The sequence below is a fragment of the Zosterops lateralis genome, assembly GCF_965231275.1.
Source record: "Zosterops lateralis genome assembly, chromosome: 3".
NCBI lineage: Eukaryota > Metazoa > Chordata > Aves > Passeriformes > Zosteropidae > Zosterops > Zosterops lateralis.
Window position 1 is genome coordinate 81,253,531 of NC_139764.1, and position 72,089 is coordinate 81,325,619.

The following is a 72,089-nucleotide window of genomic DNA, read 5'->3' on the forward strand; positions in this document are numbered from 1 at the left end:
GACACATACAGTACAATACAAATAGTGAAGGTGTTTTACCCACAGAAAGGTATTCACCAGCAGGAACAAGAACACTCCCTGTGGGTCAGTCCGTGTGGTTTCCCCAGACAAAGGCAATAGGATGATCATTCCCGTGCACTGCCCACATGGTAGTCGGGAAACAAAGGCAGTATGGTGGGGGAGCTCCCATGGCTATTTCCCAGCCCAAAATAGCAATTAACAGTGGTAGACAAACCCCCCTGGAAGATGGGTTATTTGAACAGGGGTCGTGCTGCCACGTGCAACACTCCTGTACCCCCGGGCAGGGGAGAATGGTCCTGCTGGGATGCCGGGTTCCTGCTGCCCCCGATCACTGTCCCTGCAGCGCCATGCACGGGAGCCACGCCACAGCCTCGCCTCAGCACGGTGCCCCACGGAATTATCCCAGGATGGAGTCCACAGGCCTTTTGCTGTCACCCTCCTGCTGGAGCAGGAGAGGCAGAAGTGGCCAGCTTCCAGTGAGGGTGCCTGGCTTTTCCGGCTGAGTCCACCCCCAGGTGATGCTGTGTGTGGTACAGAATAACAACTTGGTCACACCCATGCCACTACACTCTGCCCCCTCTCTAACCAGCAGGGCTCATAATGCTCATTAAAGGAAGGAAAATGTTGATTGTCGAAGTTGGCCATTTTGCTTTCAAAGTGAAGAGTTTTTGTGCCAAAGCCCGTGTTCTTTCCTGCTCTAACAGTCAATATGAGCTTTGCAAAAAAATGTCACTTTTCCCAAAGATAAATGAGCAAAGTGTAATGGCTTTAAAAATTAATCAATGTTGCTAGTTGAAGCAAATGTGAAAATAAAGCAAGCACCAGCAAGCAATGGACAATGTGACTGGAATTTAAATAGCATAAAATTGAGTTTACTGTACAACAAATTATAATGCAAAATATAATTTTTGTGGCTTTTACTACTGTTAACAGGAAACTCAAAAGCCCAAGATGTCTGGTTGTTTTTCTAGCTCAGAGCAATACTGTGCTAAGAAGTCTTTGCCAGAGGCTTAATTTACTGTTTGACAGGGCTGCAGTGAGAATTTATGAATCTTTTCTTATACTCTGGAATCTGTGTGAGCACTGAAGGGAGGGCAGGGTAGAGAATTTGGGAATGATGTTCCTAATCTGGTAATAGCCATACAAATTTCATTCATGCTACCTTTTCTTGTCTCTGAAATGGGAAGATTTTACCTGAATTTGGTCTGTTGGCCTTTCATTTTACTTTAGCTAGGTACATGAATGCCAAAAAAACCCAACAAACCAAAACAAGAAGGAGGAAGCAAGAGCAGAGGCAGGTAACCAATTCATTCAGCATCAAATTTCTGTGGAGGCCTATTCCTAGAGGTACTGATTTCAAACAATGTTAGCATTCAAGAGCCAGGCAGCCTCAGCTGTTATTATGTATCTTGTCTCAGATCTCTGAATCTGACTTTGAACAACGATATTCAAAATAATAAAGACAGTAACTTAAAATGCAAACCTGGTTAGAATATGATTAAAATATTAGAAAGAACTACTGTATTTGTATTCTGTAGCAAAGAAATCTAGTGGGGTTATTTTTTTTGAAATTTGAGCACCTTATTCAAAACTTGAATTCTCTTAATTATTAAAGAATATGGAGTAAGCTTCCATGAACTACTAAGAAATGGAATACTGTCAAAAATTTCTGTGGAAAAAAAAAAGAAAAAAAAGAGCTACTTAGAAGTCTTTAGTTATTGATTGCCTCTCAATACACTGCCTATTTTTACCCAGCTAGAATCTCAACATGAGGAGCTGGGTATATGAGCAGTCTGTGCTGTGGTTGTCCTTCACTGACACCAATTAGTCTGCATGCACAAGTACATGGGGAAAGATTAAATATCTGGAACTCAAAACTTTCATGCTGTTGAATGCATGTAAAGTGAGGCTGTAAAATGTGTGTTAATATTAAATTCTGATCAATAAAGTTTACAAGGGAAATCAGTAGTTAAAGTATTTAGGAAAAAATTACTAGAAAATTCACATAAGCATTGTCTTAAGAAAGGATAGATCATCTGAAATTGTGTTATCGTCAGGACTGTTTATTTTTTCTTGCACGCTAATTTATGAAGTTGTAATTTTTCTCTGGCTTTAGCCCCTTTGCCCATCTCTGAGTGATGACAGAGCACATAGGGCTGGTTTCTTTCTGGCTCTTGCACTCTCTGCTCAAGCACAAGGGGCGTAATCTATTTTGTAAAAGAAGCATCTTCATCTTGCAATTTGATTTACTTTGTATTAAGATAATGTCTTAATGTCTGGGTAGTAATAAGGTCCTTGAGTCACTCTAAAACCTTCCACCTCCCTGAGGCAGGATCAGGTGTTTACAGGGCCCCTGAGGTTTTGCTCAAGGGAGCCAGGAGGTCCCAGTATTTACTGCAGCCTGGGCTGGTGTGACATAAACAGCCACCACAGCCCCGACGAGTCTCTTCTCCTCGAGGTGGGCTGTGTGAGGTAAATAGGCTCTGAACAACCTCATCTGGCTGAGGAGGTCTCTGCTTATTACAGGGAGGGGTTTGGGATTAGGTGCCCTTGAAAAGGTCCATTCCAACTCAAACCATCTATGCTTCTATGATTTAAAAACTATTTTTCTTAGGTTGAATTTGTATTTCTAGTCTAGGCTAGTATTCATGTGAGTTTTCAACTGGGCATTCCTGCAAATTTGGTTGCTGTTAAATTTACACCAAAGAAATCCGTGCTGGGGCTGATGGCCGGGTTTGACCCCCTGCAGGGGCAGCCCCTGGAGCCCTCTGGGGACGCTCCTGCCCCGGCTGTGCCGGCATCCAGCTGCCCAGGGGCCCTCCAGGGGCTCTCTGAAGTGCCAACAGCAGTACCGGGCTGAGCGGCACGGCAGGAGGCGGCTGACAGGGCGGCGTTAGCACACACTTTGTATAAATTCACACGAGACTATCCATAGCCGCTTCAAGCCGCTTGTCCACACCGACAGAAAAAAATACCTGGCTAAGGAAGATGAAAACGTTACTTTCTTTCGGTTACTCTGCAGAAACAAATTAGAACTTATTTCTTTATTTTAATCTCTTTAAAACTGTCGGGGTGTAAACTCCACGCGGGTGTTTGCTGATTCAGACATCGCGATTCCGCCTGCGCCGAGAGCTTTTTGTGCGAGCGAAGGACGAGAGCGGGGCACAGCCCCCGGCCCGGCTCCAGCCTCTCCGGGCTCCCTTTGGGCGCTGTCGGGCAGGGGAGGGCACGGCCCCCAGCCCGCCTGGGAGGGACAGCGCGCTTCTCGCGGGTGCTCGGCTGCTCCTGAACGTGAACAAAAATGTTTTGATTCGGGCTAACTCGCTATATGCGACCGCATTCTTTCTGTCTGGGGGATCCGGCTGCTCAAAAAGCCGATTTTAGAAACAGGAGGAAGATGTGCAGGGGCAGAAGTTGCACTGCCGGGCTGTGTAGTGTTGTGTAGTGCTGTGACAGCGATCCCCGGGTCCTGTCCAGCCCTCCGGCCCCGCAGGGTGCTCCCGGCTCTTTGGCTGAACTGTGACTCTTCCTCCCCGCACAACACACAAGGCTGGACAAGTACTGATAATGTCTAAAAGGAGATTAGATGTTTTTTCCTTGCTGGTGGCTCTAAAGCAGACGAGACAGAAGTGAAAAATGCAGTTTGTGGTAAGGCTTCATCACACACAGAATATGGATGTTTCCATATTCCTTGCAATATTCTTTGAGCCTCCTTTGGTATTGTTTTGTGATCTTGACTACCTTTGCTGGGTAGTTTTTATAAATCTACCTTCCCATGTGCACACGTGATGTGTGTATTACAGTAACCCAAATTATTTTGCATACTACATAAATTAGGACAGCAGGATCTAGAAGCAAGTTGGACACAAATGTAGTGAATTGCTTCTGCTTCTGGGCTGAGTATTCCACTCCAGGAGAGAGGAAGAACTGCAACAGCTGTTTCTGGAGAACAGAGTGGGTGAATCTGCAGTAAACCTGGGTACTGTGAGAACACCTGTGTAAAAGACACGTCTCAAATTTCAGCAGGTCTCAGTTCTGATTTGAAAAAGCCTCACAAATGTAAAGTCATTAAATGTGCTCCTCAGGTGAAGGTGAATATCTTGATCGTTTGGGGAAGGAGGAAAGAGTCGTGAGAATGCATTGGTATGGTGTTTCAGGTGCCTATGGGAGTGAGAGGTGATGTCAAATCCTTTTCTAATCTAGTGGGACTAGATTGGCACATTATCAACCTGGTACAATGCTGTAAGTGCCTTCAATCTGAAAGAAAAACTCCTTAGTTCTGTCAGATGTGCACTTATCACTGAATCCAAACAGATTATTTTTGAGGCCATCAATCTGGTATGCCAGACTTGTTTAATGCACTGAATCAGATGACAAAGCAGCACAATGAATTTGGTTCATGGACAGCAGCTTTTTACTGCAAATTGGACAACCATACAGATTCCCAGTTCCTTTTTTTTTTTTTTTTTTAGAGACAAAAAGGATGCCTGTATAAATCTTAAAAGCAGGTTTTTGCTTTGTCTTGTGAGGCAGTCTACTTTAGTCTTCTATTAGCTTTTATGAGTACCACCAAATTCAATGCAGTTAAAGTGGGCTAAATTAAGTTTGCTCCAGCTGTAACTAAAATGCCTGAGTACAGACTGCACACTATGTTGTGACCAACAAAGCAAACTGAAGGAAACTTTTTAACTACTACACACGTAGCAAAGCTCACAGCTACATATTTTGTCTCTTTTTAAAAATCTCTTCCTTTTTTCAGAGTAGGGAGCAGTGAAGTGTCTGTGACCAAACTTCCTGTTGGAATGTCTCACATCAATGCAGCTACAGCTCTGCAGATCTCTGTGCTGCTTTTTGCTCTTCCTGCACAGTATTTCATATCTTGGTGGTACAGAATGGACCCTGCCGAGCGCATCCAAGTAACAGAAAGGTTGTAAGACTCACCTTCCCTACTGCATTTATTTGTAAGAGAGTTCTTCTTCTCATCCCCAATGACACTTTGTCCTGGAAAGCTGGAGTGTGGGTGGATTGGATATTCTTATACAAAACCATTTAAATCATAACTTGGGCATTTTTGTGGCTTAATATGATGGTATTTAGTTTCAAAATTCAAATAGCAATTGTTGTTTTCTTCACAAAAATATCTTATTAATATGCATGAGTGCCTTAATCTCATTCCTTTTTGGGACATTCCAGTGTACATTAGTAAAGGTTATGTCCCTTTCAAAATATGAAAATCAAGTAACATTAGTTCTAATTTTCCATCACCTTTTGACACTTACTGTTATATTTTCTTGCATAGTATGACTCAGTACAGACTCTTAACCAACAAAATTCACTCACAGTAAATTACTTAAGGCAGTGACAATAACAATTAAGTAAGGAGTGCCATTTTGTTTATGAATTAAGAAGCTGTATATTGACAGAATCCCACACATATATCTCCAAATAAAAAGAGAAGACTACTACATCAGATCCAAATTTCTGATAGTGGTGTCCATTAGCATCTTGAAAATGAACCATGCAAAGAGAGACTCAGTTGTAAATGTGGCCTGTGCAATGTGCTGGCTCTGTGGTTCATCTGTGGAACTCCAATACATGAAGCAGGAAGAACAAAAGATTGTCCTGATGAAAAGAGAACTAAGCTTGGCTTATGCATAAAGACCCAGAGTGAAATAATTTTCAGGCCTCATGGCATGAATCAACCACTTATTATTTAGATTTATGCAAAAACCTGTAGGCTTTTTCTAATAGTCTTTTGATTATGTACACCATTTAAAAAATATCTCATGTTCGCTATTCTCAAATAACATTTGAAGCTGCACAATATGAATATAATTTAACAATTCCTATGGTCTGAGTACCAGAAGAAAGCAATCTTATAATGAAAAATGGTATTTTCCAAAATTTACATACAGTTTACTGGTACAAGTGATGATTGAAAGACTATTCATTTGCAGTGTTGATATTAATCTTAAGGAGATACTGTTCATGGTCACTGACCCTTTTTTCCTCTTTGCTACAGAAGTGAAACTTCAAAGTTTAAATAGTAAAAATCTGTATAAGAATATTAGATTTTTTTTTTTATTTATTTTTTTTTTTTTTTTTTTAATGATGGTAATTTTTACTTCTAAAGGATAATTGCCTCTTGGAGCATCTCAACAAGATCTTACTTGAGTCCAGATGTGTGGGCAGATCATTTAAAGCTGTGGGTTTCAAAGACAAGGTAGGGTGTAACCATCTGCACATAAGAGATTTCAGACATGGTCTGTTCTGAGCAGGAAGGCGTGTTGTGGGGGAAATAAATGAGAAAGAGGAAGTCTCTCTGATTTGCTTCTTGATCTGGAACTTTCTACCAGTTTTAAGAAAACCTTGTGCTTATATTCTACACAAATATCAAAACTGAACTCCATGCAAAACAAAACGTAACCCATGACAGTAATCCTGTATGTTATCCTTGAAATTTATCTGACTTTGAAGGCGGAACAATTAGCCAAATTAATGACTGTAAGCAATTACATGTTTGTAGGGTCAGATGCTAAAGCATTGGAGGACATCTTATGCTCTATATTGTAGTTCAAGAAAATCTAAATTAGGAATCACAGACAGAAAATCTGTGGGCTAAGAAGAAAGGAAATTTTGTTATTGGCCATGTAACAATTCTAGAAAAAGTAAAATTATATCAATTTATACATACACACCATTTTAATTTAAGACTGTTCATGGACTTCTTTTGGTTTGTTGAAGGGCTTATTTGTGAGATTTAATTCTTGTACAGTAGAAATACTCCAAAGGTTTTACTTTGTATGGACCTTCAAAGGTCCTTTATTCTTGATCCATGTACACTAATCAAGGGTGTCAAGTCTTCTGAACTGTGGAAGATCGTGACTTAATTTTGCTCCCAGCAAAACCTAGGGGAATGGTCTATGAATGGAATCAGAAACTGCTCTTAGGTTCACCATAAATTGCTTTTCAACTTTGTGGAAAGCTCCATGCATATCTAAAGATAAAGCCTGCAAAGATTAAATGATCCGCTGATTATCTGTATATAGTTGTAGCTGTTTGTGTCTTCGGAATATTTTATAAGAAATTGATTATCCTAAAAATAATGTCATTTGAGACCTTCCATATTAGCTGCTGTTTTTAACAAAGCAGTTGGACATGTTGAGATTTTGCCCATTCCGCTTTCTGCTAAGAGGTATTTGTCACCTTAAATCTTTCTACACATCTGAGCTAACCCAAAACTTTTGTAAAAAGCATTGTTTGGATAGATACCTGCTCTCACTTTTTTCCAGGCAGGGTGAAGGGAGTGACTGAAAGACACCATCAAAGAGGAAGGAGACTAGGACAACCTGTAGTTCTTTGGCACCAATCGTTTGCCAGCTAGGATGGATGGAGAATGTTACCCAAACTGTAGAGTAACATATTCAAAGAAATTAGTTTCATAGTATTTTTTTCCCCATTGGAACAAATTCCTTTTTCTTGTGTATTCCTTAGAAGTGTTTTTAATGAAAAACTCATGCAGGCTTCAAATTGTAGAGACATCTGTATTAAAGGCTTTGCAGTATCCCGCTTAGGATAATTAACCTTCTGATTATTACTAAAACTCAGCTCCTAAAGAACTTGTTTATATGTTATTAATTTTACATTTTAGGAATTCGTACAATGGAGAGAACAAAACTAAAAGTGATTACGGTGAAGCAGGACCCCATTCTTATTTTGCAGGTATTGAAGTTTTTGTAATCCTTTCATATTTTACTCATGATGTTGTCTATAAAGCTTCTATAGTGGATTTCTATACTTAATTTATAAATGGCTCACTGTTTTCCTTTTTTCATCTCTATAAACATGATTGATACTATTCAGTAAACAAAACAGAAGATATAAAATCCAAGGCCTCTTCCCCGTGTAATAGTTATCAGTATGTTGTTACTATGTGTATGTATTTTACAATATATCAGTGTATGTATTTTGTATTGAGGTACCGAACAGCAGTACAGCTTTCACTTGATTCAAATGAACTGATTTAGATCAATTTCATAAAAGGAAAAATAAATAGTTGACCACTTCGTTACAGGAAAAAAGCCCTAATCAGACTGAATGGAAGAATTCTGACCTAAACTGGCAAAAAATAATGTCACAATAAGTTACATGTAAGCACTGTAAAATACTGTATGTAAGGCTTAAGTAATTGTCAATGCATACACATGTTAATGCTTTCTAAAACTCTGTTAAGATCCCTATGTAATATCAAATGCATAGAAATAGAAAAGTGTCTTTCTTTCTTAGTGGATGTTCCTTTGTAAAATATACTAATTAATATTCTGGGAAAAAAAACCAAAGCACCTGTTCTTCTTACTCTATCAATGTAATTGTCAGTTCTCTTCAGATAGAAGTCAGAATAATTTCTGTTAAAATGTTTAATATAACTGATCAAACTTTTATCCTTGCTAAGTCTCTTTTTTTGTTAAATTAGAATCAACTCACGTTCACAGTCCAAAGCCTGAATATATTAAGTTCTGTGTGGGACACGTAATAATTCACAGAAGATTTGGCTACTCAGGAATCATTGTAGGATGGGATGTAAAAGCTAACACTCCGGAAGAACAACTACAACCCAGGTACTCTCCCGTGGAACACGTCTGAATGTACTAAACTCTTGCTTTATTAATATATACACAGAATAACTCAGGTTAAAATACCCTCAGAAACACTGTTACAGACCAACTTCCTGCTATCCTAGTGGCAAATACTCCAGAGTTCTGTATCACCTCTGCAGCTGAGTAGTACCTTTGCTGCTTCTGCACTGTGGTCCCAGTACAGTTGGCCTTTGCACCACTGAGAAGCTAAGCTTTACTGGTCAGGGCTGTAGTGACGTATCTCAAATTAAAACTACTCACTTCTTATACACAGTGTTGTTTAAAGTACCAGTATCAACCTATGATGTCTAAATAGATTTCTCCTGCTGTGTCACTAAAGTTGAGATGCTGTTAAGTCCTTTATCTGGTTATCCATAATTGGTGGCATCTTCACTGCACCTAAGAAATGTGTTTAAATCCTCTGTGTTTAATCAGTTTCAGTGAGAAAGCAATGTTTTTGATGATCTGGCTACTTGGAGTGTAAATCTATTTAAAACACATTTTTGTTAGAATTCTTAAAGCCTTTGAATTTCTCTTGCTTAAGTCCTTGTATTTGAAAATCAGATGCTAAATCTTTGTTGACAGTGCTAAATCTGGTAATGCAGTGCTGCACACTCTGCATGCCACTGATATGCTGCTCAAGTGGCAGCAAGACACAGATCGTTAAATCAGAGGACTGAAAATGAGGAAAACATGAAAATCTTCACCTATAGCAGAAAATGCATGTTCAGCCGAGAACTGACATTCAGACCCATTTTGTGCATTTGGTTCTTTCCCTGATGTAATTTTATCCAATTGTCACTCATCTTTGGCTTCTAAAACACCTGCATCTTTGTTTTCTTTTCTCCTTCCTCTCAGTAGTGTTATCACCAGCTGAACCCCCAAGATTTTCCCAGCAGACAGTGATTATTTTTAAGTACCTTCCGTGTGTTCTGAACTTTAGGCAGGGGCTTACTAAGATTGGTTCTTGTAAATCCCTCAAAACATCAGCCCAGGTTTTCAGCCCAATTTTTCCTTGCCTTCCTCTGACTTCCAGATCTTTACAAAATTACTAGGCAGAGGCCACTGCCTGTTCATTGATCAATACTGACTGCTTCATAAACTCCACCTGTATTCATCCATCACTTTTTGTGTTGATTCCTTTAGGCAGGAAAGTTTATGGATAGCAGCAAATATCATAGCCCATATTCCCTGGCCCAGGATTTGTTTTCACAGGCACTTCTTTGTTGGAAGATTCATATTATATACACATAGAAGTTGCCTTAGCTCTCTCCAGGATCAGACCATGGCTGTTGGAGGTGGCATTATGTTCTGAACTTGTATCTTCCTCTCTGGAGTTCAGTTGTCATTTGTGAAGGAAGAAGGTTGGTAGCAGATGGCCATGGGGACTATGTACAAAAAACAAGGATATTGCAAGTCTCATTTCTTGCAAAGTCTGTGGGGAAAAAAAGGTTAATTAAACTTCTAACTCTTAAAAAAAGTTTCAGATATGCCAAGAACTTCATGTGTTACAGTTCTGATTGCCGTATATTTAATTCTGACATTAGTAAAAACATAAAAATGAACTGGCTGTATATATATATATACATATATTCGCACATACATATATATATATATGCACATCCATATATATATACACACACATGTATCTCAAATGGATTTAGGTTCTGTAAGCTCACTGAAAGTTAATGGATTATAATATGTAATCTTTAGTCATCTCTCTTTAAGGCTGTTTATTTTCTTTCTATTTTTACAGGATCTAAAAGATACTCCTCACTATCGAATTCTAATTAACAAAGCAAATGAATTTTGCAAATCTACAGCTTATGTTCCTGAGGAAGAGATAACTGTTATTAGGGGATTAGAGGTAGTATTTATTTTTATTCAGTTGCAACTTGATTGTTATCCTGTATGTTTAAAAGTTGGCTGACCTTTGGTGTAATAGATACTAGCTGGGATGCAAAGTTAGTGAAAACTAATAGAGAAAGCAGATAGACAAGTTATTGCTGTACTTTCAAGCCTGGGTTTTTGGAAGCTGAAAAATTACCAAACTCACATACTACCCACTTTAAAGTGCCCAACTGCTGAGGTTTCCAAGTGTTTGAGCAACCTGATTTCCATTATGTATAGGCTGTTGCAGATGCAGACTTTTGTTTTGTGATTTCTGGGGATCTAGCAAAGTATCTTGGTTTCTCAGTTCTACTCTGAAAATCCTTTTCGAACAGCTCCTGCTCAGCTGCTGCCCACACTGAAGAATGTCTCCTTTCTTAACTGCAAAACTCCTTGGGAGCCAAAAATTCTGTTTTGCCTATCAGGGTAGAAGTAGCTTTTGATTCTGAGATTATGCAAGGCACACCGGATTTTTAAACTAGTCTGAGACTGTGATCCAGAAAACAACCTTCAGGCATGCCACATACAGATGGCTTTGTGCAAGGGACCCCATGGTGTTGTTTATGCATTCTTTGTGGATAGTGGCAGGGTCTGTATTTAAAATAACAGCAAGTAGGTGAAAGCATTCATCTAACAGGAGATGCCTGGTCTAGTCAAACAGAGCAGATTCAAATTGGTATCCTGTGCCTTTTGGAAAATCCTCCCAAAGGAATTGTCTAAGTCAGACTGGCCTGAAGACTCTCCGTGCTCTCTCTCCAAACTGTGCCACTGCACTTAAAGGACCCCTCTCAATCCCAGTGTGTGACACGATCACTTCATTTATTTGGGAGAAGCCTTAGTTCAGTCCATTCTGTTTTAGCCACCAATTGTAATATAGAATGTGCCAACATGCCTAAATTTATGAGCAGAAAATATGCTGTTCCAGATGACTATCATAAATATTTAAAACTACATTCTCCCCACACTGTATAAAAAAAGCACCTTTCACTATGCCAGTTAGCTGGCTACCTTCAGTTTCCTTTATATTCCATGGGGAGAAACAGATACTTCATCTTAAATATTTGCCTTGTAGAATTAGCTTTAAGGTATCAAATTGCTTTATTCACCTGCATAGCAGGTTAATTCTCCACACAGATTTATTAGAGAAACTGTTGGTAACAAGCTCACAAAACCAGGTATTTCAAAGTTATCTAGATGAGATTAATAGATGGTGAGTCATGCCTCATGTTCAAAAAGGTCTGTTGGATTGCCCTCACTCAGCCTTTTGTACAGCCTATATAGGCACAGTAATTTCTTGAAGAGTTGAGACTTGTCAGGATACTTTCCGAGCTGACAGTTCTGAGCCACTCACTGTGGGTTTCCTGCATCAAGACAAGGCTTGGATTGTCCTTGGCAGGTTTGCATCTTCATGTTGGACCTAAGGCTGTCACCTGGGCCTGTCACCATTTCCCTCACCACTTCTTTACTGCTCCTGCTGCCGCATAGGAGTAGGTAACTGATCCAGCTAAAAGAAATACCAAATACCTCTAACAGCAACATGAGTGGAAACTACTTCAGTAAGAAACAGTGCTGATTTTAAACACTGATGCTGGTGTAAATCTAGCTTGTAACATCTCATGAGATCTGTTCAACATTTGCAAACTACTTGGAGAGAGCTGCTATTCTGATGACAGAAATTTGGTTATGGTACACAGAAAATTCCATTGAAAGTACCTCTATGTACATTAAAACTCATCAGGAGGTTTCAAACAGTGCAGTAATTTCAATAATTCTTTTAACTATCAGTTTATATTTATTGCCAATTCTGATGCTTCTTCAACTTGAAATATTTTTTTCTCAGGTGTATCACCCTAATATGGAAACCTACTTCAATGGATATGATGGATCAAAATACATTATGCAGCCATGGTTGAAAAAACTCTACCCTCATGACTGAGGACTTCCGTGTCTGTACATGTAATGTACATCCTGACAAAAGATGTCCTTTTAAAACTTGAGCAAACAGAATCCATGATAAAATGTGTATTTTCTCCTATGATGAAATAAAACATTCCAAAGTAGGTTTTATGTTGAACACTCAATTTTGTCAGAAGCAAACACACTGCATGTTCAGTTTGCCATGACTCAGCATTGGGGATTAATTTCCTTAGAGTTTTGGAGGAAAGGTGTAAATGTAGCAGAGTTTCAGTCAGGAGTGCCAAACGTTTGGCCCATAAATATCTTGCTGTTTTACAGGAGCCAAAGAACAAAAATAAGCAGCTGTGAAGTGTATTTTCAGAATTAACTGTGACCTTAATTTTAGCAGATAGACTTACCATAAAAATGAAGTAAAAAAACATCAAAAAGCACAAGAAAGTATACATTTTTTATTAAGAAATGTATAGGATTTGAAGGTTTCTAGAGCAACTTGTTTCTCCTGTTTTCTTTTCCCTTTATCTCAAACACAGTAAACACTCTACAAGAAGCATGAGCAGTAGCATTCTCAATTCTTTCCTGCAGAGTCTGTGAATCAGCAGAGTGTGACAGGTGAGTGTCCATGTGGCCTCCCCACTCTTTAGTTTCTTCTTCTTTTATCAGTAAAGGCTTTCCCAATGCCTGGCCAAAGAGTCGACAGACTTCCTGGGCTTTCCGGCGCGTGTTCCCAACGGCGGTGACACACACTTGACGGCTGAGAGGCAGAAGCAGCAGCACAATAACCAGCAGGTCCAAGTGACCTACCAGTGTTCCTGCCAAGCTCTTTTTTTCAACATTGTGAGTTTTCTAACTGCAGAGATGCTAAGGCCCATGACCTTTCCCCAGCTTCTGGGCCACAGCTTGGGTGTTGAGGGGAGAGTGTGTGGAGGAAATGTCAGCACCTTCACTAGTTCTGATGAGATCAAGCATTTCTAACATCTGTGTGATGCAGGCATCCACGCTGAGTTGTGCAGAGCAAGAGTTCAGCCCTTGCTCCAGGCATTTCAGTGGCTCAGCTGCAAGGCACACCAGCACCTGCTTAACCTCACTGGCCATATTTCCTGATCTCCTCTGACATTCACTTCTGGCATCTCTGGAGCCTTTAACAGCAGCTAATTAAGCTTGCTTGGACCAGGGAGTTCTTTTAAGAAAAGAGGCAAAATCCCAACCAAGACTAAACTTCCTTCTGTCCCTCCCACTTAGTGGGAGAAGCCTGGACTGTGAATAGTCAATTCTTTTAACAGCTCAAGATTGTGAGCTTCAGGGCAGCATGTTTTGATGCTGAAGAAGTGCCACACATGGTTCTTTCCAGATCATGTCAGCAGCTAACAGTAATGGAATTGGCAAGGGTACTTAAAATTATCAACGCCTGATAACGCATGTGCACCCTCATGAATAAATACAAATGAAATCTACACATGATGATGTAATCAAAGCCAAATTCTGTTGACCTAAGATTCAGAGCAGGTAATACTCCAGTGGAAATCAGTGGGAAAATAATTTTTATTACATGCTGCTTTTGTACAGGGACAAGAACAAATTCTATCTTCTACACTGAACAGCATTACTTTATAAGTTATACTTAAATACTGCAATCTCTAACATAAATATTAATAGGTGTGAAGAAACTACTTGCTCCCATTGCAAACAACATAAATTATGTATTCATATTAACTGAGGCTGTAAGATTTTTGGTGTGTGAGAGAACTTACCGAAGGGTGTCTATGGCTTCTGGTGTATGGTAGAAATGAGGTGGACTGATGGTAACAGAGGTTCCTAACTTTTCAGTGAGTAGATTGCAAACATCCTGCATTTTTCCAAAATCACTGAATATGATACAGACCTGGGAGTGAGCGAACAGACAGCACATGAGTAATATTTTCATTTTCTACTATGACTCAACCCTGTTATTTAAATCAGTAGAAGGCCAGACATCTATAAGGTAACTAAATATACTAGTCCTGTATACAACTCCTACATTTATGCACTTATAAGACTTCTATATAGCCCTAGAGACAAGCATTAGGTTTGCAACAGAAAGAAGTTCATTAAATGGTTTAAAACTGAGGACTAAGAAATCCCTTTCTGAGGAAATGCGGCATTCTTGGTATGCAGACAATCTGAAGAATGAACATGCTCCTTGGTGCACATGACCAGATGCATCCTGGTTTGTCCCTTCTTAGATTGCTAGATGTTAATTATGCAGAAGCTCATGCAAAATGATGTGGAAAACATTGTGCATGAAGGAAAACTACATTTGAATTCCAAGCATTAGGTTAAAGTAACCTCAGCTATGAGATTAAGCTAAGTCAAGCCTAACTCAGCTTGCAGTGGGCTCCAAATCCTTTGTTGTCTGAACAGATTCACAGCAATGCCATGGGGAAACTGGGAACTTCAGACTTGGGTTAAAAACAATTTAAATACCTAGCTGTCTCTGGCTTTAAGAATCATTAAATGAAGATGCATTAGGAATTCAGGTCTTTCCCAAATGCTGTGAAGCAGGAATCACTATCAGCACTGGATCCAGAGCCCAACAGTTTTCCTGGTGGAAAGTCTAGCCAGGCAGCAGGCAGCTCTTCTCTGTGGCAAAGCACAGCTGCCAGGACCGAAGAAATGACACTGAACTGATAGAGCATTAAGGAATCAGAAATCCCGAATCCCTAACTCCTTTTTTAGAAAAACTAAAACCTCATCTTCACTTCCAGTACAGTGCTATCATCATGAGTCAGGTTCACTTTCTCTCTTATCCCTGACTCCCTTCTTTTTGCATACTAATACAGCTTCCTCAGGAGTGGAAGAAAAAACCTGCAGTAAAGAAAATTCTACTGCCAACACCTGTGACATACACTTGCCCCCGTGGCTGCTGCAGTCTATGCATCACTCTACCCCAGTGCAGGGATATGACACAGAAATCCAAGTTACAGCATGTCAGCTGCACTGCAGCAGCTTCCTGTGTGCATACCAGAGATTTATCTTGTGGAGAATGAGATAATTCAAGGAAGCTGAGTCTCTCAGTGGGTCTCTCTTATGAAGAGTAAGGTAAAAAGTAGTTATTGACAATAATCACAAAGTAATTAATGCTCCCATCTTGTTACCCTTGATAGCCTTTTGGTGTAGTACCTGAATTTTATCCTGGTTTGTTTCTTTTGCACTGGTTCAGTGGCTCTGAAAGGTGCAGTGTCAACTGAACAGAGACTAAAGATGAGGCTACACTTACAGTTTTTTAAGTGGGAGTTCTTGTCATACATATAAAAAGCATACATCCCCCTGTGACGTTTTGCCAGAAAAATGTCATAGCTATATTTTGTGGAAAGTCTCACCATGAGGACTGCCACAGTGTTTTCCAGATTGCAATCAGCATTTATAAGATTTATTGCTTCTAGGGGATGGAAACAAAAGAACTATGGGTCTTAAGCAGGAGATAAATTGCTCAGACTGGGGCATTTCCAGGCACTCAGGAACTTCACTGTTAAAAAGAAGCACTTGATCAGGTACCCTCAAGGGCAGAAAACAACTGAGCAATAGCTGATTTTTGCTGTTCCTCCTCCTAAAAATATCACAATTTTCATTTAGAGCTACATCTAATAAATTCTACTTACAATTACAGAGAATACTTGAACATTAAAATGCAAAGAAATGTTTTAACTTCATCAGTTATTAAGGTTAAAAGTGTAGAAAAGTAAGGTGAGGCTATGCAAAACTATTAGAGACATTCCAAGGTTTGGATAAGGCTGTAAGTGACAAGAAGTTACGGTTTATAAGGAGGCAACTGTATTAAGAAAGGCACAAAACCAACATAATCTTCCTCCCATGAGAATGTCATGCAATAAATGAACTATTATGATAAAGATATTATAGAGCTTTGTGATCTTACACACAACTTCATTCTTTTGCGTATTTTCCTTTGTTACAGCATGAATTAAAATTATCTCCTTACAGTTGAAAGAATATCTTGAATTCTTCATTATACTTTTAAATAGCTATTTGCCTGGGAATTTTTCAGTCTTCTAAAAATTCTTTACAGGAGACAAATCGTAAAGAGTTTATAGAATGAAGTAACACAGGACTTCTAAGACTTTACACATAACACAGATATAATGGCAAACTCTTGAACAGAGAAGTGAGTGGAAATGAGTTTTAAATTCATTTATATTGCTAAAGCAGGCAAACATGCTGGTCAATGGAACTTCACTGGTTTATGAAGCTGCACTAATGAAACAAGGACATACATAAAGGGAGAAGCAAGGAGGGCCTAATCTCTGCATTAAGAGTGGCCACAGTGCTACCTCAGCATGCAGGGCAGCCAAAACAGCAGCACTGTGGCCACATTCTTCCAGTTCCAACCCCTGGGTCCCAGGCAACCACACAACTCTGCAACAGCAATTACAGCTGCTCCAAGCTGCTCACAAATCAACACTAAATCCAAGCAATTAGCTTTCCACATATAATCCTTACTGGATAAAAACCAACAGCAGAAGACAGATAATTGGTTAAGTTACCACTCAAGACTGAAGTTGTGGGCCTAAGCTTGTCTGTAGCTTAAACAAGAGTTCATATAATAATTAATGGTAGTGTTTTATTAGAGTTTAATTTTTAAGTACAGGTCATCTAAAAAACATGGTGATTTAAGCTCTCAAGGTAGTAGGTGTCTCCATGAGGAAGCTGAAGTCATTCAGAACATGACACTTGATGCACACCATTTAAGTATCTTAAGACTCATTTTAAAATCCAAATTTTGTTCTCCAAATTCTCAATAATTTCTGTATTTATTAGTGTTATTTAGATGAGAATATGCCTTAAAGCAAGCAAACTAAGGAGGCTGAACCTGCTTAAGAGGGCTGTAAACCACAGCTCTATAAAACAGCTATCATTTTATTGCAGGCTTCCAGGTTTACTTTGTAAGAATCTCTAAACTTGCTGGGTAGTGATTAAAGTTTTATGGTCTAAAAAAACACATTAGCTGAACACACATAATCTCCCTCAGTGAATGTTTCAAGCACAGCTTTTATTTCCTACTACGGCATGAATGTGCAAATACATACTTCCTTTAGTAGATACTGAGGTAAATAGGATTATTCCCATAATATCTGCATTTCACAGAGCACTTTTTACCTACAAAATTCTGAGCCAATTACCCAGGAAACAATTAGCTTTACTTTACTTAGAGCAAGCTGATGGCAGAGCTGTATAGAACAGACCAAAATCCAGGTGCTGTGCAACTGTGGTCTAAGCAGATCTTGCATTTGCTCCCAGTTCAAGGAGCTAAAATAATGAAAAAAAGGAATCTGAGCTGAGGAAAAAAAAAGGTTATTAACTGGGGCAGCTTTCTGAACTCACCAACTCCTTGCAAGAAGCAGAGGGCAGGAAGGGCTATGGGTGAAGGAGAGTTCAGAATTGTTGGTTTGCTCACACTGCCCCAGAACCAAATATGCCGGTCTGTAGCATCAAATAACATTTAAAAAGCACACATTCATCTGAGAAGAAAACAAGGTCTGCACACAACAGAAGAGTACAGCTGAACTCTGCTATAAACTGCAGTTCTTAAATAGTTTTTTTTGGACTATGCTGCTGCTATGCTCCTTGGTCTGAGAAAAGATAGTCTGCAAATTTTTATAGGTTCTTGACACACTTCTTATCATTTTATTTTATTTTTATTTTTTATTAGGTTGAATACATACCTCTGCTTCCATCTGGTAAGTATTTTCTACTCTACTAAAATCTTCTGTTACAGTCATATTTTCTTCCTAAAACAAAGTAGAGGAATAGAACCTTAAAAGACAGAAATTAAGCATCTGCTGTACGTACATGGTGCCCTATAAAAGCTGAATTGTTTTGGCATATTACTTATGACTTTCCAACAGAAATTTTGAATTTTCCATGCAAATATCTTTGGTTAGAAACTAGCTGGATATTAAAGACTTCTTGCATTATTCTAAGTCAATTATATAGTCACTCTATAATATGATTTTGGTGCTCTTCCCTTGAAGAGAACAATTAGGTCATAAAAGTGGCTGCTAGGTAGAAGCTGTGTGCATTAGTGTGCAACTGTAAATTCATCTAATACAAGAAATCTAGAAGCTTCAATTGCTTTTAGAAAGTTAGTATGTGAGAAGTGCTTTTTAGGGCCCTATTTTAAGATATTTTTGCAGCAGCAGCAGCTTGTAGCAAGGTCATATGAACAAAGAGCTCACAGCTATTATTCTGGTATAATGGTAACCCTTGAAAAAGGCTCTTCCACCAGTGATACCTTGGCATCAACAGCAGCTACACTGGTCAACATAATGGCTGCACTGAGCCCTAGCAAATCCTGTAGGACATATAAATAAGATACTGAACTCAGGAAGATACAGAACAACTGCGGTTACATGTGAATATTTGACCAGCTTGCCACTGGTCGAACAGTCAGGTATCTTTCACCCACATCCTTCTGCAGTAAACAGTTTGAACAAACAATTTATTGTGAAATTACTCCAACATAGCAAAAACAGCACAGCCTATAGTTTAATTGCAGCTTTGCAGATAACACTCATGAACTGTAGTAAAGCAGATACCCAGCCCTTCCAGTTACTAAAGAAGTTTTATTTACTAAATTATTTTGCATAGGAAATATTTGCCTTCAATGTTGACACATTTCAAAAATTGCTTTGTGTCAGAATATTTCCTACAGACACTCAAGTCTTCAAGTTTATGATGCAGCATGCATGCATGCATAAGTTTATGCAAATGACATTAACTATGAGAAGCATTTTCCTTTAGAGATATTATATGGTTTTATTATCATTGCATAGCAATCTACAAAAAACTGCAATTTAAAAATTTGTATCACGATTGATTGGTAGTGCACAAATTCAAAAACAACAATCCTGTATTTTAGACATTTTCAGAAAACCTCTTCTAGTAAGAACAAGGATTAGTAAGTGCCAGTAGTCTACAAAAGCTGTATTTTTTCTTTTATGTGGCTGGCTGGGGTTTGCTAAAGAGAGATCAAGACAGTCTAGCACCCACAGCTCATTCAATTTACAAAATGGGGCAAATGTTACTATTTATGATAGAATCCAATTACAGTTGTCAATAAAGAGTTTTTCCCCAGAGGTTTCACATATCTTACAGACATTACCACACAGCAAACACCAACTTCTACAATTCCTATCTTACAGAAATAGCTGTGCTGTAACACAACTGTAAACATAGAAAAAATGCATTTGTTTTCCCCTGTCCCCTCTCCTTAATCCTTTTTAAAAACAGGTTCTCTTTCCTGTTGAGGAGACCCAAGCCTCGGAATCTGGCTGTGCCCTCCCAACGTTCCTGTGTATTTAAGGACACTGCCATCCTGTGGCACCAAGTGCTATGGCAAGATCGATATTATGGAGTGAAGGATCATTTTGCACCATGTACTACAAAATTTCCTTCACAGCTAATTTTGATCCCACCAAATTTGACAGTAGCTGCATGTGCTACTGAAGATAAATGGACAGAATAATTGCTGAAGTCAGAACAAGGTGGCCTTCTGTGATAGATTTTCCGTTATATAGTTCCCTTCTGTTTGTGACTATGTTCCCACAAAGATAGGGAAAAGACAGGTAGGAGACAACAGAACTTTAAATTGGAATCAAGACTGAGACTACTTCAAAAGCAAGAATTTTCCTTCCCTACTGTTATGTCTACTATTCATATTTTGGCTGAGGAAATATCCATTTGATTGCACTAGCCACAGAAGAAATACTTTTCACTGTGACTTAGGGAAAGCTGCACTTCAGGTGTTCTGGACATCTGGAATAACTTTCTCCATTTTCTAAATCTGTGGGCCAAGAATCACAGAAAAAAAAATTAAACAGATATAACAATACTGGTATCTCAAGCACCCCAGAAGCCACTGAACAGCTGTTAACAGAATCACACTTGAATACTGCTTATAAAGCCTATTTTTCACGAGGCATCATATCACTGCTGCAGGCACTCCAAAATATACAAAGATGCAAAAGATAGTCAATATCCCATTGAGCATCTCAAGTCTAGAAATATGTTTTGCTTTATATTTTACTCTTTTCAACTGAACACAACCCTTCTGAAAAATGTCTTTGTCACAGTACCATTGTGTCCACCCTCATGACACTGGCTGTTTATAGGAATGACTGCTCTTTTCCTCAGACGAGAATAGGGAAAAAAATAAACGGGTAAGTTAGCAAAAGCACACTTCAAGGAGACAAATATGCAACAATACACTAAGAGAACAGCCCATATGCATATAAAATTATGTGTTCTGCTCCCAGCTAATGACTTAGCAAAACTATGAGACTTTTTTATGACACACAAGTCAAGCCTGAACAAGGGAAAGTGTTTATAGTTTGGAATGTACACTAATGCCTGTTGGGTAATGTATGCTGATATGTGTAACTGTAAATAAAAAATATCTGGAGACACTTGAAATGTCTCTTAAAATCTATTTGTACATTTGGACTGATATATCCAGTGTAAGTTTACATTATGAAAAATAAAGATATCTCAACAATCAAAAGATTTAGCTTCTTCCATCTGATCATGGCATTTTTTGTTCTTGGCACTATGGAAATGGTTAATGAGAGCCTTGATGTATGCTCCTGTCTCCTGACAGTCATTCACAGTGTTTCCAGATAGTTAAGGATGGTGAGCACCTTCTGGGATTGGGTAGCTGTGCTCCAGCCTCTCATCCCCTCACTCCATCTTGTCTGTTTCGCATGAGATGACAGAATGATAACCCAAAAACCTATGGTGAGAAAGTTTCTGCTGCTTAATGAAGAAATAACAAGTATATGTAAGAGTCATTACAAGAAAGACAAAAAGCAGATTTGTACTCAGCAAATGCAGGGTACTCTGGAGGTATTTCTTTAAATATGTGGTAATATAAAAAAGGTGATGCCTTACACAGGTTTTTATCTTCATTCAAGGATATACTGACATTGGAAGATTTTGCAACTGAGCAAACTTTAAAACCTTTTTTAACTGATTGTATGGATTTGCATTGACAACTGTGACTCCTGAATAAGTTTTGAAATATGGAGAATATTGCACAAATCCAAGGGAGGTATCCCAGTTCAGACAATCTCTAACCCAGAGCCTACCAGATACAGTTTGCTAGATGGTTTGTTTTGTTCAATAACACTCTGATAGGTACAAGAAATATTATCACTGTTATTTTAAACAAAGTGCCAATGCCAACTGTTAGATATAGCCATTAAAGAAAACAAGTGTCCTCTCCACAACACTCCCCAAATAAATCATAGGTAGCAAATATAAAATCTGTTTGCTCCTAGAGAAAGAGAAGAAAATGTTACTTTTGAGCAGCTGGGCTGATTAAGGGAGATTGCTTTGAAGGCTGCAGGGAAAGTAAAATCAATGGGGAAACCACATTCTGTGCTCTGAAGTGCTGCATATACTTACAGCACTCTATAAATAAATGCCACTATGTGCATCTATTTCTGATTAAAATCCTGTGTAAATGTATATGGAAATCAGGTGCTGCCCCCAGGCATCCTGACAAGCTGCTAATGCAGCTCCTGCTGCTGCTGCAAAGGTTATGCACTTCTGATCTCACTGACTTCCTACTATAGCAACAATAAGGGTTAAGGAAACTGTCCTGTGGATTAATTAAAAATAAATATATAGCATAGTTATATGATTTCTAGGAAGACCTTAGATAAGCTTGCAACAACTAGAACCATATGGAGATTGTGAAGAGTGATTAATTTTACAGTTGTCTAGAATGGTATTAGCTGCAAGTGAAGTTAGCAAACGCAGTTAAGAACAAATTGCCAGCAGTGAGAGTTGTTAGTGGAAAAGCTGCAAGGCAAATAAAAGCTCCAGCAGTAGAGTGATTTAAAACTGGATGGAACAAAGCACTAAAAATTATACCGTGGGGAACTACTCTGAAAAAAAAATAACTTCATGTTGTTTTTCTTAGAGTTCCCTAGAGCTAACACTTTGCTAACACTGAGAAACCCACAACTCAAGCAGCATTTCACAGTCTCTCAACTAAGTGGAAAGAACATTTCCATTCTCCAACACACAGCATCTCTGAAACAGAAAAAGATTACTGTGAAATTATCGTAACTATAATAGGACACTGAATGCTCTCACATTGTGAAAACAGCCCACTCTCCACCCTGCTTGCCTGCTCACATTACATTTCTGAACCTGACTGTTATAAACCCAAATAAAACCATTTGTTTGTCCAAGTCCTACTTCAGTTTGCAATCATTTTTTCTAGCCTGGAGTGGTGCACACAGCCCCTCTAAAGCACATTTACCTATTTAACAACCTGCCTACTCCTGTTGTGTGCCAGCCACCATGGGTTGGATGCTCCATGCTATCCCCAGTTCAATCAGTCTCAAGTCAAAACTGGAAGTCAGCTGTTCAGATTCAGTGTAGGGTAAATATCTGCAACTATCTTTTCTAATCTAGCCATGCTCTGAAGGCCTATTTAATTACAGTCAGGACAAAAATGCCCCATAATCTGATAGCTTACCATGGTGGTGGGTACAAAGCTTAACATTTTCTCTACTAATAAGAACAAATGCACACTGAATTGCTTTGTCTTCTCCCATTCCTCTTAAAATTTTAACTCCTGCTAACTCACTTAATAGAAACTGAAGGCATTTAACCTGTAGTCCCTTATAAAAATGCACCAGTTTAGGCTGCAGGAGTCATCCTGATGGCAATGGAACCCATGACAAATGCTGCCTACTGTGACAGACATGCCCCTAGCCATGATCAATACCAGAGCAGCCTCCGTGCCCCCTTGCCATCTAGTCCCAGAGTTACAATATGAGCTTTCCCGGGCTAAGTGGTCTTCTTTATTGCCTTCTTTATTCCTGAACAATTTGTATAGATGCTACAGAGACTGCATAACAGTTAAAAAAAATACCCAGATAATCCTATTTTGTTTGGGAAATGAAAAGGGGGAGCCAGTATTTATCTTCAAAAGCATGCAGCACCTGAAATGTGGACATGCAATTTCACTGTGGGTACATCACTGTTTAGGCCGAGTAATTTACTCTCTTACTTTGCATTTGCTAACTCTGGCTTGCACTGTAACATCATGCAGCATCAGGAAACCCTTCTGCAATTCTTTTTTACTCCACTGAATAATCTGGCGTTCATAGCAAACTCTATCATCTCCCTTATTCCCTAGCTTATCTGTGAATACACCCAAAAGGCACAAACTTCCTAGAGAACTTCAGTAAGAAGTAACTTTCGAAAACTTGTTTCTAAATTGCTTGTTCCATAAAAGACCAGCTTTTTTTCCCCTGTTTTTAAGAACTCTATGTGTGGAACACTGTCCAAAACTCTTTTGTGAAATCCAAAGACATCATTAGCACAATTGTTAGGGCAAATATCACCCTTATGGAGCATTTACTCTTTGGACAAAACTTTAAAGGCAAGACTATGATTTTTTTCATAGTTGCGAAATTACTTCCAGAGGCTAAAAAACTCACTGTAGTAAAGGAACTTTTTGGGTCTATAAGTGGCTTCTATCACTTCAGCTATCTTGATCATATCCCATGTTTTTCAAAACCTCTTCGCTTAAGTAAAACAAAAAAAGAGAGAGAGGAAAAGAGCTCTGTATGTGTTTGCTGCTAAGGTCTGGTAATCACACGGTTATTCTGGCACACAGAGGTACAGGTTATGCTGCTGTGTACAACTTTATCAGCTTCACTCGCGCACACGGGCGAATGCTGTATTACATGAACAAATCACGGGATTAGGTTGGAAAAGACCTCTGATATCACAGAGTGCAACCTTTGACCAAACACCACCATGTCAACTAGGCCGCGGCACTGAGAGCCACCTCCAGCCTTTCCTGAACGCCCCCAGGGCCGGCGATTCCACCACCGGGGGGGTCGAGGCAGGATGTCTCTCACATGCTCAACAAGCAACCTGTTGGAAAGCCCGGGCAGCGGCATTCCCCCTTTTCCGCTGGAGCCGGCATTGCTGCAGCCTTCCAAATACGGGCGGGCTTTCCCAGCGGCGTCCCCGCGGTTCCCGAGGCGGAGGACCGAGAGCTCCAAGCCCGCCGCTGCCCCGCTCCCCGCCGGCACCCAGGCCCTCCGCAGGCGCCTTTCCTGCGGGCCGGGCCGGCACCGCACCCCGCCGGCCGCCCAGCGGGACCGGGACCTGCCTCGGGAAGCGGGAACTGCTCAGCCCGCTGCCCCCCTCGCCTTCTCCCGGGGCCCGCCCCGGCGCCTCACCGGGACGCCGCGCTGGCGGGCGATGTGGGCGATGTACTGCAGCCGCCGGGACACGCTGCTCCGCGCCGCCGCCGCCGCCTCCTTGCGGCTGCTGAGCCGCAGCGACACCCGCGCCCGGTCCGGGCGGGCGCTCAGCTCCGCGCTGCCGCTGACATGCACCTCCCGCTCGGACAGCGCCGGGGGCCCGACGCGCCCCTCCGGGACCGGGGCCGGGGCCGGGGCCGGGTCGAGCTCGGCGAAGACGCGGGAGAGGGGCGGCGCCATGGCCGGGCTACGGCGGCCCCACGGCCGGGCCACGGCGGCCCCTGGCGGCACCATGGCAACCCCGGGGCGCCGCCTCAGCGCCCGCCCGCCCCCGCCGGGCTCCGCAGCGGCACGGGGGCCTCGGGGTCGGAAAAGAGCTCTGGGATCATCGAGTGCAGCCTATGGCCGGGCACCACCATGGCACAGAGTAACATATCCAGCCTTTCCTAAAACACGTCCCCAGATGATGATTCCCCCGTCGTCCTGGACACTCCCTTCTGATTTAGAGTCAGCCTTTCCGTGAAGAAATTCTTCCTAATGTCCAACTTGAACCTCCCTGGTGCAGTTTGTGACTATGTGCTCCTATCCTGTCGCTGGCTGTCTGGGCAGTCCCTCAGGGGTTCCCGAGGGGCCGCTGCCACAGCAGAGCCCGAGGTGGCGCCCAGGCCTGGACGTGACCGAGCACAGGACAGGAGGACAAGGTTCATGCCCTGGCCCAGGCAGGATCACCCAGAGAAGTTTGCCTAGGTCCATGTCCAGTTGAATTTTTATTATTTCAAACGATGGAGATTCCAGAACCTCTCTGAGCAACCCAAGTCAGCGTTTGGCCATACTCGGAGTAAAAATTTAGGGGTTTTATGTTCACCTGGAGTGTCATGTGTTTTAATCTGTGTCCCCAGGGCAACACTGAAGGCAGTCTGGTTTCCTTGTCTTCCATCCATCAGACATCTATGTGGAGACTGATAAGATCTCCCTGATCTTTCTCTAGGCTGTAGTTCAGCTCTGTCAGCCCTTCCTCCTAAGAGATGCTCCAGTCCCTTCATCACATTCATGGCTTTTTGTTGCACTTTTTTCGGTATGTCCGTATCTTCCTTCTGTTGGGGAATCCATAAAACACTCCAGGTGTGCCTCACCAGTGCTGAGCAAAGGAGAAGGATCGTCTCTCCTGACTTGCTGAAATGCTTCCCCTACTCCAGCCCAGGATGCCACTGGCCTATTTTGCCATGGGGGTCCATGATCCACCTGGTGTCCATTTCTGCTTTCCAGCCAGTGAAGCTCTAGTGTGCACTGGTGCGCAGCGTTGTTCCTCCCCAGATGCAGGTTTTGATGTTTCACTTTGCTGAACTTCATGAGCTGTTTCTCAACCCAGTTCTTCAGCTGGTCAGAGTGACTATGAAATGAGTAACTCAGTGATATATGGTCCCGTTTGTGGAATGAGGATTTTTGGGAAGGACTCTGGATATGTCATTGCTGTTTACATTTGTGGCACGTTGTGTTTGGATTACCTGAAATCTGTAATCTGGCACAGAGGCTGGAATGGTACTGTATGTTTATACAAGGTCTTGCAGCCTTCAGAATTCATATTACGAATACTGGAACGTCTCTGTTACATGATACAGATAAATGTTGCTGTGCTTTCCTCCTAGATAAAACCATGACATGCAAAGACATCAAGATCTGATTTTAACACTCAGATGAAGATTCCTTGAAGGTGTCAGGCAGCAGAAATATTGAGTTGAAGCCCTGTCTTTTTTCCCCTTCATTACTCTGCTTGGTGTGGTGTGTGCTTCATGTCCTGACATTAGACAGCTTCTGTACAAATTTTCTTGCTTGTCATTAATATCACATCTGCCTTAAGAGGTATCAGTGACTTTTGCCTGCTTCATGACTTTCAGAGCCTTCTGCCTTTGAATCTGGTTTTCTCTCCGTATTTGCTGAACACTTAAAGTGTTCAAATGAAACAGAGTGAACCTCTTAGGTATTCATTACCTCTGGAGATGACACTCCATGTTTCCCAGCAGGAACAACCAGAAGCAGAGACTCTTAAAACTTTGAGTGCAACTGACTTTGATCAAAGTTGCATGACAAGTCAAAGAAGCAGCTTGTAACAAAATCCAAAAATATCAGTGCCTAGTCACTTAAAATAAATCAATTTGAGAGCATGCATGAATAAATTCTGGGCACTGCTGGCTTTAAGAAACAAAATATGAAAAGGAAAATAAGTGCAGGGGAAATTATAAATGTATATTCCTCAGAAATAAATTCTTTCATTAAACAGAGAGTTAAATGCTTTTGTAGTAGTCTGTCACACCTGTACATACCTTTTTTTTTTTTTTTTTTTTTTTTTTTTGCCAAGATATTTGTAGAGGAATTACTTAAATATGTAATAGTATCAATTGACATACTCTAAGTATTAAATGGTGCTTGTCAAGAAATCATTAATAAAGCTTTTAAAGAACTCTTGGACTATGTAATGAAACCAAATTGTGTACTCTCCATTTTTTTCATGTTCAAGATAATTCTGATTTAACCATTGATTAAAAGTGATTTGTCTTTTTATGAGACAGCCTAGAGGAAACAAAATCTGTGGCAATATTTATACTCAATATGTAGCATACAATGAAATCTCATAGGTTTTTCATACTTCAAAATTCAGTGCTGTGGGATCTTTAAATTTTGAGGAACACAGTGTGTTTTGTAGAAATACTACAAAATGGTATCATATTTAAGAGCTTAATTGGCTGAATCCCAGAAGATCTTTCTAAGGCCAGATATAAAATTACCTGAAATGCAAACTCATCTATGGAAAAGACCTGTCTGTGAAACAAGGTCAAATGTGACTGAGTGGTTCGTATGCACTATAAGAACATCATACACCAGGGATCATTTAATTACTATAGCCGCATTTTTGCTTTCTATTCTTTAAAGATACATTGCAAAGCTCAAGTTTAAGTGTATTGAGAGTCTGTCACTCAGAATTTGAATATAGAGCCAAATCTACAGATAATAAGCTTTTCCTGACTTACATTTTGAGTAGGAGGCATCTTTGAACATGATGGATTAACCTGTTGTTGTAGAGTTGGAAAAGCTAATTTAATTGTGAATATAATTCTACTAACTTATCGTTGAATTAAGAAATTGAAAACTTAACTACAGACTGTGAAGAAATAGAGACAGTGCTAAATTGTATGTGGGATTTGGCTTTTTCCTTAGAAACAGATGGTTTTATGTTTGGATCTATTTCTGTATGGTAGCAGTGAAGTGCTACATTGCTTATTACTTATAGCAATGGATCTGCATTTGTTTAGTGAGGTAAGATTTTTAAGATTTGGAATGTGTGTGACGAGAAATCTCTGTTACAGCTGCTGCCAAGTGCTGTTTTTGTGAAAGGACAATTTGCAGGAGCAATGTTAACTGATGTCGTTCCGTTGTCATCTGTCTCAGCTCCCGACTTAGTGTGCTGCAAACATTTAATGAGCAGAGGCCCTATGCCATACTTATGTACACTTGATTATTCCTTGCAATGTTTTTATGCAAAATCAGTCTGTCACTCACTTCTTACACACCACTGACAATTGCTCTGTATGGCAAATAAACATCCCCTGTAAGCTTGGTTTTTTACATTTTCAGAACCATAAGAAACTCAAAATTGAGAAAGTTAGATGCAATCCCTCAAAATTTAAAATTATCTTGTCAGAATTCTAAATTACTGAATTCTTAATAACAAACACCAGGGAGCTCTAAACTTTTACTTGACTATCTTCTATCTTTTAAGAAGAAACATGGAAGAAAGAGAGACCAACACTAGTAGCTCTGTCCCTGTTGGTGTTTTATTTTCAAGATCAACATTTACTGGATAAGATGGAGCCAATGTAGAATTTAGACGATTTCTGTAAAATCTCCTATATTAAGGAAATGTGTCCTCAGAGGTCTTTTTTCCCCTCATGGACTAATGAGAAAAACAGACTTGCCAAGGCTTGAGAGGAACATACTAGGGCTTACAGGAGTTGAGGCTGGTGAGAAGATTTTCCCTTTACAACATACAGAGGTCTGCAGAGAAAGGGAAATGCCTCCAGCCTTCTCACTTTGGCTGGGCCTCCAGCATTTCCAAGGGCTGTTAACAATTTCTGTAGCTCAGGATGTCGGTCAGTGAGTCTCTGCTCTGGATGTCACTTGCTGGAAGACACACTCTAGAATTTGCAGCCAGAGTAGAGCGAGTAGCTGGAAATTTTTCCAGTATTGCTGGAAAATATGAACGGATTCATCACACTTTTAGTTTACTTTAAACAGGCTGCCTCCTAAGTAGTGATTTGACAAGATAATTTGTTTTGGACGTAACTCCACACAAAGCTACTGTCTCAGGCTGCATGCAGATGTAATCTGACTTTTTCTAGTTTTAAATTGGTCCTATTAACACAATTGCAGATTTCTTTATTCTGCTTTTCAAAGTGAACTTTAACATATAATGTGAGCAATTATCTTCTTCTATGAATGTAGTTAGCTGTTGGTGTTGATTTAATCTGCTGATTGAAAGCCCACAGTATAAAATAGAGGTAATTACATCATTCTTGTCCACTTCTGTAAAACTGTGAAGAACTTAATACAGTTGCTACTGAAATCAGTTAAGAGACTGGTTATCTTCAGTCATGACTGAATGAAGCCCTAAATCATGGAACGTACTGATATTAATAATGCTGTCAGAGAGAAAGTTAGGTTTAAAGCTAGTAGAACTAAGACTGACATCTATTCTCTGTGGTAGACATCACTGAAATGTCTTATGCTCTGTGCGCTGATTCAGCACTTAGTTAGAATGAGCATCAAGGAAGAGACACTGTAGTCCGTGGTCTCCCCTTATCCACAAGCTGAGGTCCCTCTTATCAATCAAAATTCCTTCTGCACCATTTCTGTGACTTCCCTCTCTCAGAACTGGTTGCAGAGACCTTGGTCCCAGCTTTGAAATGCAAAGGAAAGGAGTTTTTATCCCAAATTTCTTTCTGGGACTCAGTTCCTAGACCCTGTTCTTTGCTGATAGGTATAGTCTGGTTTGCCAACAGACTTTAAACTCTGAAGGGTCTGGGCCCAGGGCTTTTTTTTTGCCCAGGTCAGTTTTTATCAGTCCTATTTGTGGAATTTGTCTGCTCATTCTCAAGTCTTTTAATGTAATGCAAATGACACAATAAAAAATAGGTAACTTTTAAAAATCAATGCTTAAATTTTTTATTCAAGCTTGAATTGGGAAATATTTTTTTTAAAACTAAAAGTAATTCTTTCCTTGTATATTGTTTATTTATTTAACTATACTGAACCTATCCTACTGTCACATGATCACGTCACAGAGAAAAAACAGCTTATTTTCTGCAGGGACAGTTGCAGTTTCATGTCTTGAAGCACAAGATTAATTAAGTATGGGATACAACAAATGGCTTTCATTAAATTACTCAGGCACTCATTAGATCTGACCCCAAAATTTGAATCTCTTGAATCAAGGAAATCCATATTTTGACTGCACACAGACTGAAGAGTTCCTTTCCATAGTCTTCCAAGCTGTCAATTCAGATGAGATCTTGCTATCGCACAGTAGATGGAGGAAAAGTTAAAGAACTGATTGCTTTAAATCTAGGCCAGCTATTGGGTGATCTTCACCTTTTCTGAAAGAAAAAAAAATCAGCTACAAGATGTAACTTTGGTTTTGTTATGGAACTTCATAATTGCTTTAAGATTACTGTTATTTATGCCTATTGATCTGAAATAATTAATAAACAAAAAACCTGTGAAGTTGTATGTGACAGATACTTCTTTCAAGTATATACATCCAAAGATCAAGCTGTAGATGATGAAAGAAAGAGATGTGGGAATAGCTTTGGGAGCTATGACAATTCAGAAATTAGATGAAATATAGTGGGCAGGAGTTTGGATGTAAAGTGGAAGCAGAGGTGGGAGGCTCAGACCAGGGCGACTGACAGCAAATGGCTGCATTTGCTTTTATGTACTAAGGAGAGATGAAAGTTAGAAGGAGAACACTGGTAGTGACCCAATGACAGCCTTACAAGAGTAAATGGAATGGTGTTAGAAATGTCTTCCTAACTTTTGTGCCAACACTTTTTTCCCCCACACATTAGAAGTTACTGGAAAAGGCAACAAAAGTTTTTTCTCTGTTTTTGGCAAGCTTTCATTAATTACCCCTCGGATTTTCCATGATGAGAATTCAAATGCTCACTTTTGTAGTCCCTGGATTTTGTCCATGTCCTCTGGGTTTTGCTTCCCTCCAGTTCTCTGCTCACTCTACTCAGTCCAACTGACATGTATTTCATCTTCTTCTCTACCTTTTACAGATTTTACTCACCTTTCTGGAGTTCCCTCAAGGACTAAATTTGCTGTGTTACCACCCTCTTCTTTATGTCCTTCCTCAGAAAATGTTTTCCTGGAAACCCTAACCCTGTTCCCTCAGAAAAGTTAATTCATGCCATTTTTCTTTATATTTACTCTTCCTCTTTTTGTGTAAATAAGGTTTTTAATTAACTAGGTTTAGATCTATGGAGAAAAAAAAATAAAAGCTCCAATATTTTGAATGACCTTGAGTATGTATGACTGTAATATCCCTATTTTACAGGAAGGATGCTATTTTGCACCTGAATAATGAATTAGAACTTTAAAAAACAGACCACAGAGAGGTATATACAAATACTAAGGAAAATAAATAATTGCAAGATCCACCATGTGGTTCTGTTTATACCAATCTGGCATGTTTTGAGAATTTTTAAGGTGAGATTCTTCACTCTTTCTCCTTGGAACTAAGCAGAATGCAGCAACTTGTAACTTCAGATTTCACCACACTGTAGCGTGCCCCAGAACAGAGGGTCATAACAGGGCCCCAACCACAGAATGATAGAGTGGCCTGGGTTTGCAGGGACCTTAGAGATTGTGTAGTCCGACCCCCTTGCCATGGGTAGGGACACCTTTCACTAGGCCAGCTTGCTCAGGCCTCCATCCAACCTGGCCTTGAACACTTCTAGGGATGGAATATTTCCAACTTCTGTGTTCCAGTGCCTCACCATCCTCACGGTAAAGAATTTCTTTGTAATATCCAATCCAAACCTCATCTCAGTTTAAAGCTATTATCACTTGTCCTATCTTTACAAACCCTTGTAAAAAGTTCCTCTCTAGCTTTCCAACAGGCCTCCTTAAGATGCTATAAGGTCTTCCTGGAGCCTTGTCTTTTCCATGCTGAGCAATGCCAATTCTCTCAGCCTTTCTTCATAGGAGAGGTGTTCTGTCCCTCTGATTATCCCTGTGGCCCTCCTCTGGACTTTCTCCACCAGGTCAGTGTCCTTCCTATCCTGGGGACAGCAGAGCTGGATGTGTAATCCAAAATGGAGAATATCGCATCAATTAGTCCTTATTTTTGGGTAATAGTCGTCTCTCAGGAAACTAGCGCAGGAGAAGGTAATTTTACTTTTAAATAGTAGGATCCTACTGCATTAAATAACTCTCCTGTGGATGTATTACTGAGATAACGGTAATTGCTACATTTTTAGGGAAAGCCAAATATTGAAATATTTTGTGCCTCTCATTTGACTGTATTGTCCTTGAAAGTGATCACTGAAGTGTGTTAAAAAAGCATTATTGTAGCACATACTGAAAAGTAAATACAAATGTTGGTTGTTTTGCAAAATTGTGCTATGGGATTGCAATAATAAGGAAGAGTTGAAGTCAATGCATGTTAAGAAAATGGAGTTTGTGGCATAAAATATGATTCTCATTATAGACCATTATTTTTCCTTGTGCCTTACTAATTTTGGTGTTCTGTCATTTGATGCTGTTAAAATCAGCAACTTTAGTAAATTATTTTTGTGCAAATGATATGTACCATGAATCTAGTTTCACCATTTATAAGGTGTTTTTGTTGTTTTTTTTTTTTTTTTTTTTAGCAGAACAAAAGTTACAGTTCTTTCTTAATTTATTTTGTAATTCCTGAGCAGTACTGGGAACCATAGAGTCAATCAGTGCAAATGATTCAAGCCATATATCTGAAAAGCAATGAGCTACTGAAGAAATAATTTTGAAGGGGAGAGCTTTTTATTAACCTTTCTAACACCATCCTGAAAAGTGCTAGGGATTCTCAGTTCTCATCAATTTCAAAGACAATTCAGTGTTCAGAATTTTCTTGCAGAACTGGGGGTACAGAGGTAAGGGTGAGATGATAATGTGCTGATAAGATCACAAACACTTGTGAAAGTCAATGCTATATGTAAAAAAGCTCTTTTTTTGCCGATTTTTAGTATTCCATGGATTGTGCAGTTACAAAAAATGGCATAAGATGGCAGTAAGAGCTTGCAAAATACGGTGGTTTGATGTGACATATTCCAGTAAATCAACCTACTGTCTTGCAGTAAGGATGATTGTATAACAGGTGATAAATTGGGATTTCTGAGCTCCTTTAGGGCATTGTTTTCTAGCCTTCTTTTTGCATTTTTCTTCTCCTCAGAGGAAAATCTTCAGTTTGTTTGGCATTTAAACTCTTTTATCTGAGCGTGGGAAAATGGGATAGTTTTTCACACTGCATTGCCATCTGTGTGGAAATATACTTGAAATTCACTGCTTATAATTTTTAAATCTGTGCTGTGGGAAAATCACTCCAAATTTAGCGTTATATTAAATATGGTGTCATGTGCTGATAGAAACAAAGTAGGGCGAAACAGCCACGTCAGTGACACACATGCAGCTTTACAGCCTTGCTAGTGAGACAATATGGGCAAGGGGCTGCTAAATTTATCCACTGCTGAACTCCAGCGAGGAGGACAGGCTGCTGTGGGGCCAGACTTGTGTTGGCAGCTGTAACAAACCCCAAGAGGGTGGAGCTGGAGAGTCCTGTGGGAAGTTCTGTTAGCTGCTCTCATGACATCAAAGCTCCAGGGTCTTCTCATAACTTACCAGTCCAGGGCTATGACCTGAAGACACAAAGCTGCCTTCTCTTGGCTAGAGAAATGACTTTTGAACACGTAAATAATTACTGCCTCTGATACCTATACAAAAAATAGAGAGCTTTATTTCTGGAGACTGATTCCTGTAAGATTTGTTCAGTTTAAAACTGCTAAGATAGAAAATGTATAGATTATTTACGAAATGTAGGAGTGTAATTTCTCAGTGCTAATGATTTCATTAGGTCTGTGTTGATATTTTCAGTAAAAGCTTTACATTAGTATATGTATAGTATATGTTCTGCAGCCTCAGTGTATACTTTAAGTTCCTTAGTCAAAAAGATTCATATTTTTTGAATCTTTTCCAGTGGTGATGATGATAGCATTTTTAGCTACTGCTTTTTGTTGTTAGATCTAAAAGTAGCTTATAAATGTACACACCTCTGACCAGAAAGGGCTTTATGTGATCAAAGTAAAATCAACATCAAGCAACAATGAACAATAAATGTCTTTTAGAGTGATTGGCAAGGTATTGCCTAAGCCCTGATTTAGTGGGGAAAGGTAGATGTGGAAGGGATCTTTATGTTTAAGTTCATTATGACTTCCCCTCAACAAAATTACTCTTTTTCAGCATCTGTTTTAATGTAATTGCTGGGGAATTATGTGGTTATGCATGATTTTTATCTGATAGCTAAGCCAGAGGTCAAGGCACAAAACTGACAGTTAGAAAGATGATGTGGATTTGTTGTGCTCCATGAAGGTCTCATAAGCCAGGAGATGGATTACAGGTATGAATATTTTCATCTTTCTTTGTAGTTCACATGTACCTGATTGCTTCCAGTGAGGATTTCAACATTTTAGGAAATAAAAAGCAAAACTCAGTTGATTTTCTTCAGCATTCTTTTTTAATAATGATGTTCCTGGGAAGGTCAAGTGGACATTCTGTTATATGTCTTTTCAGGACAGTGTTTGATCACATTTGGCGTAAGAGCTTCTCTGCACTGTAGAACTGAGTGGACCATTTAAAACCTATGTGTTCATTAAAAGAGAGCTAGTAGGAAAAAGGAAGTACAATTTGAGGTTTAAATCATCCATTTACTCCAAATTTGTGAGAAAGACAGAGTAGCTTTAGAAGGAATATAGTTCTTTCTTTCCTTTTGTTAATTTTTGTTTGGTGTTAAAATATTCCTTCATTATAGTAATAAAATAATAATAATGAAATTACAGTAATGGTACCTTTTACCCAATTAATTCTAATGAGAAAGTTATAAAGATCCCCCAGTTCTGATTCAATTGTGTAAAAAACATCAAAGTTTGGGCTACTGAAGTTCACATTTTTGTGTTTAACACACGTGGATTCACAGGAGCCATTTGCATTGGTAAACATACCTGAACTAAAAGCGTGAATTGTTTTCCTTCAATCTGCAATAAGAAATTATTTTAAATTGTGAAAAGGTTTTCTTCACAAAATTGCTGTTATTCTTAATATGGTAGATTTTTGAAAATTCAAGTGCAATGCTGCTTTTTATTTTTATTCTTACCCTTTTGAATCCACATAATTGGAAGCTCTCAGGTAGACTTCCATGGCTTTTTAGGATTTGTTTACCCAACTCTACCCATTTATGAAGATATTTTCATATTTCAGGTTTTTGTTCTGATAAAAACTGTCTTCCAGTGAGAATTCTGTTAATATATGGAAATCAGAAAATTATCTGTATGACAACTTTTTATCACATGTGAAGAGAGAATGGATGCTCTTGAGTCAAGATCTTTTTTTTTTTGCCATTTTTGTTATATTCAATACAGTACCATGATTAACAATTTCTGTCTGCTAATGACATGTTTTCAAGATTATTTTAGCCTCTGGCTTCTCCTCCCTGTAATTTTGAATGATACAAGGTATTTTGAAGCACAACACAAACTATTTATGATTTCAGTAAGAAATCCTTGCCATTGTTCTTAAATGGAAAATTTGAGCGTTTTCATACCTTGTCACTGAATGCAGCCTCCCTGCGATTGCTTTCTTGTGTAGTGCTATATGATACTGGAAATAGTTGGCTGTGGTGAACTGGTCCTGTTGTCAGGAGAGCGCAGATATTGCTAAATTAATCACATGATTTCACCTCAATGACAAGCATGAACACATTTTAACATTTTTATGTATTACCCAAATCTAATAACTTCTGATGAATTCCAGAATAGAAGGGATTCTAGAATTCAGGTTGAAAGTCCATTTTTTATCAGACTAGTGCAGAAAAACTGTTGCAATACAGGTTTCTGAAAGAGTCTTGCACATTTCTTTGGCCTTTCTACTGACCAGAAGTGAATGACAACCATATGGAGCAATTTTGATGCAGTTTATCAAGTTATGCATGACAGTACAGGATATGAAGTCAAAAACTACTAGACCTTCTCAACTGAAGTGGGATAAGCAATATATTGGCCCTGTCTTAAAGACAGGGAGAACTTTTCCTGCAGTGACTGGACTAAACCGTTTTGCTGTTCTGTCATAATCTTGATGATTGCCTTTGCCCTCATATTGATTTTCCCTTGAGGTCTGATCCAAAGATCATTCACAGAAAAGAGGATCTTCCAGTGGGCTTTGGTTCATGTCAGAGTGAGATCAGGTCAGGCATCACAAAGCTTAGCAAGAAGGGGAACCAGGTCACAAAGACCACAAAGTCAAAGAAAATCCACAAGTGACATTACAGAGTGGAGTAAAAAATGACACAAAGTCAAAATTCATCTTGACAAAGTCAGACATTGAAAAGTTACTTGTCATATTTTCTTCATAGCCATAGGATAAAAAAGAAATGAGCTAGTGATTCATCAAACCTGTCTTAGATATGTGCTTTAGGTTGAGATGAACTGCCTCCTGGAGGTTGCCTCTTTCTCTTCTTCAACTATAAAGGAGCCCAGGGGACTAGCTGACATTTAGGGAGCTGACTTTATCACCTAAAAGTTAGAAAATTCCTGTCAAATAGATCTATGGGAATATCTCTCTTTTGCTCTCTCTCCTTTACTTCCTCCTAGCCATTAAGACAGTATTACAGGTAGGTCTGCTGGCTTGAAAAGAACCTCTCTCTTGAAAAGAACCTGGCTCTCCTGAACCTCTGGTACGTCTGGAGACTATGCTTTCCTCTAGAAAAAACTCAGCTAGGAAACAGACATCTCATCATTTGACCTGAAGTAAGTTTTCCTTTCTCTGAAAATCAGGATTTTTCCAATTCCAGAGTAATAACTACAATTGAATAAGCTTCTTAGATTACTTAAAGTGAGAATAGAGCTCAAGATTCAACTGCATCTCTGTTTTCTTCCTAAATAATGTAAAAAGCCCCTATTATTTCTTCCATCTCTTCTAACAATATGTTAGCATGAATTTAAATAAGGTTTTCCTTTATCTGCTAACTACAGCACTAGAGGTGGGGTCCAGGTAACACATTCTTGTTGAAATCAAAGACTCAATAAGTTGACTTTGTATTTAATGTGTGTCTTTACAAATCTGGCCCAACATTTATTCAGAATACGTGCAGAAGTAGTTTTGTTTCTTTCTTCGTATTGTTATATAGAACAGAGTATAGCTGTGTCCTTCACAGAGAAGAACAGCACTTCAAAACAAAATGTACTTTCTGTTTAATGCCATAGAGGAGAAAAACTGACACCTAATTTCTTCAGAGCATTTGTTTACTGGGTTAGGCTGAGTTCACTTTTTTCACATTTTCAAAGATGTTTTACAAGTATCTTGATTCTTAAAGATATTTGGGTTCAAAAAATGTGTGTTGCTCCACAGTAGGTTTTTTTTAACCTCATGCTGCCTTTTTAAGGACCAAAATCTTTGGTAATTGATAGTCAATGACATTTAAGCTTCTAAATCTGATTTAAAATGTATTTAAGCTATTAAGTGAGTTAAATTTTAGATGCTTTTGAAAATTTAGACTTGTATATTGAATCAATTTATGATTTTGTACTCAGTTTTGAAAGAAAGTTATTTGATTAGAAATATAATTTTTTTAAGTGGACCATGATTCTTCATTCAAGTGTTACATTTTGGTTCATTGCAAACAAATGTCTTCAGGAAATTATTAGTGCAAATGGAAGCATGTCTTATAAGGCACTCATGAGCTGTTTTGGAAATAATCATTGCTTGAGATGCAGACTTTGGTTTCTCTACTTCTTTCCCATTTCTTTTTAGTCACTGAGAGAGAGGGGACAAAGTGTTTGTTACAGCAAGGCAAGAAAAGAGAAGAAATAACTGCAAATAAAATGGATTTGCTCGTGAAATACCATGAACATTGTGGTGGGACCATATGTAGTTTGAATTTGACAATTGCTAAAATATATATTGACCTAGATTTTCCAGAATCAGATATGTAACTTAAAGTCACTGTTTTTGTAGCAAGTGGGGTTGGATCCTACCTATGCTACCTATTAAGAAAAGGTCAGCTGCGGAACAAATAGAAATATTACTTTTATTTTTAATTACATGTTCTTTGTTTGATTCTGAACGTATGGATACCTCAAATAATAAAGTAAGAACATTTAGTATGATTGTGAAGACATGCTTCTTTCTGAAGTTAATATGAGCTGTCTTCAAAATGTGAAAGCACAATATATAAAATTATAAAATAATCCACTCTGTATTTTAAAATATTTTAGAATATTATTGTAATTAACTAAAATACCTATTAGTAAAAACATTTGACAAACATAAAATTGAAATAGTTTCTTCTCAGTGCAGTTCTCTTTTGGTTTAGCCAGAATTTTAAGCACTTCTGGGAATGCTTCAGTATTAAAATATATGAAGGTAAGTTTTTCTTTATTTGTTTCATTGTCTTAATAAATTGCCTAGATTTCTGGTCTTCAGAAATATTTTGATTGGTGCTCATCAAAAGAGTCTTTTAATATCCTTTCTGAATCCCTGCATTAATTCCTCCAAAGCTTCAGGATTAGCTTGACTAATAAACTCAGTTCTGAATAAACTTAACAATGTTCTTCATTGCTTATAAACCTATCTGTTGACAACAATGAATCAGCCAAAAGCAAGAAAGCCAGAGGAAAATTAAAATCCTTTCTCATATTTTATCAAGAAGAAACAATATTTTGCTTTCTCTCTGAAGTTGGTTTTGAGGCTAAGTCTTGAAAAAGTGCTAACAATTCTCCCCAGTGAGCACACTCTTCCCTGTAATGAATGCAGTTTCAGTTTCTGAAACTGAGGAATACAGGGCAAAGAAGTGCATAATTTACAAATTCAGCTCTGAAAATTACATACAGATTTTCCTCCTTGGGTTTGAACTGGAAGGGAGAAATATTTTTATGTAAACAGTTATAGCCATTCCTGTGTTGATTTGCCACACTTTACCTCTGGTAAAGAAAGCTGGAGCATGTAGTCCATGCTGTGTTCAATGAGAAAATTTAAAGAGTTTGCAGACTGTGGTTGTCTCTGTCTAGATGGATTTGGACCACAAACACAAACATCTGAGTCAAACATAAACCTGGCACATATCTTCTGCACAGAGAAAAATGCAGCTGAATAGTTTATTAATAATGTGAACACACAAAGTAAAACTTATTCCAGATGGCTTTGTAAACTCCAGTAACTCAGTGAACGTTAGATAAATTGTTCTGTTCATTACTCTCAGTAGATGAACTAAGCTATTAAACAGGAGTATGTAAAAAACCCTCCTATTATACTTGTAATTTTGATCTATTCAGATTTTTAGGCTCTCATGCTGAGCCATTATTTTAATGCAAGTACAATGTTCTGTTGAGGGGGATAGAAAACTGACTCTGCTAGCTTGGTTTTGGATTTCTGATACAAACCGATATAAACTGATACAAACAACCTTGGTTCATAAGAGATAACAATTGGGAGTAAAAGCCACAAAACAAGGTATCTGAATATTAAAAGTTGTAAATCCCATGAACCACAACTTTTTTTGATGTTTACAAAAGCTGAGAGTGAGTATCGTGGATATAATTTGCAGGAACAAACATCGTCACTCAAATATTGAATGGGGCTTCATGTACTTTTGTGTCCTTAGTCAAATGCTTGATACACTTCCAGCAGTAGCTTCCCAGCTGGAAGGTTTTGGCATAAATGATTGCTTCACTTCCTGAAGGTGAAAGGAGCTGTTTTCCCGTCTGTGTTCCCTTCTAGGAGCACACTCAGGCCTTTGAAATGCAATTTTCATCTTTTGAATGCATAATAGGAAAAGTGTCCCTTTGTCTTTGGTGATGTATATTTTACCTTTAGACTGTAGGTTGAGGGCCACTCCTCTGTGAGTATTTCTTGATAGCAATGTAGCTGCTGAATTTCAGCTATTCCTTTGCTGTGCCCTGCGTTAATAAAAGTAATGTTATATCAAGTTTCCAGGAGCAAGAGAAAGTTCAAGCAAGAACTTGGTAAGCAACTGTCATTTACATGAAGTGATCCTGGCTGCTTCTGTCCTTGCTCATCCAAGAGATACTTCCAGGCAGATTTCCCCTGGTGTGTACATTTTTTTAGGATATCTTATTTTCTGCTATTGGTTAAGAGAGTTTGTGGTGGGCTGACAGCTTGGTCTGGGATGCCACTGTTTTCTCTTTCCTTATGACTGTACTTCCCACAATACTTAGGGTCTGTGCACAGGGCACAAAGGCATCTTATGCTAGATAGCCCAGGTGAAGGGCTGCAGTTTCCTGGGCAGAATAGCAGGGATGATGTGGGAGCCAATCTTGCTGAGGAGCAGAATATCTAGGCTATGGTAATGCTGATATGATCTCACTGTTCCCAGTGATCAAGCTAGGTCGATAATATAGGTAACATGCATCTTAATTTGTATGCTTATTCTTTTGATTTTTAGAATGGCTGTAGGAAATTCCTGTTTAAAAATCCAAGCATCAGGAAGTTGTTGACACAACTTTATTTAATGCATTTAAATAAATGTTCTGTCTTAAGTATGAAAGTCAATCCATTGAAAGCATGGCTGTTATGACTTCTTTCATGGATTTTGGACTTATTGTCTGTAAAACACAGTACCTATCTGTGATCTCCACACAAGGTGTCTCCAGACTCCCAGGGAAGTGATATTCAGCAGTTCAGTACCTGTTCTGGAAATATAATTTTTAAGCTCATGCTAGGTAATTATTTTTGTTCTGAATTTAATGGTGACCCTTGGATATGTAGGATTGGTGTTAGGAATAGACAGCCCACAGGGATACATTGAAACACCCAGTGGAAATTGAACTGTTTCACTACCTCTGCACCCTCTTGCTGCTGGGGTAGGAGTGGGATTTGTGTCCTAGGACTATTTCATGAGCTCAGGTGATGAGCCACTGGATAAGAAGCACATGTGCTTATTGGGGAGGAATAGAGGTGCCTTTTCCTTCTTGTCAAAATTCAGCTCTCAGCCAGGCAAAATGGAAAGCACCCTTCTGCTGGGCCACTAACCACTCTAAGCAAATGCTCTCTGCAGTTATCCCATTGCAGACAGACCACTTGACATCCAGGAGTGGAAGCTTCCAGAGACGTAGGGGAAAAAGAGACCTGACACTGTTGGTAAGAGCCTCAATTTGGCAGAAAGGTGTCACTTCTATCACTACTCATGCATTTTATCTAATTGCTTTCTAGTTATATGCATGTAAGTATTGTTGGAATAGAGATTATTACATCGGACTCTTGGACTCTTGACTCTGTTCTGGTATAAACCCAGGCATCAACCACACAAGTGTTCTCTCACTCCCCCATGCGCTCCTGGTGTGGTAGGGAGGAGAATCAGAAAAACAGATAAAACCCATGGGTTGAGATAAGAACAGTTTAAGACTTTAAATATAGTAAAATATAATAATTCTACTAATAATAAACATAATAATGATAACAATAATAAGAGCAAAATTTTATGGAAAAGGAGAAAGAGATATAAATAAAACCCAAGAGAAATAAGTGATGTCCAACACAATTGCTCTCCATCACTGACTGCTGCCCACCCCATTTCCAAGCAGTGACCTCTCCCTCCTGGCCAATTCTCCCCAGTTTAGATATTGGGCATAACATTCTATGGTATGGAATATCTATCCCCGTAGACAGTTCAGATCAGCTGTCCTGGCCTTGCTGCCTCCTGGCATCTTCTGCACCTGCTCACTGACAGAGCATGGGAAACTGAAAGGACACAATCATAGAATGGTTTGGGGTGAAAGGGACCTTGAAGATCATCTTGTTCCAACTTCCCTGCCTTGGGCAGGGACACCTTCCCCTAGACCAGGTTGCTCAAAGCCTTGTTCAACCTGGCTTTGTTAATTTTTTTTTTTTTTTTTTTTTTTTTTTTTTACCTGAGAGTTTATTATTGCAGAGGATAAAACAAAAATGAACTGAAATGGAAACATTTTGTTTCATTACTCAACCACAAAATTGTGTAGTTGAGCTATAAGAGAAGCTACAAAAACATATTATTTCAAAATAAAATTAGAAAGTCCTAGACATTTAAAAGTTCTAGTAAAGGTGGCTTAAGAGGAATTTTTCCCATTGCAATCTTTTTTTGTTTCAAATTGCTTCAATTCTTCAGCTGCTCTTTGTTGTAAATAAATTTTGTCATGTATTCTGGTTTGTGAGTGCAGAAGCTGCTGATGTGATGTTATGTCCAGAGACACTGGCAGTCTATCCAAATAAAATACTGCTGGACTGTGAGGCAGAAATTGCTAGTACTGCATTAAATGTTCCAAAAGTTGTAAGCACAGTGGTGCTTGAAGAGTTCACAGCAGAAGAATTGCTAGGCAAGGATGTAGCCTCAAAAGCAGAAGGATTACAACCAGCAGAAATGATCTCAAAACCATCGGAGTTTCCATATGATGATGCACTGGCAAGACTGGAAATCATTGTAGAGAAGAAACTGGTAGCACTGTTACTACTGCTGTTCATGGGAAAGCTTGGAAACCCAAAGGTTGATGTTTGCAGTCCTTCAGATCCAAAGGAAGGCAAGGGTTGAGTGATTGTGTTCTTTAATTCAGATGGCACAGCTGCTTTTGTCAATGCATTTGAAGCTTTCAACTGAGGCAGCTGATTTTTCCATTGTACATTCTGTTGGACAGAATTTATGTAGGATTCTGAATGTTACTGTTTCCTCCGCAGTCATGACACTCCAGATGGAACTGTTCTAGCAAGAAATTTGAGAGGCCTGAGACATTCAGCTTTTTTTCATTGGTAAGATGAAACTATCCATTGTCCTTAAGATTCCCAAATTTCCATGTCTTTCACTAAGACAATAAGTCAATAAGTCTCTTCATCTTTATAGCCATCAGCAATATTTTGACTGTTTGTAAATGCAGAAAATCTGTTCTGCAAAAAGTCTTTGACCTAGGGTAAGAACTACTTAGGAACAACCAAAACTTCAGTGTGTTATCAATATTATTTTCATACTAAATTGCAAACCACAACACTGAACAAGCTACCAAGGAAATGAGCTCTATCACAGCCAAAACCAGGACACTCTCAGAGGAGTGTTACTTTACCCAAGTTCCCTGGGATTTTTGTCACAGTGTCATCATTCCTAACATAAAAAAAGTAACTGAAGAACAGTGATTCAATTGGGGGTAAAATTCAACTGTTTTAATGTTAATTGCTTTGGAGTTAATTGCTGAGTGAGAAAGTGATCTAGGCTCTTAATTGTTGGACAGAGAGACAAATGACTCAGCCCATCCTCAAATGGGATATGCTGATGAATCACTTGAGCAGAAAGATACGTATATCAAAAAAATGTTCCTTTGAATATGGAGGAAATGGAGAAGACTTGCTTGCCAAAATTGTTGAGCTTGAGGACAGATGAAGTGGTGGGAGACAAATGGCATCCTAGGTTTGCTATAAATCAGGGTTTGGGTTTCCTGTGAATCACACCAAGACTGCCTTCATGTGATAGATTTTAAAGAGCAGATGGGATGTCAGAGAAGGAGTCCGGTTCTGTGAACATAAAACTGTCCAGTCTTCCTCCTGCATATGTGAAAATTAAATGATTGCCCATGTATGGAGTGGTTGCACACCAAAATAACCTGACCAACATGGGAAGCAGTTCTGGTGTGTACAACAAAGCTGCAACTGAAAGCTCAGGCAGCTTTCAGAGGTCTGGAGAGCCTTTTGAAATGTTAGCCCTTCATGTAAATTCAGTATATATATTTGAAGAAAGCCATTATGGTTATGTTTTATTCACATTTATCTTCTGCAGAAAGGTAGCAATTTTAGGAAATGAGACATGCTGTGCCTCCAAGGGGAAAGATCCTCCTGTAGATATGTCCTGTACAGGCAAGGACAGAGCAAGTCATCTGATGGGCACACTGCATATGTGCCTTGCCTGGTAGAAAATTGCAAGTTTAATTGGGTTTTTCTCCTGCTGTTTTTTTAACAGCACTGAACCTGTCACTATGCAGGGAACATTGTCTATGAAAAATGCCCAAAAAAGATTAAGGTAAGTGGCATCCTAGTGTATTGTTTAGTGCTTAGGGCATAAATGGCAAATCTCAAAAGACTATGACAACAATAGAAATAATGTGTAAAACAACAAAGCAAAAATTACCATACTGTATAGCTTAGTTGTATGCAAATGAGGCAGCATTAAATGTCAGTATCCTAGCATTTTGAAAGAAAGGAAATACAGAGCTAACAAAGAATATTAAACTTCCTGGTCCCAGTGCTGATAGAAAGCCTTTCAATTCCCATGTGGCACCAGCATCAATATAGATATCTGTACATTCTACTCATAGCGTGTCAGTGCCAGCCTCAGGGGTTGTCAGGAGACACAACACAGTGAAGTGAGCACTGGTCTGGGTCTATCAACAGGTTTGGGTGCTGGAAAACTGTGTGTCTCTGTGTATAGTCCAGCTTTAAGGTTTCTCCAGCCATACATGAATCAACAGCCTTACAATGCCTGTCCTTTCTGCCCCTGCAAGGACTGTGTGCCTCATAAGGAATTCAGAGTCAGCACTTGGAGGGGAAAGTTGTCTCAAATAACTTTGAGGAGCTATGGGGAGTAAGCTTCCATCTCACATCCTCATCCTTGTCTGGGCTCAAAGTCATCCTAACTGTGCCTCCAAAAGGTTCTTCCTTCCAGACATATTGAAGTAAGTAGATTTTCTTTAGAAGTGGAACAGTAATCATCTAGCAGACATAAGCAGAGAAAGTATCAGAGACTTCCTTACATATAATCTATATATTGTAATTCAGAGTGAGCAGAATACTCTATATGGGATACAATTCCATTCGCTTCTCCACCTGAAAGAATTCCAATTGCCTCCCATCACCTAGGTGAATGTCCCAACCAGCAAGGTATAGATGCTCTGGCAGATGTTAAAGGAAAGACAAGGAAGTAGAGTAGAAGGAAAAGGGCTGCTAGTTACATTTTTTAAGCATTACCTAAAATTTAATGGGAGTGACTTAATTTTTACAGTATTTCTGCAGGATGAGGGTCCAAAGAAAGAGCAAAACAGCTGGTTCAGCCTGGGGCCGGCCAGCCAGGAGTCACACTTCTGCATGAAAGGCAAGGTTCTTTCACATTGTAGTTTCACCTGCCCAAATTAAGTGAAAACTTGTGAAACATATGCACTTCTTCAAAGTTAAAAGATTCTAAGACTTAAACCTCTTCTTTTACAGTCATTCCATTTTTCTGGCACACTTTACTTGCAGATATATGCTGCTTAGGTCTCTTCCATGTCCTTTCTACCTGTTTTTTCAGTGTCTCTGCTAAAGCTTTTAGCTGTTCTTCCATTCACAGTGCTGTCTTTGATGTCTGTTTATTCCTGGTACCATGCAGTGTCACATAATCAGATGCAATATCCTCACTGAACAAATCCTTCCTTCCAAGCAGAAAATAGTTCATGCTGTTGGACCTAGATAAAAGTATACTCTATTTTGCAGGATCCATATTTCCAGTGTCATTTCTGGGCAGCTAATCCCATAAGTCAAGTTCTAGGAGTCACAGAAATAGACCCAGATAATTAATTCTTTTTCTGATGCACCAATATTCTTTTATAAAAAAATAAATTTTGCAAGTCCAATGTAAAAATAAAAAGGTCCTAGAGACAAAAGTAGAATTCAAAACAGTTCTTTTCTTTTTTTATCACTTTATACTTTTACCATTATATTCTTAATGAATTAGTATGAAATTTTCCTTATTTAATGTTTAAATACCTACTATGGGTCTTTTGATAACTTCATGCCTTTGACTTATCCACAGATCAGAGCTTAGTGGTATGACAGGTGTCACGAGTAACCACATTTGTGTGTTTTGCTCCGGAGAGTTGTTAACTAATGACAAAGAAATAACACCATGATTTCTCCATACATTCTGCACAAACTCAGGAATGTATTTTGTGAGTTAGCTGCAAAGAACTTATTATGCTTGGGAAGCTCCATCATTTATGATGTTCTCTGCAGTGGGTACAAACCTGCAAGAGAAATGGATATAGGGGTATGATACAAATTTTGTATATAAAATTCACTTCTGTGTAGAAGCCTAATGAGAAGTCTAAATACCACTTCTTGTCTAATGATACAGAGGACTTGAACTTTGTGTTTACTATGTGTTTGCAATTTTAAGTTTAGCTAAATTATTATACGTATTGCATGCTATATCACAGGAATGTTAAAATGCTGGGATTTTTTTCCTGCTGATATCCATCACTGTCTGAATGTATGTTTATACTTATATGGTTCAGCCATTCGACTTAACGATTTTTTTTCATGGACAAGACTGATTAAATTTGGAGTTTTACTTCCTTCTCTACCTTGTGCTGTTCTCAGATGACGGTGGCTGCATTTGTCAGGGGCTGACAGCGCTTGTGTTCTATTTCAAATATGCCCAAATGTAACCATATTTTGGTTAAAGGGAGTTCAAATACTTGTTACAAATACTTGTTTGGCCTGCAATTTCTTCATACATGACTCTACAAAACAGGCTGCTAATGAATGGATTTAATTTTTCTTATTGCATTGCTTACCTGTTTTGTCCATTTATATATCAGCTAGAATCTCTATAGGCAGGGACTAGTAAGTTTTTTAGGGTGTGCACATCTTGAGACTTTATTTTTGTAGCCCTCAAAGTAAGGAGCATTATTTATAGTGCTTTCCTGTTTTGTAGTGTTGAGTTATTCCATCAGATCTCAATGTGAAAGTTACTTCAAAAGGAAGCTGCTGTTTAAGAACACAGAAATTTGTCAACTCCTGAAGAGAATCTTCCTATTTAAAAACTACTTACATCCTTTTGTAGTATTTTTTGATCTTATGTTGAAGATTTTAAATTGGCTTTTGAACCTGTGTTCGGCATTTTATAGAGCTGAATTAATTGTAAGCTTTATGTTGTCTTTTTCTTGAAAGATTATTCAGTTCCATTTTCTCCTTACAAAAATGCCATAAGGGGCTCCCATGAGCCCACAGGAGAAAATGAAAGCTTTCAGTTAATAAAATGCATTTACCTGTGTGTGTAAGCTGTGACTGACTGAACTTCCCCCAGCACTGCTGTTATTATATACCATACATCTCCCACAGATATACAAGACTCAAGGTCAGTGGGGAACAGAAGTTTTTGTATAAATGCTGGTATGCAAGAGTCCTTCATCTTCTGAAGCTGTTGTGCCTGAAGTGTGAAATGGCCATGAGAAAATTTGCTAAAATTACTGTTTGCCCGTACACTCAGCTGCTTCTCCCAGAATGACACTTGCAGCTGCAAAGGGTTTCTGTGAACAGGTGCAAAATAGTTGTGGTTCAGCCCACAGATTTTATAGCAGAGGGAGGTAGAGAGAGGAAGGGGAGGGAATCATAGAATGACTTGGTTTGGAAGGGGCCTTAAAAACCACCTAGTTCCAACTCCCCTGCCTTGGGCAGGGTCATCTTTCACTAGAGAAGGTTTCTCAGAGTCCCATCCAACCAAGCCTTGAACTCTTCCAGGGATGGGGCATTCACACCTTCTCTGGGCCACCTGTTCCAGCACCTCCCCACCCTCACCATAAAGAATTTCTTCCTAATACTGAATCTAAACCTGCCCTCGTTTAGTTTCAATCCATTACCCTATCTCTACAGGCCCTACTGAAAAATCCTTCTCTTTTTTTTCTTATAAGCCCCTTAAGAACTGAAAGGTTTCTCTGGAGCCTTCTCTTACTCAGACTGAACAACTCCAATTCTGCTAGCTTTTCATCATAGGAGAGATGCGCCATTTTTGACTTGTGCTTTAGCAATGACCAGGTAAACTGAGGTTTTCTGTATAAGGAAATGGGTTCCTTCCACTTATCAGCTCAGGCTTGTTTTAAATTGCTTGAGCTGCTTTTAAGGACAGGACTGATAGTAACAGTGCTCACTCTTTCTGAGAGAAATGTGTTCCAGTATCACTTTGTCTTAGAGATGATAACTATCTGCTTGTGTTCTTACATCCTTTTTAACTCCTGAAACCTCCTTCAGACTTGATGCATCTCAAGATTTTTATGTCCTCCAAAGACTCCCACACACAATCGTCTCCTGATTAGTAATAACTTTAACATACTAAATTGTACTGGTCCTCTATAGCTACTTTTAAATTCTTACCATTTACATGCCTAAATTCTTTACCTTTGTGTCTTTTAATCAGTTTCAAATCCCACTACAGAGGTTCGACATTTAAACCATGACTAATTAGTTTGCCTAACAGTCTTAAAAAGAACATAATGACAATCCAAATAAATTTTACCGTACCAACCTTCCTTATCTATTACTAGTATGTTAGTAGAGACATAACTTTCTCATGCAGAACTGCTTGGTCTCTATTGCCTTCCCTCTAAAACACACAAATAGTGGAAGCCACACCTTCAGAATCACTTAACTAATTTCTTTGAAGCTGTGCTAATATGCATCCATTGAGGACTTGATCAGAAGCACACAAGTCTAAGAACCTCATCAAGCAATCCCTTCTCATGCAATTAGTCCTTAATTGTGTGAGTAGCCCCATTTAGGTTAGTAGTGAGATAGAATCATATATTTTGGCAGCTACAGGCTTTTGTCCTGAGGTGAGTCACAAAAAGGTGCCCACATCTGCAGGAGCATTTACTTGGGTGAGATATCTTCCCCAGTGCTGGAGGTGCTCCCCCAGTGCTGGTAACTCTGTGAACTTCTCGAATTTCCCAAGCTCAGTTATTGTCTGCTCATGCTGCTGAGGGATGAGATACTGAGAATGGAGGCCCCTCTCTCCACCTTTGGCCTTTCTCTGAAGGCTTATCTCAGCCAATGTTCTTCATTAAGGAAATCCCTACTCTGCTGGGTAGCAGAACTACCTCAGTGCGTGCAGCCTGGGGAAGGTCTCTGACACACCTCAAGGGAAGTGAGCACTTAAACTTGTGTTCCTGTGATGCCAAGTATGTGCTGCTTTCTCTATAAATTCACTGACACTCATGTTGGTTTTGTGGTTTTCCTGAGAGCTGCCTTAGAAGCTTGCAGATACACAGTAGTTATTAGTGCTGACCAGGCTCTATGTGCTTTCAAGATAGCTCTTCTCTGTATTAATTGTGAAAATCTTCCTCAGGGTTTTAGCTCAAACCAAACCTGCAAGCAGCATGCTTGTTGTTGGGCTGTAAGAATGATATACTCTCAAGTGAAAGGGTGATGTTTCCTTGAACCCTTAATATCTGAGCAATCTAACAGTGTCACCAGGGAAGATGGGACCCTTGTGCATGACTAGTCTGTCAGGGCTCTGTTATGGGGACCCCACTAAACAGCCACTGTATCAGCAGGTGGTTTGACCAATAATTCAGGGTCACACGTTGGCAGTGTTCTCACTCTTTGCTGGTTTATTACCAGTTTTGTCAAGTGTGTCATCCACTGCCAGCAGCTGCCAGCACCCTTGAAGGATTCAAACTCACACTTTATGAAATAGCACACTTTATTATCAAACACGCTGGTAATAGAAGACTGTGACAGTTTAAGGTTCAGAGATTGCCATCAGTAGTGTACTGACTGCAAAAATGAATCTGAAGCAATATCCAGAGAAGCTCTAATAACCAATGGAAGCTTGCTCAGGATAATCATTTGGTGAACGTAAAATAAGGTTCTTACCCCACTGGCATCTCTATGGGGACAAGACAGGTTCAGTGCATCAATGGATCTCAGAGGTTACAATGGAGTCTTCTCTAACCTTCCCCCTACTGAATCTATATTTGTATTATTTTTCTTGTGGGAGGAGAAAATGTAAAGTTACGGTTTCATGTTTAAGTGGAGTTTGAGTGACTTTACTCATTAGCTTGTGTGAGGCATGAAAAGTAATATGTGTTTTTGAGTTAACAAAGCAAAGTTCAGCTTTTGAATACCATCTGGATAATTCCTTTGGCTTAGTTCCCCTTAGTTCCCCTTAGCTGCATTGCTCCATCCTTTGTTTCATATGTGCATTGATTTCAACAGAGCATGACTCCAACACCTTTGTGCCACTCTGTCCTTTGTTTCGGGGCTCCCATGGTGTGATACACCCACCTTCCTCAGTGTTCCTGCTTCTAAGGTGTGCAGGCAGTTTGTACCTGGTGAACTACAGCCAATGCTTGTACTCTTTGCTGAACTTTGTTTTTTGGTTTCCCATATATTATGTATATATTTATGTGTCTGCATATGCTTTTTCCCTCCATCGCTATTTGTCAGATACTTGGTGTGCTCAGGGTAAGAAGTAAGAGCTGTAATTTTGAGTTGTAGATGCCTGAGTGGTGATCCAGGGGATTAATCACCTTAGTGGTTTTGTGCCTCAGGCAGCTAAGGATGAGCACAACCCTATCTGGACTTCTTGAGGGGGAACATAAAATGCTTTGTATTATACAACACCATATCAAATAAAAATATCAATGTCGGCCTGTTTAAAGCCAGAAGTTTCTCAATAGATAAATATATCTGAAATGATCACCATCTTATTTTTTAAAAGACCTGGGTAAAATGACCATTAGAGTTGATAGGTCTAGACATAAAGCTGCTAGAAAGTATATGCTTAAAAGTAAATAGTTGCAAATGCTGCTATTTGCATAAAAATGTTTGGGGATGCAGAATTGTGAATAGAAATAGTTTGTCAGCTTCATTATCAAAACAATATCCAATGCTGATATCTGGTTGAACAAAAAGTATTACTGGAGAGAGATAATGCTGTGCTTCTTTTTTTGTAAGTAAGCACTGAAATAGTGGTGGTAAATTCAGCCAGAGTATTTTGTGTAGTTTTAAAAGGATTCTTTAGTGCTTTCATTCCTTTCTATTGGTTCACTCTACAAATGGCAGCTAAAATATTTTCACAGCTGCAGATGAGCAGAGGGCATATGCCATGGAGTCTCTCAGGCAGGGAAAATCACAGCATGTGGCAGTATAAATATGACATTGAACATTTACTGGTTGTTCAGAGACCCATGATAAACCCAGAGCAGAAACATAAATTTTCCTTCTTCATTTAAGACTATACCAAAATAATGTAGTCTTGTCTTCTAAGTTGAATACAGAGGGTGAGTTTTTTTGTTTTATATTTGAGGGGAGGGAGAGGGAACAACCAATTTACAGAAGAGTAAAAGAGCTAACTGTCTTGAGTTTTTAATTTGTGCTGTTATCTTTGAGGTGGTTAAATCTTCTGGAATAAAGTATTCCTACACTTGGGCATAGGATGCTATAAAACATGAGGCTGTGTAACTGATCATGTGTAGGCAAATAAGGTCTCTTTTTTCACTGCTCAATATTAAAAATAAAAATCTCATAAAGCATGAGAGAGAAAACTCAATCAAGTTCATGTGCACTGTAAAAACTCATATGAATATGAATACTTTTCTACCAGTAATAAAAATCTAAAATGAAAAGGTATGAACTAGAGTAACTGATTTTGAATGAAGATACTGACATCTCAAATTCAGCAGGAGAGAATTACAGGGAGCCCAGAGAAAGCAGGGAACTAAGCTTAAAATAAGTTCTTTTCATTGACATTTATTGGGGAATATGCCCAACCACAAAACCTTCCTTTATAGGAGGCAAGTTTGAGGAATGGTCTCAATATAAAAAGACACCAGAAGAGTTTTAGAAAATTCAGTGAAAAAGGAAGAATCAAACTGATGGTATCAGGCAGTATGAGCCAAGCATATACCTGTTGAGCTCAGGGCTGAGTTTGTTGAACAATTAGTTGTAGCTTCTACCTTATTGTTTAAAACGATTTTTTATTTTGGTTGGTTCAGGAGTGGCAAATGTAAAACCAGTTTTTATCAAAGGGTTGCAGAGAGAATTCAAGGAACAACAGAATAGTACCTTTGACTTTTGTGTTGGACAAATTGGTGGAAGCTGTAACAAATGACAGAAAAGAGTGGAGAGGTGAAATACAGCACAGAGGAGAAGGGTCAACACAGATTTCATAGACTGAAGTCATCCTTCACAAATATATTCTAGTTCTGTGAAGAATATGTGTGTAAAGGTGATGCAGTTAATAAAATTTTTTAAAAAATATTTTCAATTATATTTTTAACCATAGAGTCTTGATGATATTAAGACATCACAGATTAATAATTGGTTAAATGAAAGAAGCCACAGGGTAGGAGTAAATGATCTCTATTTCACAATAGAGAGGAGTATGCACAGCTCCAGCCTCTGTTCTGTTTATTGTATTCATTAATGATTTGAGAAAGGGGATAAGTCATGTGGTGACAACTGCTGCTTGATCAAACAAAATATTTCAGAATAACCAAGTCAGATGAACTGCAAAGAGCATTAGAAAGATTTGCTGTTATTAACTGCCTGTAAAATAGAAATGGCAGATGAAATCTAAGGCCCAGATATTTTAAATAATGCACCTGGGAAAACCAGGCTTAAGTACATGTATGAAATTGTAATTTCCCTATTAGCTATGTGATTTGAAGTTGTTATACATAATTTTCTGAAAAAATCATTATAATGATTATTGATAACTGAAAAGCAAATGGGATGTCGAAAGTTAAAAGGAAAGGAATAGAACATAAAATATCTCTTTGTCGCTGTTACATATATGGAGTGTTGAATAGGGAGCTCATTTCTGATCCCTTAGTCTCAATGTAGTAGAAGTAGAAAAGATAGAGAAGGACAATAAGGTTAACCAGAAATTTGAAATGGCTCGTGCACATGGTGAGATTAAATGAGTTGTGGCTTTTAGCCTGGGAAAGAGACTACTGAGATGTATATGGTGTAGTTCAGCTGGAGATGATCATTCCCTGTCTCTTCCAGCCTGTGCAGTACGGATGGTGTAATAGTGCTATTAGACATCTGGCCTAAAACAAGCCTAAAACAAGAGGAAGTACTTTTCCACACAGCCTGTAACAGAGCTCAGGAGCTCATTGCTACATGATGTGTCAGATGTAAAAGTAGAAATGCAAATTGGATGGATCTGGGGAATCAAGGCCATTGAGGACCAGCTCTGGCACAGAGCAGCCTCAAACACCTGCTTGCTGGGAATATCAACCATGGTCAGCAGGGCTCTCTGTGTGACATCTTTCCTGGCAGGAGCATCTGTTGATAGCCACAGCCAGAGACTGGCTACATGAATGAATGGACCTTTCATTTGACCAAAATGTCTTAAAATATAGCCATTCTGTCAGATATTTGGGGTTAATACTGTTCTTCACTCTTGATTGAGTGATCTAAGGCTGGCCTGTGTCAGAGGACTCAGGTGGCTGCTGTGACTCAAACCCTTCTGCTAGCAGGAGGTTGTGGCTCTACTAAGCTGAGCCCTGCTTTCAGGCTTCCCCAGCACTTCTGGTCTGTCATTATCCTGGACTTTCTTTTTCCCTCCCAAAGCCTTGATTTTCTTCAAAGATAGGTTTTAAGTTTTGTCCTTTGTAAGGAATATAAGTAAAAGGTGGTGCCTTGAGGAGGCACATGAGCATGATTCCAGCACATCTGTGTGTTGGTCTTAGAGCAAGTCAGTCTGTTTCATGCCAGGTACTTCCTGGCATGCAGTGAGCAGTACAAGCTCTGCTGTCAGGATCTTTCTCTGCCTGCTTGCTGTGGAGGAAGGAAAGGTGCCCACTAATGAGACAGGAGATTCATTCTGGCATGAAACAGACTGACTAGGGCTCCTTTGTAAATAACTTCTGGCTGTGTTTTCTGTCAGACAGGTGGAAGCTCCTTATTTGTATGCAATAATGACATGTGCTTATCAAAGAGTGATAATGCAAGGAACAAACAAATGACATTTCCAGTATTAATATGTAAATTACATGCTAAGAAGAAGTGATCAAGCACTCCTGAAATACAGCAGCAAGCACTAATTGCATTCCTTGCCCTTCAATATGCTGTGCAGTGTAGATAGCTCTTTTCCCTAAATGAGCATTTAAAGCTTTAATTTTTTCTGTTTCTTCATGCCTAAAGATTTCAGATATATTTTTTCCTAAATTTGTTGCACTGTTTGCATATACTGCTTTATTGTACCTCATAGAAAGATGATGTGACCAAAGGTTTGCTAGAACAGCCTTTGTGTGCTCTGATTCTCTCAAAATGTCTGTAAGTTATTCCTAACTTGGAAAAAGCAGGCAGTGTGATAAGGTGGATTTCTGTGTGAGAAATCATTCCAAATTTGAATTGGAATCCCTTTTGCAAACACATCCAGCCTCATCTTGAAAACTGATTGGGGGATTTTGTTTTGTTCCTAGTACATTTTTTCTGGAAATCTGTTCCAGAACTTCAGTCTCCAGATGGCTGGAAATCTCATTTCTTAGTAACCATTTTCTTCATGTATCAATGGTGTCCATAAATTTGGAAAGGTCTTCTTTTGTGTTTTTTCCTTGAAGCATTTGTAGCACAGTGGCACTCTCTATCTTGATGTGGCAGCTTTGGTTTTTTTTGAGCTGAATAAGTAATTTTGTAATAGTGTCCCTTTTTAAGATGAATCCTCATTTTTCCAGTGTTTTAACCACTATTCTCTGAATATGGGACAGTCTGAGTTCCTTTTTTTTTAACATTAGCTTTTAGCAAATGTATGTGTTGTGTGAACTGAGGCCTTCCTTATCAGGACTTAACCCAACAATGCTGCTCCTCCACTGTCTGTACATAAGAAGTGGGATGACTCTGAATCCTATGGAGATTATGGAGACATGTACAAAATATCTTTCCAGATCAAGCAATTCTGAGTGAAAAGATCCTGGTAGAATAGGAAAGAATACCTCAATATTCAAAATAAACTACAAGTAGAATGTCCAAAGATGAACTGAAGGAACTTATGCAGGACAATTCAGGTTCATCCTTGTTCCTGTCCAAGGGACTTGTGCAAGCCCAAACTGTGGCCACCCAGCACAGTGCTGTTTTGGGTGACTCATGGCTGGGAATGTGCAGCATTCTTTTTCCTTACTGTAGCTGTGAAGAAGGATTATAAGGGGGAAAGATTGATGTCCTCTTCTAGCAGCTACTTTTGTTGGCAGAAGGAGTGAATTGCAAATGATTTCCCAGCTCCTGCATTCCTTTGCCTGGTCATTGACATTCATTAAGGAGAACTGGTAGATACTGGGAAAGGAAGGGCCTGGTGGGTGAGGCTAATCAGAAATCTCCCCTGTACAGAGAGGGAAATTTGTATTGAAGCTTTATTTATGTTTTTACATTATACTCTTCTCTATCTATCGTTGGAAGTGGTATAAATTAGTTTAAGAGAGAGGATTCCTACATGCAAGGCAGAATGGCAATTAGGGATTAGCAAGTAGCAATTCCTACATGTAAGGCACCTGAAATGCTATATCAACCTTCTCTTTGTGAAGATTTGAGGTACTATTTGTCCTCAACAGCGTTGCTATGTAGTAGTAGCTATTTGGAGGAGTAAATTGGATACACCTGGTTTAAGGTAGTTTCAAAGTCCTTAAAGCTCAGTCAACTCATCTGTACTCATTGGACTTGTGTTTGCTCTCTTAATTTCTTAAAGATGACTTTTATACTGAGACTAATAATTTTCTTTTGCTTTAAAGTCCCACTTCTGAATGTAGCAGTGAGGTGCTAGAAAGGGCTGGGGAGAGTGTTTTATTCATCAAGAAACTAAAGGGAGACTTGAGATGATGTCTCTGCCTGTGATGAAATTCATTCTCTTATCTAGAAGCTCTTAAATCATCCCTGGCAGAGGTGACATTATAAAAATAATTCTGAAGACCAAAAGTTCTTGCCCTTGGAATACACTGCATTGCACCAAATGGTAGGCGTTTATTGCTTTTATTTTTCTTTTAGGGAGTCCAGGTGGATGCTTCAGTTTCCTTTAGATTTATTTAATTTATTTTTTTGCAAGCTGTCAGATGTTTTTCTCCCTCAAATGAATACCTTGTGAAATAAGCTACATGAAGGACAGCCGGAATGGTGACTGGTAAACCCCAGGGATTTATTTGGGACACTTTGGGTTCATCCCTGTCCCAGTTTCAGGGGCTTTGGGGAACTGAGTCCTGGCTTGCCATTCACCACCTCTGAAGTGGTCTGATGGCCTTCATCCTTCTGATAGCATAAAGAGGTGGAAGCTGACACAGGCAGGTAAATTTTTCCATAGAACAGAGGCAGTTTATTGGTTTGAGGTATTTTTTGGCTGTGAGAGCAATACTTAAGATGTACTGAAGGTGAATTATGGGCATAAGGATGTATGGAAAGCCTGCTAGTTAGAAGGACACTAACATCTGTCTCTTTCTGTAGATTATTAAAAAAACCCCCAGACTCTAGGAGCTAGCAAAAAAGGGATGTAGGTGGTTAGTCTATGCAATTATATTCAACTGGGATCTAATTCAGTCTGGATTGATAGATTCATACACAGATAATGTTATTTTGAAGTAATTTCTGTTGTTTGTAGTGATATTTCAGAACATTGGAATATCCCTTGGTTTGATTTGTTCTGGAGGCATGTATGGTTTAATGAGCTTGTTTAAATTCTGGTCAGGAGGTTTTCTCCTGTATTATAACAGAGTATTTGAATTCTTCTGATATTCAAATTATTTAATGTGTGTGCAAAAACTTAGAGCTAGTCTGCAGTTCAGCAACAGTACTAAATAGTTTACTGGTTTAAATTTTGTGTGTCACTAGAAACAAAAAGGGGCTTTTAGGTGGCTTATGGCTTAGGTGTCCAAGGTGCCAGCTCAGATTTTCGTCAGGAAGATGAGATAGATTTTAAAGAAAATCCACAACTTAGCCAGGAGATTTGGCTGCAAATACATCCTATGGTCCAAGAAGCAAGTAGACAACTAAAATAACCTGATTTCTATAGTTTTTATATATTTTAGATCATCAACTTGGTGCAGCTGTTCCTTTTTTTATTTGAGTATATTGCAATGATTTCTGCCACATAGTTTTGATAATGGTTTCTAGAATACCACAAATGGCTTGGAACAGGAGCTGAGAATGACAGTGTCTTAGCCACAGCAGCTACTACTGTCCTCTGAGCAGCTGCTCAGTCTTAGTGAAAAGTGAGGTCTTCTAATAAAAATGCCATTTTACTGTGTACACCAAATTCATTTGCCTGCTTTACAGAATGTGACAAGTAATCCTCACCTTCAGATCAGTCGTGAGACGCAGTGAGATGTTGAGAGGCCTTCCAGCAGCAAAGGATTTAGCATAATCTAACATACAGTATGGTGTTCTCTTTAGCATAACTTAGCTTTACAAATTGGCTGTCTCTGACCTTGATACTCTCTCATCTGAACTGTGATAATGGTGAATTTCAAGAGTACTCCTTGTATCTGATAAGGGAAATGCTATTTGGGAATCTGAAAGCAGCAGTGAACAGAGGTGTCTCCTCTAGGAGACAGCTTCCTGCTGTCTGGACAGCATGAAACTCACTTGGGCTTTTGGGGGTTTTTTTTCAGACATTATAGAATTCAGGTTTGTTCTGCATGGGATGAAAGCATTGCATCAATTTTACCTGTATCCTGGTTGCTGGTTTGTGGCCCTCAGTCCTACAGGTGGATGAAGTCCCTGGATACCAGGTGGCTTCGGAAGGGGTGAGCAGGGAGGCTGCTCTGACATGACTGGGGGCAGGAGAAGCCTGTTCCAAAGACTTTCTGAATCTCTACTGTAACCCCTAGTCAATACACATTTCAGCTTCACTTGGCTGCTTTTGTTAAAAAACTGCCACTGATGCAACATTCAGCTGGGCATGACACTTTTAAGGAGCTTTCAGGTGGGGAGGGAAAGCAGGATTGTGTTCAAAACTGCCACCAGGGGTTTTATCTATCAAGCCTGAAGTCTTGATGGGGCTGAGGCCACACTGCTCTGTCCTAAAGGAGATGTGTTTGTGCACTAGAGAAAAGCCACTGATAGCCTCCTAAGGAAGAATGCGAAGCTGGACATCCAAAAGGAGAAGTTTGTAGTTTTGACTGCAGTAGGCTCCATGTAGGGAGTAGCCTGTGGAATAGTGCATTGCATTTGTGAGTGAACTAGGAGCTTGCTGTGTCATCCATAGATCTGCTCTCAAAGATACCTGTGACTTTATTGGAGTGCCATATACACATGGGGCCACCTGTGTGAAAGATTTCTGTCCCAAATGTGATAATGAGCTGATATTTCATTATTGTTTATGTTTAACTTTTCCATGCACCAGTGTTACTGGTTGAAGTAATCAAGCCAGATAATGAAACTGAGACCTGAGACTCTGGTCTGTGTCCTGGAACAGTGGCCTGGACAAAGTCATGGTGGCAAAATTCCATCTGATTTCAAAGGGGGCTGGCTTTTGTCCATAGCAATAGACTATCCCTGTCCTTAGCACTAATAGACTAAAACCATTTTTAGCTTAACTTGTCATGCTTTACCTACCACTTTATTATCAAACATCTTTCATATTGCAAGCAATTCTGCAATGTATACAGAGGTAGTAAAACAAGCAGTGATTCTGTAACTCCTATTTCTGTTTGAACTCCTGGTTTGTGTTTGAACGTCTTCCTTAAAGAGAGTTTCTCTGACAGATGTAAACTCTTATTTGATCTCCCTATTTCATTTTTCAAATAATGTAATTCCATATATTTAAGGGAACCAATTCAAATCACATAAAACCAAAATATTCTCCTCATCAGATACTAAAAAAAAAATTAGGAAAATTTTCCTTGTTTACTTTTGATTTCCAAGGCTTAAAAATGTAAATAAAGTGTAAATCATTTTGTGCATGGAAGCTCTGTTGTAGGAAGGCTCAGGTAATTTTTCTGAGAATGGCAAGGGTATGTGTGGAGGTGCAAGGTATATATACACACACATACATACATATATAAATACATACATATAGGACAGGGCCTTGTAAAGAGTATAACAAAGAAGTTTAAAGAGGAAGGAGACAATAAGGGAGGAAAGCACAAGATGATATAAATTATCTGTAGGCTCAGCATGGTGTTTATGAGTCATTGCAAAACACCTTTAATAAGAGGTGTGGGTTGTCCCTGACTGCTGTTAACATGTGAGGATTATTACCTGGCTGATAGATGTCGCAGCAGAGGTGGGTCTTGAGGAGAGATTTGAAAGAGAAGATTTCTATCAGATCTTTTTCAAAGATTTTTATTCTCCTTTACATCAGTTGGAGTTCCCAGAGCTGAATCATTAATAAGCATTTTTTCTGATGAAGTTGAGAGACCCACAGCACTGAGAGTGGGATGAAAGTAAAGCTTGAGAGATTTGCCATGTACACAACCCCACCAGGGCTCACTCTTGTGCATTGCCTCATGTTTTCTGGAGAACCCTTGTGCATAAATGACTCATGGCCATGCAGTATAATTCCCCTGCTCAGCATGTTCTTGGAGTGTTTTTCAGGATAACATGAGTCAGGCTGCAGTCATAGGAGTGACATGAGGAGGTTGGTGCTGCCAGTCCTGACAAGCAGAAGGCTGAACTGGTGCAAGTCCTGCGGCAAATCACCAAGTCTGGATCCATGGCAAAGCTTTTAAGTACTTCAGGCAGAAAAACACCATCATGCTAAGTCTAATTTCTTAGATCTGTAAAAACCCTTTCAGAGTATGTGTATGCTGAACAGAACCCAATGGCACTGTTCTTACAGGATTATATCTCAAGAAAAGTTGAATTAGTTCAGTTCTCAAATCTCTGTTAAAACTTTGACTTTTATATCAAGATAGTAAATTTTAGTTAGAGATGGATGGAGCAAGTAGGAATTTCTTTTTAAATTGATTTGTTTATTTTAAATAGGGTTTGTGTTTTTAATCATGTGTTTAAAATGTGTTTGTGTAGGCAGAGTCTCATCAGTACAGCTTTAAGGAGCAGAGTTTTCCAGGTAAATATATACATAACTTGATGAGGATCATACAAGGCAGGTGCCTACCTGTCACTGAGGACATGGATTATAAGTAACACATTCCTTCCTTTCTGTGGACAAAGGCAGAAGATCCACTTGAGCTCACATCTTGCCTTTTATACCTCAACCTAAGTCTGCTCATGCTACTGAAGGAAGGATTTATGGACACCTTTTTTGTCACCATAGAAATCATACAGTGAAAGTGAGAGCCTTTTCTTATACTCCCCACCTCCATGGGAGGAGAGACTGAGTTTAACATTTCCAAGTGGAAATGGGGCTCCTACAGTTGGGCTTGACCTACTAGGGCTCACTGTGAAAGAGTATTTATTGCTCCTCTGCTGTAAAATATTAATGAGACCAGTCTAGATTTGTGCCTTGAAATTAAGCCTGCTGAAAGCTTAATGTGATACAGATTTTGGCGCTAGTTTGGCCCATTTCTAGCTAGGGTGGTACTCTGATTTACATGTTATTCAAAGGCCCAGCTAGATGAGATTGATCTTAATTATTAAAGTGATAATAAAATGTTATGTAGATAGATTAATTTCCTAGAGGCCAGCAGACGGGCACTAACAGAAACTAGATTTGAGTCAGTCATTTCCCAGTCCTCCAAAGTTTTCCTCTTTGTTCTTATTCAAGAACAACCACAGTAAAGCACAGTGCCATAGCCAGAGAAACTCTGGAGTACCATAGCCCAGGGAGGCAATGGTTCTACTCACACTGTGAGCAGTGGTAGCATTCAAACACACATATATCTTACAATCATGGAATGGTTTGGGTTGGAAGGGACCTTAAAGATCACCTTGTTCCAACCCCCCTGCCATGGACAGGGACACCTTCCACTAGACCAGGTTGCCCAAAGCCCCATCCAACCAGGCCTTGAACACTTCTAGGGTTGGTGCATATCCTGTATAGAAAGTCCATTACCCCAGCTGAATGCATGTTTGTAACTTTCTTTCCTCACATTAGTGTATTGGTAAGTAAAAGCAACAGCTGTCTGTCTTTTTCTTCCTTGGAACAGCTGACAGAAAGAGAGATGTTATTTAAATGGCGAGTGTCTTCAAGTGTCTTTGCTTTTTTTTTTTTTTTTAATTTTTTAATTTTTTAATTTATATTATTAATATTATTATTATTATTATTATTATTATTATTATTATTATTATTTTCCACCTGTGTGAGCTGCAGAAGTTTCCTGAGAATCATTTAGATGAAAATTCTGCTAAGAAATGAGTGACAAGACAACTTGGGCATAAGGCATCTGTGGAGCCTGTGACTCCTATTCTCACTCTCAGCAAATGTGTTGTAGATCATTTGTGGGGTGGAGACCACAGAGTTTTGTGTCCAGGCTGCTGGAAAGCAGAGTCCTGCTCTCTTTTCCAAAGAACATGGCAGTAGTTTTTTCCCCCATTAGATACAGAGCTTTTCCCTCTTTTTTTCCCTAAATCTCTATCAAAACTCTCTATTTCTTTGAATCTTTTCTGAATAATTAATGTGTCATCCCAGGTCATTGTTTGTCTATCCCCCTTCCCCCACCCATTTGTCCCTGAAAATGACAGATGTGTCTAACTTTTGGTCCAAAGACAGGTTTTATTTTAGCTTGCTTTCTTTTTTTTTTTTTTTTTTTTTTTTTTCCCTGAGAAAATATGAAATATGAAAACATGCTACATTTGTCTGGTGATCAGTTGTTCACAGTCCTGCTAACACTGACCCCAAACATTTTGACACATGAGCTGATTTCATCCAAGTTTGTCAGAAATGTAAAGATAAGAAAAATAATAGACCTCTAGCTGAAAATAGATGGTCAGGTAGAGGAGGCAGAGGGTTCATGCCCCATAAGGGGAGAAGCTGATGTGAAATCCTGTTGCTTAGAAATCAGAGTCGAGAGAGAGCAGAGGCTTGTGATGCAGATCTGCAGGAAACCACGTTTCATCATCTCTACTGCTTATAGAGCAAGGGATTTAATTTGTCTCTCCTGAGAGAAACTTTGAACTGTTCTTCTTTACTCCTGGGGTATCATTGGTGCATTTGAATATTTTATTATTTAAAATTATTTTATTAATTTATTTATATATTTATTGAACAGTCAGTTATGATTAATTTAGGTTTTGTTGATGCTGCTTATTGCATAGAAAACTTCTGACTATGGGCATCTACAATGTGGAATCTGTCAGCTGATTTTTCTCTGCTATTTTTATTTCTGTTCCTATATCAGAGAGGAAATAATGGCTGTGCTCATAAGAGGGAAAATGACTACTAATGGATTGGATTGCATCAAAAGGATTGAGAGAATGAGATAACCAGCCATAACAAGGCTGAGGTAGCCAACACCAACCACAATAAACCTGAAATTTATTGGCAACAGAAATGGAAGTCATAACCCAGAGAGGAAGGTAAAATTATATAGACTCAAATTGACTATGGAATAATCGTCCCATTCCTTCTTATGTTTTCTCTCAGCTAAGAAATAAACCTTTAACATCACATCTTTTTCAAAACATCATTGAAAGATAAAAATAAGTGATTCTGTTGACGTAATGTCTGTTTCCACTGAGATCTCTAGCAAAAGAGAGATCAAGTAGATATCGTCTTTCTGGAAAACTCAGATTAAAATCTACTGTCTGCAAGTGCCTTCCAAGTGGAAGAGTGTATTGAAGAGTATGACTTATTTTATTCCTTTATAAGTAAGCAAAGATAGCTATGAATTTAAATGCTTACTTTAATAGGGTCCCTAACTTGTGCTTTGGAAAAAGGTGGCAGTAAAGCTTTACTGTATCAGAGTTATGGGGACATATTTCTTTGGTTTTCACTGGACAAAATTTCAGCTTTCATATGAGACTCAGTGGGACCAATAATATCTAATATCTAGAATTTTCATAAAGTTTTGAGGCTTTAAATTCTACAGTAATTATTTTATTCTGTCTCAAGATAGTAACGGTAAGTTTGTAGCATATGGCAATGATTCAGCAAGAGAAGGGTGTCTTCTCCTGCACAACAACTTAATAGTGAGCTGAGTTTATCTTTTACTCAGATGTTTGGCTTCTTTCGTGTAATATTTTTGGGGACAACCTTTTTCAGCAAACTTCAAGAGATCAAAATAGAGGTCGGCAACAGGGAATATGTTACTGGAAGGAAAGATGAATAACACGGTTAAAGTTGGTAAGGAAAAAATAGAGGTAATTTTTTCCCTGAATTTTGGAATTTTATTTATTTTGCAGAAAACTAATTTTGGAGAAGAAAGATGGGGCCATGTTGATATATCACATTGCAAGTTGTGATATTGCAGGTTGCACGCCACCTGTGACTTCTATGTCCATTGAACCAAACTATTCAAAACTCAGCTGTCACAGGAAAAAACACCAAAAAACCTGAGCAGTAAGTGGGAATATATTCAGGTCTTAAATTTTTTTGTTTTGGTTACAGTGTAAAATTAAAATCTCAAAAATGTTTGGGATTAAAAATCTTTAGAGCACACAGCTCAGGTAAATAATACGATGGTTTTTGCTTAAACTTTAAAGCAAAGTGCTTTGAACACAGAAATTTTAACTTTTTCCTCAAATAAAACCTAACAACAACTTTTAGCAAGTCAAGGTGGGAATTGTTAATTGAAAAATTTCTCACTAGCTCCACAAAAAAGTCTTAGATGACTTTGATTGCATCTGTGAACAGCATTCTCTGAAATGGGTGAGTTGTGCTCTCTGTTCCTCCTTTCATCTTCGTAAGAATGGCTACTTCATGCTCAGAGCTTCAAACAGCCAGTGCTGTCACTTTTAAGAAAAATTAACCAAATTAACTGCATAATTTATCAAGAAATTATAAAAAAATTCAAGACCAAATTTTTGAAGAATGCTTTGACTCATGACCTCTTCGCTATGAACTTAGTTTCATGTGATATTGAATACAAATTAAACAATTTGGAGATGAGGCAATAAAAAATTATGAATTACTCAGGATTCTGCATAGCCAGACATGTTTCCTCCTTACATACCCCTTGACAGTTCCATTATCAACTAATAATTGCCAGCTCTGCTGTCATATATCCATCTGCTTATTAGTAATTTCACATCATCATGAGCCAACTTCCCCTGTCCTAGTGCAGCCCAAAGGTGGAACAAAATCAAAGTGGAACCACTGAATGTGTCATTTTGTCAGTGTGCACTGTCTGAAATCTGTCTAGCTTTAGAGTTGAAATAAATCCACCAGTAAAATAACATCTTATACCTTAAAAACTTTTCTGGCTGTTAGTAGCCCAGAGGTAATTTTTCATCTCAATTTTATCATATCAAACTGATATGAAAGTTTACCAATTATTGTACATGCTTATTATAGCTATTTTGAAGACTTTGCTCTGTGATTGGAGAAGAAATAAGAATATATTAAATCTGCATAACCACCATGTTGATGTGAGTATTAGTTGGTACCACATATGTATATTAACACTTCTTTATTGATATAACGGTCTCTGCCTCTACTGCAGTAGACTGCAGTAATTTAGTTAAATTAGTGTTGCCATCAAGGCAGCTAAACAATGGGAGAAAAATAAATGCTAGACACAGAGAAAGGCAGGTAATTTCTGTCACACCTTTGAAAAGTGGCTTTTCCAATCAACAGCAGATTTCTGTGAACAGAGTAGGCATTCTTATAAAAAATAATAATAAAAAAATTAATGAAATGTCATTTTTTATGAATAATGATGCTATTTGCTCTAGAGAATTCTACTTTTACAACAGCCAGTTCAGAACTTGTTGGTCTTGTCTCCTTATGTTTCTCTGCATCAAAGATGTTAACTGAGTCCTATAAAGTAAATATTTAAGGATCTTGGGACTCATTCCGTCAAAATTTTGCATGAGCTTTTTTCACTAGCATAATTTGTTGTCAAGATACACTTGCAGTACAATAACAATAGAGGAATATTTTCCCATTGGAAACAAGGAAGCTTTTTTTTTTTTTTTTTTTTTTTTTTTTTTTTTTTTTTTTTTTAAATTTTATTTTTTTTAATTATTTTTTTATTCTGCCCTTGATAGAGCATAATGTGTTTTAGGCTTTGTATAGGCTACATTTTTATTCCCTGGGAGCACCAGACCTGCAAAAAAAGGAGCAGCATTGCACTAATTCAGTTTTCTTGTTTCCTTTCAAGTTTCAGCATCGTGACTGTGCTTGAGCATCTGGACCTGACTATTCGCACGTCTGCTAGGGGACCAACTCCCACATGGTCTTCCTTCCCTCACCCCTGCCTATTTCCTCCTTACTCCTAATGGAGTTCCCAATACCTCTGAGGGTCCAGCCCTTGCAGAGAAATGGCTTATATCAAGTAGTGAGATGGCATGATTGAGTGTGTCTTGAAAAAGCAAAAGATTTTAATAAGGAAAAAAAAATACAAAAACAAAGAGTAAAGCCATGCACAGTATAGGGACAGATCCCATACACCTGCTACAACACCTCGAAAATGCATCAAGCTTCTTTGTTCTCTGTCTTTCGTATTCAATAGTTCAGGTGGGCTGTTTGGCTCTTGGCCCAATGAAATCAGCAATAGGCTTTGAGTTACACTTTCCAAGCCCAGTCAATGCCTCTGTGCTGGCACTGAGCCAGTTACAATGAGAAGGGCACAGAACTTTCTAGCTAAACTTCCTATAATGTCTAAAGGTAAACTGAAACTCTCCTTATACAGAGATACCCACCACTCGGGGGATGCTTTACTACATACCCCCATCCAGATGTCACTTTTCTTGAGAAATGGGAAGCTGTCAGCATGTCCCCATGCTTCCAGGGCAATTTGCAATCTGTCTTTGCTCTCAGAGGTGATCAGAAAGCAGCAGGCAGAACTGCCCTCAGGAAGGCTGGAGCTGTCCCTTGTGCTGCATGGGTAACACACGTGCATGGCTGGGGAGGAGGACTGATGGGAGGTAATGGGTGATGGAGCAGAGCCCAGGGCCACCCACTGCCAACCTGCTCAGCTGAGATGGGCCTTGAAAGGCTGTAAAATCTTGCATGGATGGTGAACACTTGCAGAGAAAGGGAAAGGCATCCAGCTGCCCTGGCTGCTCTCTTTCTGGAAGAAAAAACTATAAATTATAGTTGTGCTTTGAGAATGACTTTTTCCCCCCCTGTTTCTCTGCCTGTTGAAGGCGTTTTGTTCCTCTGCCTTTAATCAAAGTACTTCTTGGTAGGCTGTTTGTTTCCTGTTTGCCAGTGGGGACAATTTGTTCCCTGAGTCCTTTGCTCTGCTCATTGCATCAGGGTAATTTCCCCTGGTTTCTGGGTGAGGACTTTTGCTGCTCTAGTGGTAATTTACTTTAAATGTGAACCCACCTATAACCATTTCCACTCAGGTCCTGGTAGAATGGTTAAGAAATGGCTCATATCAACCACAGTATGGTGGTAGTGTTTATCCAGTACCTGTTAAAGAGGTGATGGTTTGTGTTGGCTGCCAGACTCACCCAGGCTCAAAGTGACAACTGTAAGGAGAAAGACTCTGTACCCTTCTGCCAAACTGAGGATGGCAGTCTGTGCTGGGGGAACGTATCTGAGAGACAACCAGACCCAACACCTTTGAAGGTGAGGTTTCTCTTGCGCCTGGTCCTGCTTTACCTGCTAGAAGATTTTCAGTGAAACAGTTGAAAAGAATATGTTAATGCTGTTTCACAGTGTGACAGAGATTTAAATCACAGATTTTGTTTTTTTTTTTTTTTTTTTTTTTAGATAAACAGAAGGTTGTTGAATTTCTACCAAAGCTTCTAACCCTGCTTAGAATTTCAAAATCAGCTTTGGACTGGAAAAAATAAACCCAACAATGAAGGAAAATATTCAAATCCTCCCCCACACCCCCCAAATAAAAGGAAAGGGGAAAAAAGTGATATGTCACTTTAATATTAAAATTAAAAGGCTTTGAGAGAGAGCAGAACTTTGCAGAAGAGAAAATGATGGGGGTGACAAATCTTTAAAGAAGGGAAAATGGAGTACTATTTTTAAAAATCTTCTGTTCTTTTCAGATTGTGGTATTTTATAGAGCCTTACAGATGACAAAGCAGCTGCTTCCCCTGAGCCTCACAATGCTTTCTCCACACACCACTGGGCTGTTTTTTTTTTTTTTTTTTTCTTTTTCTGTCATATTGATCTTGTCTTGTTGTGCCGCCTCTAACATGCCATTAGGTGCCTCTGGCTGCCAATAGTGAAGAGCATCAGGTTCTTGTGGGTAAACTGCCATTAGGCTCTTCCTGACATAGCTTAAAACATTAAAGTTTGTGTTGACTCTTTGAAGATATTTTGAGAGGTTAGGATTACCTTGTTACTGTTTTTACTACTTGTACTGAAGGAGTTTCTAGGGGCCCTTGTCCAGATCTATTGTACTGGAATTGCACAAATGGAAATGAAAAGGTAGAACATGTCTTCAAATGAGTGAAACATAAAAAAGGGAATTATTATCCCCAATTTTCTGTAGAAAGTTTTCCACTGCTGCACAGAAAAAAAAATTGTACTGCAAGCTCCAGGTAGATGTAATATGGGCAGAGGAGAATGATACTACATCTATCCTAAAAAACCCACCTTCTTACAACCTTTATGGTGAAATGAGGTGTTAAGGCAATAAAACAAGGTACCCACAGTGGCTAACAAGTGCAAACAGTTAATCAGTCGTATGAACCTGTGGGTTTTCCCAATACCTCTGAGGGTCCAGCCCTTGGTGGAGAAGTAGCTTAAATCAATTTACCAGATGGCATGATCAAGTGTGTCTTGAAAAGTCAAAGAGGTTTTAATAAGGAAAGAAAATAACACAAAAATAAAGGCAAAGCCGAACACAGTATAGAGACAAGTCTCCTACTGGCTACAACACCTTGGAAAGTGTGGACTTTCTTTGTTCTGTCTTTTTAGTACTCAATAGTTCAGATAGGCTATTTGGCTCTTGGCCCAATGAAATTAACAGCAGGCTTTGAGTTACACTCTCAGAGCCCAGTCCATGCTCCTGTGCTGGCACTGAGCCAATTACAGTCAGGAGGATATGGAAAATCCTAGGTACACTTCCTAAAATGTCTAGAGGTAAATTGAAACTCTCCTTATTTGGAAACACCTGCTGAGGTTGTGGGGTGCATGCCAACATGAATCAGCTTGGCAGCTCTCATTCATTCTTACAATGTTAGTTGCTGCCCCTGGTCCCTGAAAATCAATATTACTTCCTCACCTCTCTTCAGTGGTACACCAATAAAGCTCATGCTGTGCAATGCACTGCAAAGTAACTTCTGTAAATATATGCAAAACAGCTTTATTTTCCCCCTTTGGATCTTGCCTCAAAATATCCTTCTGTGTCTGTAATTTCTGCCAAGACTTGATGAGGATGTGCCACAGGCTTGTGGATGCTGTTGTCCATCTCGCCAATTGACAGTGTCTGGTGGGTTCCTCTCTGCCTGTTAGGGCCAGTTGTCTCTTGCTAAGGCTGTGGATGGCCAGGAAAGCAGTTCCAACCTGTAGAGCTCTTCACACTAGTTTTCTAGGTCCTGAAGTAATACAAACAATAATAACAAATAATAATAAGCATTGAGAAATCTCTCTTCGACTGCTTCTCTATCCTTGTATGCTCAAATACCTTTCCCCTACCCTGATTTCTGCCAGCCTGGAACATATTTAACAAAGCTTGCTATGTGTGGGAGCAATTTGCAGCCACTGATATTAAGGATGCCTGTATTTAATAATTGAAAAGAATTAGCATAATGCTTGACTCATTGAATTTCTGTGGGAAAACAGTAACCTCCAGTGGTCATTTAGAGTCCAGTCATGTTCTAACAGACTTCAGTGAGTACAGTATTAGGTCCTTAATTTATATCTGGCTTTAAAATTTTCCTTGAAGCCCTAAATTATACATTCATAACCAATTTCTCATGGAACACATAGATGCTAGAACTGTGCTCTTCAAAAGGTTTATTTTGCAGTTATTTACCTTTGCCAAGGGCCTTGAGAGTCAGAAAAAAATCCTTGTGAAAATGAAAAGTAATACCAATTTTCAGTGAAATGTGAAAACTTTTTTAAGGAAACAGTACAATCCATATAGTGTCTGAATTTGGCTTAAAAATGTCATTTAAGTGAATATATCTTTTTAAAGTGGGAGACGTCTTTCAGTGAGAGGAAAGGCTAAGACAATTTTCTTATGCATTTTAAATTGGTTTGAGGTTAGAATCTGAAATGAGATATGCATTTAGAATGCTCTGATATGACCAGTCAGCAATCATAGGGAACAGGGGTGAAAGAGACCTTGGGAGGACTCCTTCCCTGTGTCCTTCAAGGCCAGGCTATCTCTGGTTAAACCATGTCTCCCCTCAACTTCCTTCAGGCTGCCATCCCACAATACAGAGGGAAAGTGAAGGGCAGTAAGGTTTTATGTTCCCTTGTGGTTCCTTCTTGTATTAAAGACCCTGACTGATTCTGGCAGGGTACTGTAGCTGCTGCGTGTTGCTGATAGTGAAAGGCTTGCAGGAGCTGGCACAACTGTTCCATTTCCTTCAGGGAAATTACTGCCTGAGAGCTCAGAGGCTAAATCTTTGGAGTGCTACTTGGGGTTGCAACACATTAATCTGGACTAGCACATCATAATTAGCTTTTCTGTGGCTGCATTTTCAAGGGGTTGGGGGTACACCACTAAATACGATTTGGGTGGGATCACATGTACACCTTCAAAGGTTTTAATGTTGATTATCCACAGGTGAATTGTTACTATCTCCATTTGATAACTGAGGACCATGCAAGCACATGTGTTTGTATTTATACTCCTGCTCAGGCATTGTCTATGTAACTGCTGCAAACTGCTCAGAGCTTCGAGTAGGCCCAATCTGTCAAACTAGGAATGAAATATATTAACCCTCTGCAATTCAGCTGAAAGTGCACACTCAGATGGCTGGAAAAGCAAAGGGAGAGCCGGCAGAGAGAGAGATCTTGTCTGGTGGCAGTTAGCCAAGATGACTGCTCTGTCTGTGCCTTTCCTCTGTTATCTTATTCCCATCTCCTGCATGGACATTGATCCACTTGTGCTTTTTGAGAGTAGTCAAGCTCTTCCCTGAAGTCCACAGGCTCATCCTTGTTGCTGACACACCCCGTTCATCCACTGCAGTAAAAGGCACTCTGGTATGCCTCCGCTGTAAAGCTGAATTCTGCTCACACTGGAGACACCACTTGGACTGAGGGCTTGCATGAGAATGAGGTGGCCCTTAGCTGAAGCAGGAAAACAAAAATACCAACAAAATTAAATTTAATAGCAGATGAAAGAAAAAAACCCACCAAAACCAAACCAAAAACCCAGAAAGGTAGCAAGCTGTGATTAATTGGAAAATAGGTAACAAAAAGAGAAGTTAAAACATGAGTAATTAAAAAAGACCACAGGCAACACAGTTAACATTATTTATGCCTCAATTGGTTTTGCTCAGGGAGAAAGCAAAGGTGAAATAGACGAACTATGAGTGCTGATCTCTCAGTCCTGCTTTCTTTCAATTAAGGATTATTTCTTATCTTTATTTTTTTCTAATGAGGACTGCAAACACTGATTGGAGATTTACCAACAGTTTCCCTTGATTTTTGTTATTTTCCTTGTCTTTTTTTTCTCTATGGCATTGTGATATTTAATATCTCTGCCTCTCCTAAATGGGTCATTTGCAGGAAAATTACAATACATGCCTGCCTGAAGTACCAGTGAATTGAACACTTAGAAGACAGTAAGTGATGCTCTTAAATGCAGGCTATGGGTTAAAGAAAGCAAAAAATATACTAGTGAGATTCATGGGGTGGGTAAGGACATATTCCAAATTAGAGGGTAGTGTCAATTAGAGGTGATGTATGGTTCAATTACATTGGGGTTTTCTGCAGTAAATGTGTAGTTCTCATTCACTTTTTAAATATAATAATTCCTATGTCATCCAGCAGGAAATCTGGGTTTCATTTCTGCAAAGATAGGCTTGAGGTTCCGTGCTACTAGATGCTACATGAACCCTGGAAATGTGCCTTCATATAGGTGGACCATTCCTAAATTATATACATTGGAAATAGGCCATTGAGGAACAAAAAACTCAGAACAGTTGTAAGCACTACACACGTTAGTTGCAAATAGAAAGAAAGATCTAAGAATCAGCCTTTCTAAATAGCAAAGTAAACAGTACTAGTCTTTTTCAAGACTGATCTGGAAATGCACTGAACAAACTGATTATATTGATGTCCTGAGAAGATTCCCTGACACTGTCTGTGGAACCCAATAACAGGAGTATGTACAAAGCTGAGTGTGAAAATCTTCTTGGACTATTACAGGAATCCTATAGGTTTATTGAAGTCCTACTCTCTCTCTCTCTCTCTCTTTTAAAAATTACTGCCTTCAGAATTTAAATTCTGTATATTAATGGCATATGTGGAAATGATGGAAAATCGATATGGTATTTTTGGATACAAGGACATACATAAATATAACTTTCTCCATGATTAGGAAAGATTTATATTTATTCGATCCCTGTTTCATCTTTCTGCTCTCTGCACAGTCCAATGGTAACATAAATAATATTAAAACAATGCACTGACTCACTTTCATCTATGTTTCTGGTTAGTTAAATTATTAATAAACACTTGGTGGAAAACTGATTTCAGCTAAATTTAGCAATCTGCAGTGCATACATTTATATTTGATTTAGCTTTTTAGGGCTCCATTTATAGTCAGTGTGGGGAAAAGCAATCCCAAGGAGTGATGCACGTCATGAGTTTTCGGTTCATTGCTTAAATGAGATGAACTATGTCCTAAAACACTCATCTTCCTCCAGCTAAATCTGTTCCAGATGTCTTAATTTGTAGACATGAATTTTACCCTTTGTTCAGATAGTGTGATTTCTATGAATACCTGGATCATTACTTACAATCATGTCTAGCCTGAGGTAGCTGAAGGCAATATTCTCCTGTGGCATGAGGTGCTGCAGGGAGTGATCTCCCTTCATGAGCACTCACTGGTTGATAAAATAGCCACTGTTTTTTATGAGTGTCTTTGGTTGCTTTTGTGAAGACATCTAATTCTCCTGCTGTGCTAAATATCTATGGGATTCAGTCTTTCAAAAAATGTGGCAGAAGCATGCTCAATGCCATGACCCTGGTCTCCCTCATGTGGGAAAAGGGTTTGAGAATCTCCCACTGAGCAGAAGCTGGAGCAGCACCTCAGGAACTGACTAGACTACAGAAGATAGGAAGGTGCTTCGTGATTGTAAATGTCCAGGGTTAAGCCATAGCAGAGAGGAGATTTTA

The 72,089-nt window shown here is 39.0% G+C and overlaps 2 protein-coding genes across 5 annotated transcripts; one reads left to right on the forward strand and one right to left on the reverse strand.

The window, feature by feature from the left end:
* The first annotated feature begins 2,951 nt into the window (after positions 1-2,951).
* Positions 2,952-12,590, forward strand: LOC310906986 (uncharacterized protein). 4 transcript variants are annotated; one of them, XR_014589510.1, is made up of 5 exons: positions 4,136-4,948; positions 6,155-6,244; positions 7,673-7,743; positions 10,414-10,524; positions 12,388-12,587. XR_014589510.1 is itself a non-coding variant. In XM_083856755.1 (4 exons), exons 2-4 carry the CDS (start codon positions 7,684-7,686, stop codon positions 12,481-12,483), a joined length of 267 nt encoding a protein of 88 aa, XP_083712881.1. In that variant the 5' UTR covers positions 2,952-2,999; positions 7,672-7,683; the 3' UTR covers positions 12,484-12,590. The 4 variants fall into 4 exon arrangements, 3 of the variants coding, with proteins under 3 accessions (XP_083712881.1, XP_083712880.1, XP_083712879.1); XM_083856755.1 differs by lacking the exons at positions 4,136-4,948; positions 6,155-6,244 and adding an exon at positions 2,952-2,999 and having other exon boundaries at positions 7,672-7,743; positions 12,388-12,590; XM_083856754.1 differs by having other exon boundaries at positions 4,136-6,244; positions 12,388-12,590.
* A 174-nt stretch (positions 12,591-12,764) lies between these two features.
* IRAK1BP1 (interleukin 1 receptor associated kinase 1 binding protein 1) lies at positions 12,765-24,988 on the reverse strand (the record flags this gene model as incomplete). The annotated part of the gene is made up of 4 exons (XM_083857638.1): positions 12,765-13,215; positions 14,213-14,343; positions 18,179-18,244; positions 24,725-24,988. 4 exons carry the CDS (start codon positions 24,986-24,988, stop codon positions 12,945-12,947), a joined length of 732 nt encoding a protein of 243 aa, XP_083713764.1. The 3' UTR covers positions 12,765-12,944.
* Positions 24,989-72,089: the final 47,101 nt, after the last annotated feature.

What these genes read in the sequence shown, in the direction of transcription:
- LOC310906986 (XM_083856753.1), top strand. Translation starts at nt 4,824, where the DNA reads ATGTCTCACATCAATGCAGCTACAGCTCTGCAGATCTCTGTGCTGCTT. An exon ending in CGCATCCAAGTAACAGAAAG is followed by an intron (nt 4,949 to 6,154) that starts GTTGTAAGACTC and finishes TTACTTCTAAAG; the next exon opens with GATAATTGCCTCTTGGAGCA. An exon ending in CTGTGGGTTTCAAAGACAAG is followed by an intron (nt 6,245 to 7,672) that starts GTAGGGTGTAAC and finishes TTTACATTTTAG; the next exon opens with GAATTCGTACAATGGAGAGA.